Source organism: Tetrao urogallus (assembly GCF_951394365.1).
Source record: "Tetrao urogallus genome assembly, chromosome: 11".
Lineage (NCBI taxonomy): Eukaryota > Metazoa > Chordata > Aves > Galliformes > Phasianidae > Tetrao > Tetrao urogallus.
Genome location: NC_136824.1, coordinates 14,985,504 through 15,057,592, shown reverse-complemented (window position 1 = coordinate 15,057,592; position 72,089 = coordinate 14,985,504). Strand labels below are relative to the sequence as shown.

Below are 72,089 nucleotides of genomic sequence, written 5' to 3'. Positions count from 1 at the left end.
CAAAATCAGGCTGCACTGTTTTACCATCAGATTTTGGGTATCTGTTAATTACCGATGCTTTTTCTTTTTATTGCATCCAGTTCCTCTGCATGTTTCCTTGTGACGCTTTCCTTGATGCATCAGCTTCCAGTATTCCTTGTTGAACCTGAATGTCCTGCTTATTATTATTACTTCTAAGATTGTCTGAATTACAGTAAAAGAATTAAAAACTTTTATGACTTCAGAGGTGGTTGCATCTTAGTTGTAGGGAGAGAAAACTTAATGCTAAGAAATTGATTTAATCAAATGAAAGAGGGACTTTTTGCTGCTTTAGAGTATTGTATGTGTTTTTTAAGAGGTTGGAGAGCCACTCTTGATACTAGGTAACTTCAGAATAGACTCTCTAACCGTGTTACTAGATATGAAATGAAGTGAAAGTCTAGACTGAAAATAAAGTGAAAGTATACCTATACTATCACTAGAACTTTGCAAATGAATTATGGCGAGGAAGAAACAGATTCAAAGAAAACAGCACAGACTTGCAATAGTACAGTACTTCTTTTGCCTTTATTTTTAAGAAGAACTGCATGTTTTGTGTTATTACCTGGCAAAGAAGTGAGTCATGACAAAGCCACAGTTTTACCTTTGACCTTCAATACATACATCTTATGATATACTGTTCTGTACTACTCACATGGGTGGAAAGGTGCTTTCCATCTCTACGTGTGTATCTGATGAACATTTTCCAGTTTTACTAGTGGGTTCTTCAAAGATCATCAATTACTTATATAGTTCAAGTGAAACACACGGAAAGTATTTGCTACATTAAATTATGCATCTTCAGGATGTGAAATGAATCATTCAAGCTTCCAAGTTTCAAATCTCTATATTTTCTCCTTTGTATTTCTAGTTGCTCTGAAAAATGTTGCAGATGACATTTTGAGCATCATTTTTTTAATAGGAAATAGAACTAGACCTTCTATTCTTCTTAATTAACTTCACTAAAATAAATGCATTAACCAAAGAACTTCCTCTCAGAGAAACAATGATGGGAGTTGTGGGGTTGGGGAAGTTTGCCCTTTCAGTTTGGTTGCATAATATGTCTGTATGAGCTTCTTCCTGCTTACCTAGCTGCTGTATATGCTGAGCTGAATTCCATCACATTTCACGGGTGCCTGGCTAGGCTCCAGTGCAGTAACTTGATGTGCTCTCTGTTATGTGTATATGAGAACTTCCAAGATTGCTTTTTTTATACATGATCTCAACCTCAGAAGTTCCATTCTTCCTTTCTTTTTAAGACACTGCAAAAGGGGAAATTTTCATACCACTGTCTGTCACTGAAGCTGGGGGGTGAACCAGTCAGTGGAATCGGTATTTTTATGGGGAACATAGAAGAATCACCATTATATGCATTGCCTTCGTATAAGTAATGATGCAGAATTCAAAACAGACAACTGGGAAACAGCAGCTGAGTTATTTACCTCAAGGTCTGAAAATGCATGAGACTCCATTTTAAAAAACTGTACTGAGCTCTTAGTGTTGCCTGTACACCGAGCATGCAGTTGAGCATCAGAACCTTTTTCTAATGTCCGTGTAGGAGAAAATAAGGAATGGTTGCATAGTTTTATCAGTAAGTACCCTACATAAGCTTACAAACATTTCATACTACAGCTGCTCAAGTAATCTTTTTAATGCAATTTATTGCGTTTACCAATTATCTGCATTGGTAGTAGTGCATCTATTAAGCTATTGCTGTCAAAGGCAAAGCTGTCTTTTGACAGTGATTGATGTAATTCAAATAGTGTGGAATAAAAGCAGTGATTAATATCTTGTCTTTTTTTTTTTTTTTTTTGCAGATTTCTCAGGGGACACAATTTTGCTTATTCATACCTTTTACTGTGGCAAAAATGGAGTATTTTCCTTACCAAAAACCAGCAGCATAACGCCTATCAGACACTTGCCTCAAGGAAATCTTATGAAAAGTCTGTTCACAGTAAGTGAAATGAAAAACTTGCTTAAAGGTAGCTTTAAACTGCTTTGTATCTATTTATGGCTCAAGAACAAGCAGCCTTAACAGAAGAACTAATCTTGGCAGTCTAGCTTTTAGCAGCAGCTGTTTGCTCTTAAGTGAGAGTATTGGAGGAAATAACTTGTTGTAAAGCAGTTTGAGGTTGAGCTGCTTCCTGATTGCGGGGTACCATTGCATCATACCTGTGTATTCTGTTCCTCGCTCCCTACTCCTATTAAATATTTACTGCAGTGCTTAGCAAACTGGATGCATGAATAACACAGCCTAAAAAATTATCTGTGTTGTAAATGAAGATGTAGCCTCACGTTGCTATGACAGTTATAGTATTCCCAATGTAGAAGCAGGAGACTAAATAACTCAAAACATAAGAAACAGCTAGTGATTATTCTGCTTTTCATTGTGCTAGGTTTTGAGCTGCATGCTTTTCATGTAGGCTTAAGTGTTAACTTATAATGCAATTCTGTGTTAAAAACCAAACAAACCCTACATTGTATACCCAATAATAATTATTCAGTATCACACTTTTCTACTTACTGAGGTAAATTGTATGCATGCAGAGTAATTGTGAAGTATTTAATATATGGATGATAGAAGAAACGGTAAGGTTAGAGCTTTTGCCAGGGTACCTTCTTTATCTGAAGGCTGAAATTTGGAGGAATATGTTCAGAACAATATTTTCTTGCAGAAACAATGAACATGAACAATGTGTAAATGTAAGGGAAAAAATGAAGAAAAAATTCAAAATAAGAAGAAAATATAGTTTATTCTAATTGCTTGTGGTTTGTAGAGGTACACTGTAGTGGAAGAGACATGTTTCTTAATGAAATTGTGCATTTAATAAGAGGTCTCAGTTTGTATTTTCAGTACAGTACAAGATACTGCCTATGTATTTATTATTCTCCCATATAAAAGAATAATTGATACCTGAATTTGATTTAAAATGAAGCTTTGTTTTAGGGAAATTCCATTTTTATCAGTGGCACTACATTATCTTTCCGCTGCCATCTGCCAGACGAAAACTAGCACACTGTGAGAACTTGTGTGAATAAAATAAGGGAGATGCTCTAACTGTCTTATGTTCTGGCCCTTATGTGTTGTCCTGCCTAAATGCAAAGACATCATAACAATAAAACTACTATATGCTGGAAAAATCATGATGGGAATGGATGTGGAAAGTTCTTCTCTCCCGCTTTTTGGCTCATTTCTGTTGTGGACCCTTCTTTCCATGAACTTCTCATTTATCTATGACATTCTCTCTGAGATCATGCATAGTGCCGTAGTATTATGAAATCCTTCTCAAGCTCCATGAAAAGACAGTTGTAAAAGCGTTCCTGCAGCACAGTGAGGTGGAACATTGCCTGAGTAGTGAATTTATCTCCCTGCTCTCATCTGGCACAGGGCAGCTGCTGTACTTGTGCAGCGCCAGGAAAGCACCTCTGAGAGCCCTTGCTGCGGTGACTGTAGTTGTTTCAGAAGATTTGAAGGGGATTCAGATATTTTAAGATATTGAGCATCTTTAGCTTTCTGTGATGTTTCTGCAGCAGGAGTGTGCTGTAGCTTTTAAGCGCAGCCTTATCTTTTCAATCTTTCCTACATTCTTTTATCTTAGCCTGCAATATAAGGTTCTAGTCTCTAGTTTTTCAGTAAGTCTCCTCAAAGGGTAATTTAGCAGAGTCTTTTGTCAATACTTCTGGCTTCAAGGAATTCCAGTAAACAAGCAAGTAATAAATGTTTTAAATAACATTTCTGAAGTTGAACAGCCTTTCTCTTTGATAGTTCCCACAGGGGCTTATTGTGCTGACTGACGACTTTTCAGCACGTCTTCCCTCATTCTCTGTTTTTCACTTCTGGGTCTAATGTATCAGGCCGGGACTCATCTGTACAAGATACCAAGGAGAACTGATGGAAGTCAACTAAATGCGGAAATTTAAAGGGGACGGCTTAGATCCCACCTAGTCTCTGTGTACACTCTTCCATTCATTATTAAAGTGGCCTCCAGTGGATTTAGTTTAATTCACTTCAAAGGCAAGATGAGCTGAGCCAAATTAACACCACATTTTTACTCCCAGATGAAAGTGTTTGCAAAGGAATTTAATAGACTTGGACAAATCTAGTTAAATTAATTGGGGCTGATTTTCCAGAGTTCTACTGTATAGACAGAACCTCATCAGTAATGTCTGATGGGAGTCTTTGTCTTTCTTCTTCACCTTTTGTTCCTGTAACTCTTTTTTATTCTTGAGAAAGAAGGTGGTCTGTAACTAAATGTTGTCTTGTCATACTGCTTGTTTAACATTTTGTAAGTAATTTATAATTATCCCACTTCAGTGATGAGTGTAGTGCACGTTACCTCCTGTTAAGGTAGCTATTGTCATTTTGGCTACTTCAGCTAATGCCTTTTAATTTGATATTGTAACTACAGGTGTTATCAGGATCTCATCCATCCAATATTAAAGCATTTTTTTAATCAGACTTTGAAGAAGTGGGTGATTCATATTTCATATTAGTTTTGACCATATGTCACCTTATAATGTCATTATGCATTGCCTGTTAATACAGTGATTTGCCATTCTGGTAGTGGAACACAGTAAGATGCAGCTAATCTGAATGAAGGTGTTTGTATGACTGGAAATATCATATGATAAGAATACATAAATAATAATACAAATAATGTGCTATGTTGTAAGTAATTTTTGGATGCACATATGCATATATATTCAAGCTCTATACAAATGCATGTATACAGTGAAACAGGTATTGTTTTTTTTTACTTCTGGCTACTGGGGAGGAGCTGAGTTGAATGGGATGAACATAAAATCGATAGTAAAAATATTTACAAGATAAGCTCTCTTTTAATTGTCCTTGAAAATTACAGAATCACAGAATCACAGAGCTGTAGGGGTTGGAAGGGACCTCCTGAGATCATCGAGTCCAACCCCCCTGCCAAAGCAGGTTCCCTACACCAGGTAGCACAGGTAGGCATCCAGGCAGGTCTTGAACATCTCCAGAGAAGGAGACTCCACCACCTCCCTGGGCAGCCTGTTCCAGTGCTCCGTCACCCTCACTGTACAGAAGTTCTTGCGCATGTTTGTGCGGAACTTCCTATGCTCCAGTTTCTGGCCATTTCCCCTTGTCCTGTCTCCACTCACCACTGAAAAGAGTCCGGCCTCGCCATTCTGCCCCCCACACCTTAGATATTTATAGACCTGGATCAGGTCCCCTCTCAGTCTCCTTTTCTCAAGGCTGAACAGACCCAGTTCACTCAGCCTTTCCTCATAGGGGAGATGCTCCAGGCCTTTCACCATCTTCGTGGCCCTCCGCTGGACTCTTTCCAAGAGATCCCTGTCTTTTTTGTACTGGGGAGCCCAGAACTGGACGCAGTGCTCCAGATGAGGTCTTACCAGGGCAGAGTAGAGGGGGAGGATCACCTCCCTCGACCTGCTGGCCACGCTCTTTTTAATGCACTCCAGTAAGCCATTGGCCTTTTTGGCCACAAGGGCACACTGCTGGCTCATGGCCGACGTGTTGTCCACCAGGACACCCAGGTCCCTCTCTGCAGAGCTCCCCTCCAGCAGCTCATCCCCCAACCTGTACCGGTGCATGGAATTATTCCTCCCCAGATGCAAGACTCTACACTTGCTTTTGTTAAACCTCATCCAGTTTTTTTCTGCCCAGCTCTCCAGCCTATCCAGGTCTTGCTGAATGGCAACACAGCTTTCAGGCGTGTCAGCCAATCCTCCCAACTTCGTATCATCGGCAAACTTGCTGAGGGTGGCCATTATCCCCTCATCAAGGTCATTGATGAAGATGTTGAACAAGACGGGACCCAGCACAGACCCCTGAGGAACACCGCTGGTTACAGGCCTCCAACCGGACTCTGCACCACCAACAACGACCCTCTGTGCTCTGCCAGTCAGCCAGTTCTCAACCCACCTCACTGTCCACTCATCTATCCCACACTTCCTCAGCTTTGTTATAAGGACGTCATGGGGGACAGTATCAAATGCCTTGCTGAAATCAAGGTAGACTACATCCACTGCTCTCCCCCTATCCACCCAGCCAGAGACAACATCATAGAAGGCTACCAGGTTGGTCAAGCACGACCTCCCCCTTGTGAACCCGTGCTGACTACTCCTGATAACCTCCTCTTCTTCCAGTTGTCTGGAGATGACATCCAGTACAAGCTGTTCCATCACCTTTCCAGGGACAGAGGTGAGGCTGACTGGCCTATAATTGCCTGGGTCTTCCTTCTTGCCTTTTTTGAAGACTGGGGTGACGTTGGCTATCCTCCAGTCTTCAGGCACCTTCCCCGTCTTCCAAGACTTCTCAAAGATGACCGAAAGCGGTTCAGCAATCGCCTCTGCCAGCTCCTTCAGCACCCGTGGATGAATCCCGTCGGGTCCCATGGATTTCTGAACATTGATGTTGCCTAGGCGCTCCCGGACCACCTCTTCCCTGACAGAAGGGGGGTCTTCCATTCCCCAGATCCTCTCACTAATCTCCAGGGTCTCAGATTCCCGAGGGGGAGCTTTTTCACTGAAGACAGAAGCAAAGAAGGCATTCAGTATCTCCGCCTTCTCAGCATCCCCCGTTACCAGAACACCCCCGTCACTTAGCAGGGGAGCCACATTCTCCCTAGTCTTCCTTTTACTGTTAATGTACTTGAAAAAACCTTTTTTATTATCCTTTATCCCCTTTGCCAGATTTAATTCCAGGCGGGCTTTAGCCTTCCTTGTCGCATCCCTGCAGACCCTGACAACATTCCTGTATTCTTCCCAAGTAGTCAGACCCTTTTTCCACATTTCATGGGCCTTCTTCTTTCCTTTGAGTTTGTGCACGAGCTCCTTGCTCATCCACACAGCTCTCCTGCCACCCTTTCCCGATTTCTTCCTCACAGGGACGCACTGATCCTGAGCTTGGAAGAAGAGCTGCTTAAATGCTGACCAGCTCTCACAGGCCCCCTTGCCTTCCAACACCCTAGCCCATGAGACAGCTCCAAGTAGGCCCCGAAAGAGATCGAAGTTGGCTCTCCTGAAGTCCAGGATAGCAATCCTACTTTTTGCTTTACTTCTTCCGCTCAGGATCTTGAACTCCACCATCTCGTGGTCACTACAACCCAAGCTGCCCCCGACCTTTACTTCCCTGACAAGCCCTTCTCTATTAGTGAGAATAAGGTCCAGCAGTACCCCTCTCCTCGTCGATTCCTCAACCACCTGCATCAGAAAGTTGTCTTCAACACATTGCAGGAACCTTCTGGACCGCGCATGCCTGGCCACATTGCTTTTCCAGCAAATATCTGGATGATTGAAGTCCCCCATAAGCACCAGCGCCTGGGATCGTGACGCTGCTTCCAACTGTTTGTGGAAGGCCTCATCAACCTCCTCCTCCTGATCAGGGGGCCTGTAGCACACACCCGCAACGGTGTCAGCCATACCAGCCCGCCCCAATTCTATTGTATAAAAACATAAATATCTAGTCAGAAGTATGATTACAAAGTGAGCTGTGAGTGCTGTTCAGAGAGGCTCAGTGTTTCATGTAAGCAGCTTTATGTGTTGTGTGGAAGAGCTGCTTTATGTCTAGTGGGCCAAATGTGAATTTCTGATGGAGTGGAGTAGGCTTCTGGTAGGTGGTGTCAGCAGCTTGCGTGTTTGGGCATTGTTGGAGAGGTTGGGTGAAAGCTTAGGGCATGTGTTGTGTAGAAACACTGAAATTGCTGCAGTGAGATCTGGGAGGTCCTGAGTGAAGGACAGCTGTGGAATATGTCTTTCTAAATGGCTTTGTTTATTGCTTAACGTGAGAGCTTTTGTTACTAAACAAAGCAAGCCTGTGTTTCAGTATGCACTGAGACTGTGTCGTTCTAGCTGGAGGCACTTGGTGTGGGAAAAACTGTCTTCTGATCTGGAAGAGGCTGCTGACAGAATTTCTGTCTGGTTGTTTATCTTTTTTCACAATCTTGAGCTGTCTTGACATATTTAGGTGAACATAAAGTGAAGCATATGTGAGATTTAAAAAAAATAAAATTCCCCAGGTTTTCATGATCTTTGGCATTTCAAGTGAGATTCAGGTACCTGAATACAGACTTCGTAAGCATGATAGGTAGGAATGGATGATTTGGGCACCATGCTCATAGATGTGTGTATTGTCATTTTGATATCTCTGTACTGTCTGGGTTGCCCACACAGGACTAGCAAATATAATGCAGGATTTGGAGCAGCAAGTGTAATTACTGTATGATGCCTTTGGCTTTTGTCTGAACTTCATGTTTATTTTTCTCCTTTTGCTTACTGGGTGATTATAAATAAAGTTAAGAAATGAGAATTACAGATCTGTACACCTCCCTTCACATAAGTACAGATGCTGTTGGGTAACATTTCAGACAATTTTGCCTTTTAAATTTTGAGAATTGCAGTATGTTTCGCACAGCTGTCGTAAGTCAGGATGGAATTGTGAAAGACTTTACTTTCATCTAGCTTCTGCCTTGGAATTTCTCTGAATTTGAGCTCTTCCAATCAGTTATTTTCTTGTTGCATAGTGTATAACTAATGGTGGTTACTGTGCTGAAAAATAGCATTTTGTAGCTGAGAGTTTTCTGTATCAAATAGTGTTATTGTGCTCTTTGTACCTATTGTTGATTCTATGGAAGTAAGTAGAAGGCGTTACTTTGAGAGCAGCCAACATCCATAAATAATGGTGATTGATCTATTGTAATCACAGAGCCTATTGGTTAGGTAATTCTGTCTGCAAATGAGACAAGGTTTGCAACAGTCTGAATGCTGGATTCTTACTGATGTACAGAAATCTCTTTGAAATCCCAGATCACAGCTAATATTTATTAAATATAATAATCAAATTGATTGCCTGTTCAAATTCAAAGGACCAAGAAAAATAAGTTGTTCTTTCTACAAGCATTAAAACTAATTGTAAATATACAAATATATCAAGTAAAGAAATAACTAAAGGAAGTGTTATGAATTTTTGAAGAGCTTTCATGCAGAGGTATTTACCTTTTACTATATTTAAACAAATATAGATCTTACAATGCCAAAAATTAAATCTTCTGGATTAAATAAACAAGAAACTTACAAAGGAGTAATCGCTCCAACGTGGGACTAACTCAAAAACATTAACATTTTTAGAGATGCTTAGAGTTTAAATTAGTGTGATCACTTCAATAAGAGAATATCTTAATAGCTTCTGCTAACTCACAACAGTGTCCTGAATAGGAGACTAAAGAAAGTGCTGACTAATAGGGAGCTGAAGGAAAAAAAAATAATGATCCTGTCACAAGCTGTATTGCTTCTACGAGAAAAGGAATACCACTGTTTTTGAATAGTTGTGGTTACAGCCTGAGTAGCAATGAGCAGGTTAGTTGGGCCCCTGCTGTAGATTCCAGGTTGAAATTTGGACTGAATGCTAGCTGTGGAGGCCATGGGAGAATGAATATAATTTCTTTACCAAACTTTTTGTTTGCTCTGTATATAAAGGTCAACCACGCCTGCCCCCCACCCAGCTCCATCAACCTTTGGTAGGGCACTTTGGACTTGGAAAATCTTTCAGAAATTTGAAGGCGGGTGATTCAAATCAGTAGCAGTTGGCCCAAAGCAGCAGAGACAGATAACCTCTGATTTGGGATAGGATTTCAGTATGTGCTTGAAGTAAAACACATGGTTCTGTGGTTGTTCTGTGTGTATTTTTTGGTGTGGATTTCTTTTTTTTTTTTTTTTTTTCCAACATAACTACAGTGATTTGTATAGATGTGGTTTAAATGAATGTCACTGAATCTACCTTTTCAGTTTACACCATATTGTTACAGTTCTGTAAAATATTGAGATTTGATCGTTATATAATGTTTCCCTAACTCTTTGGAAGCTCTATGTTTTTCTTCAGTGCTTGGTTTCTTCAACATTTCTATTAGAATTCAGTCTAACATTCTAGTAGTTATTCCTTGCCATGTAGAACATATTCATTCTTAATATCTTACGAAAAATTAATAGCAATGTAGTTGAAAGGAAATGAAACAAGGTATGTTCAGGAAAATAAATATGACCTGTTGAGTTCCTTTTAAAGACAGTACTGTTTGTAGATACAGAGAGCAGCATTCGTTATGTTGGCTGTTAACAGCTTGACTTATTTGCAGTTGCTGTACTTGCTTCACGTGGCAACGTGGCTTACAGTTTTAGCTCTGTAGTCATGTACTAATTTTTGTATAAATTATTGCCATAATCATAGTAAAGATGTTATGAATTCATCTAGCTAGTATGAATCTGATTTTTTTTTTTTTTTTTTTTTTTAAGAACTGTATCTTGGATGCAGACCTGACTATATTTGTGCTGAAGAGTACATCTATACATTTATGTGCATATATAACAGTGTGTATATATGTATATATACATGTGTGTGCACAGGTGAGAATGCAGAAATTCACATCTGTGGCTATTCAGGGGATGCAGAAACAAAGTATGATATAAATGTTAAGCTGCATACAAAAAGTTTATTGAAATAAGGTCATGATGTATTAAACGATATTGAAATTCGCCCAAATAAAGGGTGGAGTGAAGTTTCACGTTTGGAGTGATGTTGTTCCTGTAGGCAAACTACAGTATTTTTCTTACATAAACAGGGTGTTTTAACTGCTGTTTAAAAAAAAAAAAAAGAAAGAAAAAAAGGTTAAAAATCCAGTGTCATTCCTTTCAGTTGCTCTTGGCAGAGCGTTTTTTATTTTTCAAACCAGTCCTGCATGTTAATATTTAAACCCTTTTTACCTGACTGACAAATACTCTTGACAGTTAACTATTCTTATGTATATGTGCTATTCCTTCCAGGCGGTCTGAAGATCTGAGTTCCTATGTTAACTGTCTTAAGATGATATTCTGCTTCTAGACAAATCTCTAATGGATTGGATTAATCACAGAATCACAGAAGTTTTTACACAGTTTTTACTTAATAAGTTTATGTGGTATATGGATATCTGGCAGAATGTGACCTAATGAAAACTGGAACAACTTTAGGAATGTAATAACCACTTTTTTTCAGTAAGCCAGAAACTTTAAGTCTCTGAAAGTGTAAGTAAATACATTTTACGTGCAGAAAAGAATGAAAACTTGCACTACCTCAATCCGAAGAATTTAGATGTTTCACTAATAACAATTAATTTATTTGATGCATTGGTTCATTTTAATGATGTTGTCAAGATAGTAGAATTATTACATTCTACTATCAAATATCTATCTACCTCAAATATGTCATGTCAGAAAAAAATACTTTCTAAGTCTGGAGCTCTGCACAAATAGGGTCCTTCTGCCATAACAACCATGCAACAAACGTGTCTGCACCTTCTGTGTAGCCAGACCAGCTGAGAGGAGTGAGTAATGCTGATGGGTGTTGTCACGGAGTTGATTAGATCAATCTATGTCCATGACAGGGGCGACAGGCCTCTGCCCTCCCCCCCCACCCCAGTCCCACAAAAATGGGAAGGAAGGAAGGGAGGAAAAAAGCAGTGGCAACAATCTATGGAGGAAAACTTATTTTACTATAATATCGGAATACAAAATAACACAATATATACAGTTTAATTGAAATTGAGATGAATAAATCGGACAAGATGAGAGAGAGAGTTCCCGGGACCGATTCAAACCTGAAAAGCTTGGAACGGCTAGGAAAGCACCCTCCAGCACCCACTGCAAGGCAGCAAGAGAGCGCCCCCCCCACCCGGAAGGGCCAGATCCCGTGACTGCTGTAATGTACAGGGATAGGTACTTGGAATTGGGGCAGTGACACTTTAATGCCCCGTACACTACATGATGTTTTGATGTGGAATACTGAAACCCAAAAACAAAAAACAAAAACCAAAAAGCATAGAACCATGACAGGTGTTTAGCCATGTGAGAGAGGGCACGATGGGCTTCATGTTATCAGTGAATGACTTTCCCCTGGCCTACTGGAGATTTGTTGGCATGTTGTTGGAGATGCTTGTTTTTTTCCTTTGAAGGTTTAGTTGCTGTTTGCCTTTCTAAAGGTTTGTCCATTTCAGAGCTGTTTCCTTTCACTTCCTTGCTTGTGTTTTGACAGGAAATTGTGTGATGCCTTAGGTTTGGGGTTTGTTTCAACGTACTTGCTTTCCACCAGTTTTGGGGAAAAAAGTATTTTTATATTGTTTAGCCCTTTGATTTTGAAAAAGTAAAAGTTAAATTCGGATGAAGGCTGTTTACGTTTGAGAACAGCTGTTTTAACAGAGAGGTACCAAAGGGGAAAAACAGGTCAGATATTGTTAATTCACTGTTCACCCATTTCAACATTTAGACTCAACCAGTATTTCTTCTTTAAACCTTTTTAAAATGCTTCTTCTTACAATGTGCAACAAATTATTCCCTTTCATCGCCTGTTGTATTTGTGCTGAATGAATATGAAATTATTTAGGGAAGAAATTTTGAGTACAGAGTGAGTGAACCAAGAGGTATCATTTGTGCTTTGAGGGTCAAATAGTTTTTGTCTACATTCAGTACGATGTGCTGTTTGTATGTTGTATGTGTGACACATTTGAAAGATTTGAAAGTACATAGGTTGCTCTGAAAGTTATGCCTCCTATTTATTTTTAAAGAAACTACAGTAGATACAGAGAACACAATAACTATTTGATTGAGAAAATTCTCGGCTACAGAACGCTATTTTTTCAGCATAGTTACCACCATTAGCTATGCACTTCGGCCAGTGGTGGACATAAGCCTTCATGCCACGCTTGTAAAAATCTGCACCAGTAAAGGTGACCTGCTGTCAGCACTGCAGAAATGCACTGCTCACCTTCTCAGTGTGCTCGCAACCACTGGTTGGGCTCCGTAAACATTCAGCGAGCATCAATGAATGTCAGTGGGTGCCATTTTTTAAACAGGAATTCATTTCCACCCCTATGGTTTATCTTCTCTTCCATGTCAGATGTCATTTTGTCAGACTGCCCTCTGCTGCCACCTGCCCCATGGCAACAGAATGTTGCAGAGTATTGGTAGCTGCCACACCAGCAGTATTCACCCCCCTGACATCATGGACCAACGTAATAGAACAGGAGGCGTTATTTTCAGTGGGTGTAATATGGAAGAGTGTGTTGCATCTGCTTTGGGTGCATGTGATACATATGAGGGTAGGTTATGTTAAAGCAGGCACCAGAAGTGGAGGTGATGGTGGTGATCTTAATGTGAGGAGAGCTTGCATTCTTCTAGTGAGAACAGTGAGTCTGTTAGCCAGCCAAGTTCTGATCCCCTGTTTGTAGTGAATTACTGACTGCCTTCTTCCTTTACAATTTATTTTCTTTTCTTCCTTTGCAGTCTTTTCCCAAGTCCATCTGGATATGTTTTTACAGCTAATAGCAGTTTTCTGGCAAAGAGTGTAATTTTCTAGAGGCTATTTTGTGGGGGTTTTCTTTGTTATGCCTTTTTTTTCTTGATACCTCTCTAAATCTGAGAGGTAAGAAAACAGTTCTTTCTGAGGTTGAAAAAAGGAAAAAAAAAAAAACAAATAAGCTCCCATCTGGGCTAGTTCAAAACGATTAAAGGAGGATCTTTGTTTTCAGAGTGTAGAGCATGCATTGTTTGGACTCTGTACAGGTTTTTATTCGCATTGAGTGGTAGTTGAAGGAATAGTTAGACCACCTGCCATCTGTGATACTTATCACAGAATCACAGAATTGTAGGGGTTGGAAGAACTAGAAGACTAGAAATAGTCTGCTGAAAGAAATAAAAAAGTGAAATTGTTTATATAGTTCTAACAACAAAATATTGCTGTAGTAAGAGACCTAGTAATTTGTCTTTAGAAACTTTTTTCAATAGAACTGTTAATTTTTATGGGCTTAGTAGTACCACCTCAAGTTTGTAATACTTCAGAGACTTCGTAAGGCTTGACCAGTGTATGGGAAAAGAGTTTCCGCAGCAGGCCACTACTCAGTTGCTTGGATAGCAGGGGTTTTAGTTGTTTCTTACAGCTTCAGATATGCTTAATACAGCACAGATAAAATTTGGAATTTTCCAGGAAACTGAGCAGGAGTCCAGCTCCAGTCAGTGCATCCCTGCATGTCTGATTTCATCTTTAAGTAGTCCATAATGATGAACCAGTGGTTACTTCAAGTAATCAGTGATGGGTTTGTTCTTAGTTGTCTTTCAATTTTAACGTTCATGAACGTGTGGCTGTATGAACCCTTCCATTTTTCAGGCAGTTCTGTCTGAATAAACACCACTAATTCAGGCTGTTTTGTAAATTCAGGTCTGATGAGTACCAGGAAAATCTAAATAGCATAGATGCTTTTGTGCAGGTATTCTAAGTGCTTCTAGAGGACTCGGATCTTAGAGACATGTATAGCATAGTGCACAAGCACAGAAGATGCATTCAACTAGAGCATTCCTCATGCTGTCATGGATTTGAGAGATCTGGTTTAATGCTGTCTTAGCAATCAGCATAAGTCACTTGTATTTTAGCTGTAAAACTACTATTTTTTGTATAACAGAATCTGGATACTATTTCAATTTATGTTGTTGTTTCTCAGGAAAGCAGCAAGTGCCATCTCTGGTTTTTAAATGTTTTCATCAGCTGTCGGTATGCAGGGATAACCAGTTTTCTACATGTAGCCAGTGAACCAGAAAGAACTTAGTTTATAGAAAAGATCTTCATTACTTAACCTTTGCTGGATTAAAAATAACATGCTTCTGTTGATGTGGTTACTGAGTGGGTTCCGATGGTCATGTAATCACAAGGGAATTCTGGGGTGTTTGCTGATGTCATAAATGCAGAGATCAGTCCTGTCTTCAAATGCTAAAAGGATATCTTTCAATACTAAAGTGAAAAATACTGAAATAATGCTGATCCTGAGGCAACTCATGAACTGACTTCTTCAGACTGATAGGCACTTAAGTTTTCAAAATTTATGAGCACTCTAGCACACAGACATAATGACTGCACTTGATTGCCCAGCTGGTGCATTTTAAATAACTAGTGATAAACTCAATACTACTGAGTCACTGAGTATTAGAATCGGAAATTTTCTAATGTTTTGTATCACTCACCAGCAGCAAATTCTTCTACTGTGGTCCGTATATTTCCTTCCTGCCGGTTAAGATTCGCCTCATGCTCCTTAGTCACTGAAAAAATCTCTTGGATTTGGTTTCTTATGGTCTTTTTGTATGGATGTTAGGTTCTGTTTAATAGAGAGGATCTGTCTGTGAAAATGTATCAAACAATAGCAGCATTATCATCCTGCATTTTTATTTAAACAGAGAAAAAAGGCTTCAGTTGCTGCAGAGCTTACATGTTGACTTTGGCCATGATTGACCAAGGTAGTACTCTTAAAGTAAAGAAAAAGAAAGTGCAACATTCCTTTTTAAGTTTCAATACTTCCATTTCAATACTTCCAGGTTTCCTTTTTTTACCCCACCTCTTCTAACTATTAGAAATGTTTCCTGTCCCATGGTGATCCTTTGGAAAGGACCTTAGTTCCTTTAGGTAACAGGGAAATCAACTGCTTCCTTCTATTAATTAATTAATTATTCTTCAGTTTGATTCCTCTGTAGCTGTGGTACAAGCAAGAGCCAGCCCATATCATCTGTTCCCAGTAGGGAATGTCGGTGTTCATCCTTACACGTGGCAAAGTTGCATCTGAGCCTGTGAGGAGTTAACAGGAATGATCTAATTCATATTTAAGTGTAGATGTTGACCAATGACAAATAGAATGGGAGTAAGATCCGCACCTGTGCTTAAGTTGTGTGTTAAACGTGGTCCAGTTTTGGACCAGCTTTGCACTGTTTCTACAACAGTGTAGGCAGGCTAGAATAAGGAGATCGTAGAATTGTGGGATTATTTGAGTTGGAAGGGACCTTTATGGGTCATCTAATCCAACTCCCCTGCAATGAGCAGGGGAATACCTTTAGCATAATTGTTTTGGATGCCAGCTATTTTACTAGCTACTCTCAAGGTGCCAGCTTAAATTTCTCTTTCCTTATTTTATAAACATTATGTTGAAGGCTGGGTTTGACTTCTCTAGGAAAAAAAAGAAAAGTAGATACAAAACACAGTAATATCAGCTTGTTTTCTCACTCTTTCAAAGCCGACCTTCCAAATTAATATCAAGCAAGACTGCTTGCAGAGAGGCACCGTGTCCTGCACTGTCATGGCATAGCTGGCTGGAACCAGCCCCACAGGCTGTGTCTGCAGCACCATCTCCTCGGATTTCTGGAGTTCTGCTGCTGGCAGCTGGGCATGGCCCTGTGCAGGGCTGCCTCAGTGCCATGCTGGTGTTCACAGCTGGCAGCAGGATGCTAAAACTGAGCCACTTGGCCTTGGGATGAGAAATCCTGCATGAAGTAGAAAAAAGTCTGTGATAATGATTAAACTGGTACTGCATGATGACAGCTTTAGGAAGCCCTGAAGAGATGGGAGTCAGGGCAGGAGTTAGGTATAACTACTTACTAAAAGGAGTGAAGACTTATGTGTACCTGGCTGCGTTAACTAGTGCTCTAATTGCTTTATTCAGAAAAAGAAAAAAGGAAGAGAAGTGAACTTTAGCTAGGACCTTCCTTTCCTAACTGTCCCAGCTGAACCTCAGTCGGTCCAAGTTTTTGGTGCTTCCTTGTTGCAGGTGTTGGTTTTTGTTTTTTGTTTTTTATTTTTTGCTTTGTGGAGAGGGTTTTTCCACCAGAAAGTCAGCTACAGAAATGCTGGAGTCTGGAAGGATGCTCTGTGTTCAGCTGCAGTGTGCTTTGTGCTCTGTTGAATTGTTTGCCTGGAGGTCACCTGGCTGAGGTTTATTAATTGGAACGTCAGTTATCTGTGACTGTCTCGGTGTATGACAGTGATGTAATTTATACTGGGCACCTTTATGCTGTGCTTTCCACTTGAGCTTTTCTTTTTAAAAAGGAATGTGCTGCATATTCTGAGACCAGCAGGCTAATTTGTCCTCAGCTGGTACCTCAGTGGCTGTCCAGTTCATTGTTGCTGAGGTGCTGATATTTGGCCTTGGTGTGTTCCGTACAAACTTCAGTGACACAGACTGCACATGCTGGACTTCATGTAAATTTTTGGAGGACTGGTTGCTCTCCAGGTTGCTGTAAAGCACCTCCAACCACTGCTAATTGCCTCATATACTGGATACCATTCTTAACTCTGGTCCGTTTGCCTTGGTAGTTTGCAAGGTCTTCTTTCAGAGGATGCTTTGCCTTTATACTGAACAGAAGCTGTATGCAGAATATGTGGATTTTTGCCCTTTTCTAGTCCTTTTGTGGACTGTCTAGCCCACAGGGGTGGATCTGAGCTGCTAATGACTTTGTCTTTCCCAATTAGACCTCCATACCACAGTGTCAGAGAAGACAGGTGGTAATTCCCTCTACCTGGTTGGCACCTGCAATCTTTCTGTATCATATGAGCATTCTGGTTACACATCTATATCTGAGACACTGAAGGGCTGTTTCAGCAAGGCAGGAGGCGTCTATCCTAGAGAGAGGAGGGTGTTGCCGTTCTTCATTTCCTCACAAAGTGAGGGAAAGGAGAGGAGGAGGAGTAGGAGGGGAAAGATAAAATTATTGTCTTAATGAGATCATTTCTGGAGAACTGGGAGATGGCAGCAATACATGGGTCAAATAGCAAATTAGACTTTAGGCCAGTTTTGTTTGATTATTCTCCCATGCAAAGAAAACAACGTTGCTTTCCTCTGTTGCTGTTTGCTGTCCTTAACAAGCCCTGAGTTTGCTAATCCTGTCCAGCAGCTAAGCACCCACCAGCTGCTCAGTCACTGTCCCCCTAGCCCTACAGAGAGAGATGGGAGAAAACTGGAAGAGCCAAAAGGAGGAAAAAGTCATGGATCAAGATAGCAGCAGTTTAATTAAAATGAAGGATGGAGGAGGTGGGGGGGAAAGCAAGTGACGCAAAGACAATCACTCACCACCTCCCACAAGCAGACTGATGCCTAACCAGTCTCCAAGCAACAGCTACTTTAGAAAGATTCTCTTCCAGTTTTATTAGCGTGCATGATATTTACATGGCGTGGAACGTCCCTTTGGTGTGCGGGGGTCACTGTCATACTTCTGTTCCTTCACAGCCTCTGGATGGGCAGGGTGAGAAACAGAGATGGCCTTGATGCTGTGTAAGCACTTCTTAGCAATGGCTAGAACATAGATGTGTTATCGGCACTGTGTTAGTCACAAACCTAGGAAGTTAGTTAGTAAAGTCCATCTGAGCCTGACAGCGTAATGGGGAAACAATAAGTTACGGAAGTGGTAGAGAGAGAGTAGATAAAAGAACAAATACTGAACTCTGTCCTACATGTGTTAGCATTAGTAAAGCAAAAGAGCTGGAGGCTAGTCAAACATTTAAATATTTGCTAAATTCAGTGTATGAGAATTTCTATCCATGCAGACAATGATATGGTCATTGTGTTTGGAATGAAAAGTGCATACATTTAGTTTGATTCTTCAAGTGGTGGAATTACTCAGAGGCTGCAGATAAGAAAAATCGATAAAAAATACGAAATGTTAAAAAATAATAAAAAAAGAGAAATAGGAAGAAAGCGTGAGTGACCAAAAGCTTCTAGGCTAAGGCAGAGATGAATGATAAATGCTGTTAAATATCATAACTTGTATGTTCTAGCATTTCTATTAGCACTGTTTGATGAAGAGAGGAAAAACATTTCCATCATTTTGGAGTATGTTCCATAACTTTGTTTCTTTTTCTCCTTGGCAGATGGATGCCTTCTAGCCAATCGGTGAGTCCTGCTGCTGCCTCATGTCTGGCAGCATCTCTGAATGATCACATGACTCTTGATATGGATGCAGTCCTGTCAGACTTTGTTCGGTCCACAGGGGCAGAGCCAGGTCTGGCCAGAGACTTACTAGAAGGTAAGCTTTCAGGACACAACTATTTCCAATGCCTGCCACTTTCTTAAAGCAAGAACCAGTAATAGAAAGAAACTCTAGTCTCTGTTGACAGACATTTTTTAGTATTTTGGTTAGTAAGCCAACTCTTGTAGTCAGTTGACCATAGACATCATCAAAGTAGGTGTTTTTGGCAAAAACCTTGAAAAGTTCTTAGTATGTTAAATTGCTTGTTTTAACTTACTGACAATCATTCCCCAGGGAATAGGATCGTAGGCTTTAGCTTAGGTTCGTAATTTTTAGCTGTCTGAAAGCAGTTTTAAATGTTTTGAGTCACTGGCCAAAGCAGTTGAGCCTGAAATGGTTGTACTGTAGACAAACCGGAGATGTTTTGGGGTCCAATATATGTGCCTAATTCCAGCTTGATGGAATGGGAGTCCAATGGCTGCTGTGTTTAAAACATCTAAGAGACTATCAGAAAAATAGCTGCGTCTTTTTAGTTATTTCATTGTAGCCTTAAGTTAGAAGCTTAAAAGCGGAAGAATATCTTTGATTTTGAAAGCATCTCCTTTCTTTGACTTTTGGTGAAAATCACCTGCATCTCTCTATCTAGTAGACAATTAGTAAAATCCCTGCAGTTTTTTTTTTTCTTTTGAGCTTTGTATTGAGTACAGTTACTTGTCTGACCAAAACGTTCTGCTTACTTTGTCTGACACGAATTCCAGGAAGTGTCCATTCTTGATTTGGAATGAAGGTAGAGATAGAAAAAGGTGTTCTCATTCAGTGGTTCCACTCAGAATCACAAAATTGCAGGGGTTGAAAGGGTCTTCAGTAGGTTGAGTCCAACCTCCCTCCCAAAGTAGGTTCTCCACAATAGGTTGCACAGGTAGGCATTCAGATGAGTCTTGCATATCTCCATAGAAGGAGGCTCTGTAACCTCTCTAGACAACCTATTTCAGTGCTCCATCACACTGTAAAGATTCTTCTGCATGTTTGTATGGAACTTCCTACATTCCAGCTTTAGGCTGGACTTCTTGTCCTATGCTGTGTATCACTGAGAAGAACCTGGCCTTTCCGTTTGCCTCCCACCTCTCTTCAGATATTTACAAACATTAATCAGATCTCCCTCCCTCAGCCTTCTTTTCCTCAGACTGAACAGACCCAGGTTACTCAGCTTTTCCTCATATGGGAGATGATAAAGGGCCCTCTGCTGGACTCCTTCTAGGAGATTTCTGTCTTTTTGGAGAGCCCAGAACTGGAAACAGTATTCTAAATATGGCCTCATCAGGCAGAGTAGAAGGGGAGGATCACCTCCCTTGACCTGCTGGCCACGCTCTTTTTAATGCACCCCAGAATCCCATTGGCCTTCTTGGTCACCAGGGCACACTGCTGGCTACAGCCAACCTGTTGTCGTCCACCAGAACACCCAGGTCCTTTTCCACAGAACTCCTCTTCAGCAGGTCATTCCCTAACCTGTACTGATACATGCACCCCCAAGTGCAAGACTCTACACTTGGTTTCTTAAACCTCATCTGGTTCCTCCCTGCCCAGCTCTCCAGCCTGTCCCAGGTCTTGTTGAATGGTAGCACAACCTTCTGGTGTGTCAGCCACTCCTCCCAGCTTAGTATCATCAGCAAACTTGCTGAGGGTGGACTTTATCCCTTCATCCAGGTCACTGAAGTTGGGCAAGATTGGACCCACTGCTGGTGACGTGACTAGTTCCTTCAGTTTGTTTGTTTTTTAAACATAAAAATAAAAAGTCCTGAATTGATTCTAGCTTGTGTATGTTTGGCTCTTCTTGACAGCTATTAGTATCATGGAATAAAAAGTAGTATAATCAGTTTCTGTTAAGTTTTTGGCAAGTGAAACATGCAGAGCTGGAAGCCTTGATTTTGTATTTTCTCTATCATTCAAAAGAATGTATAAAGAATTCCTTTGGTTATGTGAGTATATACCTTTCTAGTGTTGCATACAGAACAAAGTTTGCCTTTTGGCAGTCACATTATTTATACTGTTGCTTGTATCTTTGGCTATGCTTTAGTATAGTACGAGGAGCTTGTGGTCAATACATGCTTGCTCTGACATTTCAAGATAACAAATTCTAATATTCTGTGTAGTTGTTTAACTGATAAGGAGCTCACATTTCACAGGCTCAAAAGCATTTGTTCAGTTCTTTGAGAATTTTGCTATGCACATCTGAAAATAGATGTAAATGCAGACTTTAAAAGCTGCATCAAAAGTAAAAAATTGGCTTTGGTTTTCTTAGTTCTACATAAGAAATTAAAATCAATTTCATGGTACTACAGTGTCTTTTAAATACATTTGTGAAAGTCCCACAGCTGTCTAATCAGCTATTCATTGGTGGTTAAAATTGCAATAATAATTGCTTAGTTGATATTTTTCCAATGAATAATGTTTCATTTCTATTTACTTAGTCTGAACGGCCAGTTCTGGGCTGCTTGCTGTTTTGTATTCACGTGGTAAAGCTGTGGGAACTTAAAAATGTACAGACTTAAAGAATAGTCAAGGAAAGATGTGGAGGCGGAAGGGGCTTAACACTTAACAACACATGCAGGTACACTATAATATGTCATCTGTCTTGCTTTTTAGGGTTTCTTGAGTTTTTGGACGTTTTAAAGATCCTTTGTTCCATTACAGTTTATTCTCATATATTGGTAGATTTATAAGCAGCACAGCTTTCCTTCTGAAGAAAGCTTTTAAAACTTGAGATTACAGTCTGATAGGTCATAGAGCCATGTGTCATGAGCAATTCACTGATTTTTTGTTTTTCATTTGACTGTATATTAGAATTGAAAAAATAAGATTATTTTCCAGCATGGCTCTGGGAAAATATCTGTTTTCAGTGCCTGGGTAGCATACACCTTTATGTCATTGACCCACAGAGTTTTGATTAATCCTGTTTTGTCTTTAAGATGAGGATTGGTGGGGGACTTCTTAATTCTCCCCTTCTTTGTAGCAGTATCAATATTTTTTTTCTGCTCACTGTGTGCCATCATGCCTGAGCAGTAGCTGAGTGAGCTATTTCTGGGCTGAATTCTGCAGGTGATCTGTCTCCACATCAGAACCTGTATTCCATCAGGAACTGCAGTACTTGTCAAACATAATAGTTGCTGGCAGTGTCTAGTGCAGAGAACAATTCATGCTTGTTTTTGATTGCTTTGTTCCTCTTGGTACCTTCCTATATGTTTTTTGTTGAAGGGCTTTTTCTTCCTCAGCACTTCTGGCATTCGTTGCCTGAATGCTGCTGTGTACCACTTAGGCTATTTTTATCATTCTTTTTAATTAAGAGAACAGCTTTTTACTTACAGTACTAAAATTCATAGTTGCTATTATGGGTGAATTATTAAAATGGGAAGCACATTTCTGTTAGCTTGGTCATGACTACAAGACTTTTCAATGCTCCTTCTTGTTGGTCAAGCCTCCAGGGAGGCTTCTTGGTTGACAGCACTTTACACCTTCTCTGGTCTTGCAGAGACGTTGAAGTAAACATCCAATGAGAATTAACTTCTGAGAGCCTGAACATCAAATAGGTGTCTTCAGAATCATGGCATCTCCAAGACATCATAAATCCTGATGCTTAGTAATTAGGAGGCGAGCAAAGAACAAGGAATATGTCCCTGTGGAAGTAAGGGACACCAGAAACTATTTACTGTCTGTACCAGATAGTAAAAAACCAAAACAAAACAAAAAAAAAACCCCACAGGTTGAGGAGAGTGTGAGCGCAACATCTGTCAGCAAATTACAGAGTAGGTAGAATGGCTGTGGCAGTTGCTTGGCTTTCTGAGCAGCATTTGACTCTGGAGACCTGGAAACTGGATCTGATGCTATACATTGTGATGGTTTAGGCATTGGTTGTGCTTGAAGCAGATCATTTCATATCAAAAATATCTCATACGGACCTGAGTTCTTTGCTCTTGTGTGATTATGAAGACCTCAAACACGTGTGTGTATGTGGAATGCAAACACACAAAAGTTTATTCAGTGAACTTATCTGAAAGCAATAGCTTTTCCAGTACTGTAAATGTCATGCGAACAGCCTTTCACGAAATTCCTTGAGACAGAGGCTTTCTTTTGGACTGACTGTACACTAAAGCACAGAGTGAACATTTACATCTTTTTTAAGTTTAAAATCACTTCATAAAATAGCATTCAAATCCCTCAATGCATCTTGGGGACCAAGTCCGTATTGTCGTTTCTTTTGCCAGTTCTTTTCCATTGTGTCTTCTTCCAAAATACATTTTTTCTAATTTTAAATTTAGGCTTGCTGGTATTACTGTCCTGTCTTTCATGAGGATATTACTAATTAACAAAACTGGATGGCTGAAGGACAAGCAAATACTATTTAAATTTGACCCAGTTTGGAATAGACAGGGACAGCTTGTTCTATATTACTATAAAAGAGTTTTTTCATTAAATTGAAACATAAAACCAATTGTATTTTCATTATATTAGCCTTATTTTTGAAAATTAGAAAACCAGAAAAGCATTGTATTCTATTGAATCCACCTAATGTGTAATGTTGTAGCATCTGTGAGTTACATGTTTCTACTCAGTCTTCCTTACTTGGAAGATCTGTTGCTGCTTCCTACAGGTCAGTACCACTATTTCAGGTGCCTGGTTTTGGTACAGGCTTTCCTTTCCTCCATTGTATTTTTCAGTGGTTAGTGTTTAATTGCTGAAAATATATAGTGAGCTTTAAATCTCATTCAAAATACGCTCTTCATACACTTTTACAGTGGTAAAACTGATTCTACTTAAACGGTAGCAGTAGCTTTGTTTTGAGAATAATAGTGTTCAATATTGATTTTAATAGCTAACCAGGAGCACGCGCTTGCCTTTATGAAAAGAAGAGTAAGTTAAAGCATTGTTATGGCTGTCTGGTCTAAAGCTCTAATGATGTCCTTCTGTAGTCACAGACTTTCTGTATAGGCATGGGTAAGCGTGGAGGTTGCTAAGAGATCAGGTAACAGGTTAGTTTTCAGACAGCAGGAGGTATGCAGGCAGTGATCACGTGATTAGTAAGGAGGATAAGGGATTAGACAGGATGAGATGTATTGAAATGCCAGTACTATAGACAACATCAGGTGAAGGAGATCTGTGAAATTCAGTGTATGTAATAATGATGGAAAGAAGAAAGAAATTAAACTGCAGCAATAATATATATTTAAGTGAGAAGCTGTATGTACTTATGTAAGTGGTTTTGTTCGTTTATATGACTGTGTTCAGCCTTTATTTGCATAAACAACAGTATCTTTGCTTTGCTTTTTCTGCTTGACTGTTTATTTGTGTCATATTTAACCATTACATAGAAATAATTGATATCTATTTCCGGATTTCTGTGGAACTTAATTGAGGTGTGTGTAGTTCAGCATTAATAAGAATCAGGAGATTGGCTGAGTTATGGAATGTGTGTGTTCAAGGGGACTGACCCATGGAGGTTAAGAGAAGCAGTAGAAAGATGTTTCCTTCTGAGAACAGCAGAATTAAAAGAAAAAACAACAATAACAAAAAACAAAAAAAACCAACAACAAAACAAAACAAAAAAACCACAACATAATTGGTGGGGAAATTTACAGTGTTGTCATATGATTGTACAAAACCATCTCTCCCAAAATAGCTTCTTATTCTTTCCCTCAGGCAGTTCCTTTTATAGTTCTCTTGTGGAAGACTTGGCAAAGGAAGAAGAAACTGAGTAGCTATCAATGTCTTATTCCACAGAGATCAAAATTGTCATTTCCAGCTGTCTGTTCATCTTGAGTGACTTTGCAATCAAGCAGGAAATGGGAAAAAATTGTGTCCTTGCTATGCTATTATTTGAGAGTTTGAACAAAAATTAAACTCATTTTAAAACATGTGGTGTAATACTAGCCTGGTTTTACACCCAAGTTTTTCAGAAAGAGTGAAGCTGATCTAGAATTCCTTTCCTTTGCCTGTCATTATCCATGTTAATCTGCATTGTGCCAAATAGGAAGAGTTGATTTCATTTAAAGTCAGCTTGTGCGTTGTTCTGTTAGCAGAATGGACATCCTCAGGTGGAAAAGAAGATAATGGTAAACTTTCTATCTTAAATGATTATCCGGTTGAGGGAAGGTGTTTTTTGTTTTGGTTTGTTTTTTTTTAATTAATCTGTTCTGTTAATTGTTCACTGGTCACTCTATGTTGATAAGAACTAAGAATCTGTTAATTGTCTGGAAAATCAGAGGCTGTTTTCTATTTCTCCAGATGCCTTTCTATATTAGTCATCTTTTTTCTCTTAGTTTTAATAAATACAGGAGATGGTGTCCAGTGAAAGAGAAGTAACTGAAGAGGTAAAAGAGTTTTTGCAGTTGGAAGGGGTGTTCCTTAGCTTTTTCTCATCGTATTTATTTTTACATAGCTTATAATTCTGAATTGTACCTGCAGTCCAAATTCTAAACATTTGGAGAGAGTCCTGTGAAAAAAAGTCTATGAAATAGTGAGGATAAAAGGCCAGAACTTGCTGAGTTCAGAATAGTTCTTCTAACTTTACCAGCACATACAGCTAGACACATGTTCCATTAAAGAGTTGAGGTTGTCATGGTTCAGCTGAAACGCGTACATAAGGGCTCCTGAGTAGCTTTCATCAAGATACTGGAACGACTGAACGGTGTTGTTTGTTAATAATCTTCACTTCTGGTCCTAAATCTCTAAATGAGATTGATGATCTTATATAATTATGATGATCTCATATAATTATTGGCTATTATGAGCCTGTCAGCCAGCAGCATCACACAAAACACGGAGACCTACATGTGTTCCAGGAGGAGTCCGGTCTGTCACAAAATGCACCAGCCACATTCAGCTTTTAATTTCCATTGTGCCAAAGGTGAACGCTTTCCACTTCCCTTATGCATCAGGAACACATAAATTAACATCAAATCTGGACATAACTAATTGAGGCTGATAGGAAAAAGAAGAATTTTAAAGGGTTTCCTCTGTTTTAGGGAGTTCAGTCGGTTCACAGGCTTCAGGCCTTACTGCGTTCTCTTGTGAAATGGGGTACTGATGTAACTCCAGGAACAGATATGATTCTATAAGAGCTTTAAATTGATTGATCTTGGGCTATGTCTTTGTTTATAAGGAGCACCTGATGGTAGGACTTTCTCATTTTTCCTCTCAGCCTTGCAGCCAACATTTTCAGCTAAGAACTCTTTTCTGCCTTCTTGGAAGGAAGGCAGTAGTGTAGAGATCAAAGCTGTTTTACTTTCTGCTGTGCATAATGGCTCAAAATCTAAGCTGAAAGATGGCACAGAGCATAGATGGAGTAAGAGTCCTGGACTTTGTTTTTAGAAATAAGTTATACACCCTGCCAAACACCAGATTTGTGTCTGGTGCTTTGTAAATTTCTGCGGCTGTACGTCCTTGCAGGTAGATTTCATCCCCACAGGGAAAGGGCTGCCTGAACTGAGCATTCTTGCTGAAAACTCTGTTGCTGTTTAACTGCTTTGTTACCGAGCCACTGTGCAGTCTTGTGTAAAATGCAGGGTCAGTGTAATAGGCTAAATGAGGAGATGATGTTCCTTCCACCTAACAGCTGCTACTTCGTATTTGTGGCACAGCTGCTATTCTAAGAACACCTTTGTATACGGCAGTATGGAATATTTGAGTCACAAGGCAGTGACTCTACACTAGTTTTTGAAGGAGTGAAAATGTAGGATTTGTTTGCCAGCAAGACTTCTGTCCTGCAGACAGGGAGACTTTATTTGGTTGGCTTTTTAATTATTATAATTATTTTTCAGTTTTTTGAATTTTTGATGTAGGTTTAGTTCTGCAGAAGCTTTGCATTATCTTTAGCAACACTTGATTGTGATTTGTTTTCTGTGACTTGTAAAATGTACATGCAATGGTAGTAAAATATGTAAGACATGCTGGCAAAAGCATTCGGATTTATACTGTTACACTACTTCTTCAGTAGTCTTTGTTTTCGGAAAGGTATTGCATTTGCATGCTATTTTCATTAAGAATGAAAAAATGACATTGAAAGTAAAGTAGCTGGGCAAATATTGCCTTCTATTAGAATAGTTTAAAATTCTGAAAGATGTGTTCGTTTTAGTTATACTGTCATTTTGCCAAAATACTTATTTTCCCATTGTATTTGTCATTTTGAATAATTATGTCCTCTCTTCCTCTTAACTTAGTTTCCTGTTCAGCATCGTTGTCCTCTCTAACCTCTCTGTTCCCCTTTTGCATCATTTTTTTTCCCTCCATGTTTTTGGTCCTGTTCAACTTCAAGCTGCAGTTCCTGTCCTTCTTAAAATACCCTTTGCTGAAGTACTGTATATGTGTATTGTTGCACACTGACCTTTGCTGTGGTCCTCACTACTTAGAGCTCTCTTAGTTCTCTGTCTAAGGTTGCATCCTTTCTGGCATGCTGTTTGTCACTAAATCAGGAATTGCTGGTGACCTTTTAAATGTTCTTTTTAACATATTGGAGTAGGTGGATTTGTGAAGGTTGTGAGTGTGGCTTTGTAATTGCATGCTTGCTATTCCTGCTGATTAATGATGAATGTCCCTAATTGTATGATGTCTATTGTTAACAATTGAAAGAAGATGAATTTGTTAACTGTTGCAGTGCTGCTAATCTATGCTGTTTTAGCAAAAACAGAGACATTAAAAAAAACACTAAATCCTAAATAAACAGCATGTTGCTCAGGTCTTGCTGCATAAGTGTTATGAGTGTTATCAGCCTGAAAAATACAGAATCTAGTAACAGTACAGCCAGTGTGGGCTGCCTGAGGTGTGCCTGAGTTTTGTTGTTAAGGAGTGTGAGACGTGATCTGACAAAGCGCGTGCTCAACTCTGAGCAAGCGAGGATTACTCATGTTGAGGTCTCTTCCACTGAGAGGTCTGTTCTCCTGTTGGCTAGAGAGGGACAGTGTGAGGTGATGGAACCCAACTGAGGGACAGTGTGTCTTACTGTGGTTGGCGTACTGGAGAGCAGCATGAGGACATTTCACCTCCTGAAAAGGGGAATGCTGAAACATTGCAATAAATTCAAACAAATGTGCAGCAGTGGATGGGTGCAGAAGGCCGTGTGTTCTACAGATACAAATAATAGAAAACAAACCGAGAACACATGCAAGAGAGAAAAGAGTTGTATCCATGTCTGTTTGCTGTGCACTTTCAAGGTGTTTATCAACTGTGCATTTTTGTTCAGGAAGGAGCAGTTGTAAATGTTTTTTTCCAAAAGCTGATGCTCTAAGTGAGAATGATTTCTCTGTTTAAGTTTGTTCTAAATGCACAGGGGATGGTTTCCAGGCCCCCAGTCTGCTCTCAGACTGTCCTGAGCAGATGTCCTTTTTTTTTTTTTTTTTTTTGTTTGGCAGGCAAAAACTGGGACTTGACAGCAGCTTTAAGTGACTATGAGCAGCTCCGGCAGGTGCACACCGCCAACCTGCCGCAGGTGTTCAATGAGGGCAAGTACTGCAAGCAGCCCGAGCCCGAGCAGCCTCCTCAGGTGACAAAGGCCGAGCGGCCCTGCCTGCAGCGGCAGGATGACATCGCTCAAGGTAAGAGCTCTTCTCTGGGGCTTCTGGGGAGCAGCTTTCTAGGTGGTCTGCTTGTGAGTTTTGTGTGTCTGCAGGGAGGTTGAAATCACTGGCAGCCAGCCTGTGATCCACGTCACTGTGACAGGCTTTGCAGAGATGCTATGCATTGCATTTTTCAGCTGTCACAGGCTTTGCCTCAGCTCTACAAGTTGTTTGTTTGTTTTTAATGAGCAATTCAAGTACAGAAATACACTATTCCTAGGCAGTCCTGTGGTACAAAAGGGAATTAGAGGGTGTCAGAGACCACTACTGTATGTAGTGCTTCAGGTAGTACTTTTATACTACATGAGACACAAAAAAGCTGTTTTTTTAATAAATAATCCATATTTCTGCCTTTGCATTCTTTTTCGTAGTATTTGATTAGGATGTATGAAATCTATGAATAAATTTCAGCTTTTAATTTTTGATCCCTTATGGCTCCCCTGAAGAAAGAACATCCCTTCTCAAGTCTCACAAAATAGAAATTGAAACCTTCAGAACTAAAATGAGTCATGTACCTCAGGCAGCAGATTTGCAGTACAGCATCACAAGCATTAGGATTTACTTTTTTTGCATGCAATTCTGTTTCAAGTTTTCACTCTCTTGCTTGGATTGTTGAAATGCATTTCTTTTTCATGTTAATTATCAAGGAACTGTAGTTACCACTAAGGTTAATTTGCAGCTCTGACAGCTTCTCAAGTAGGAAAGCAACAGCAGTAGCGTGGTGATTTCAGCAGAGCTTTCTATGCAGTTGGAACAGAAAGCCTTCCCTTTTCCTGCCAGCTCATCCCTTCTATCAGACGGGAAACATCATCAGTGCTCACAAGTATCAGTGAAGCTCTATTTTAAATGGATAACTTCCACCAGTAGAAAAGGAACTGCATTGCTTCTTATGACTCCTGAGAGCATGAAATACAGATAAAGGGACGAAGAGTAGCACACTGTAGTTGGTAAAACTGTTGCTTTCATCCTTATTAGGATCCAACTCACTGTAAAAATCCATATTAGTATACTACCAAGTTTACACTGAAATGTCTGTCTGATGGTTTTGTCTCTGCAGTGGGTTCTGTGGTATAAGTCTGGCTAAAAGTTATGTTGCATGGGTAACTGAAATCCTTCCTGACCTCTTCACGATCAGAGAGCTATTGCTTACTAAAGCTCTGAAACTGATGTAGGCAGTTTCAGTTATGTCAGACGAGAACAAGAGGCATATTACAGTTGGTCTTTGTTTAAAAAATGAAGTTGCTTTCAGAGATATAACTATTTCAGTTCCCTTTAAAATTGTTACCTGTAACATTTTATCAACGTCAACAGATCTAACCCTTTTGGTATTACTGAACTCCTGGTACGCACAGTTTTTCTCAATTTTTGTAACTTTCCCGTATTCTAAGTTCAAAAATATATCAGTTTGAACTGAATGATTTATGGTTTTTAACACTTGCAGAGTATTATTGATTAATTTTTCTCTTACCTGTTTGCTAATACCAAGGACATGTACAGAAAAGTAAAATGACATGGTAGTAATTTGTTCTGTTCTTAAGATTCTAATGCTTATTTTGCTTTGTCAGTCCATTATTGACTGTTTTGTTTATGGCATTTGTCAACAGAGAAATGAAATCTATCATTTTAGTTAAAACAATACATACTTCTATACCAGACTTGCTATTGTCATTGCTTGTTTTGAACTGTGGATTGATCCTTGGATCAGGATTTTAAAAAATGCTTGTGCCTAAAAAATGAGTTTGTCTGAATTTCATCACAGTGATGATAAAATTGTGTCCAGGTGGATTGCTCTGAAATTAAACACTACGGCATTCGATATGGAGTGATTGCAGAAAGCTGTATCTTTTGATTCACAAGTCAACCTAATTTAAGAGTTCAAAGCAATAATTGATCATTGTAAGTCCACCAGTAATTGTTTCTTGTAATGCATCTTTAGAAACATAAGAATAACTTTTGAACTTCTTGAAAATAAAACGCTTTTCTTTCATGCCATTTCTTTACTATTAATCTGTTTTGAAAGAAGGAGAGTGCAGTTCATCTATAATTTGCCATAGGGAATCCATAATGAGAACTAAGCAATCATTCAGTATGGAGAAATAAACCCCCAAGAAGCAGAATACATTCCAAAGTGAAAAGACATTCACCAGACTGTCGATGTTGGATGCTTTTCAGTGTATTCTTACAGTCTATAATCTCTTTGGCTTCTCTACAGAAAAGCGGCTTTCCAGAGGCATTTCTCATGCCAGCTCAGCCATAGTCTCTCTTGCTCGATCACATGTAGCAAATGAATGCAGCAATGAACAATTTCCTTTGGAGATGCCCATCTACACATTCCAGCTACCAGACCTTAGTGTGTACAGCGAAGATTTCAGAAGCTTCATTGAACGTGACTTAATTGAGCAGGCAACAATGGTTGCTTTGGAGCAAGCAGGTGGGTATGGACTTCAGATGGCAGTGGTTGGGTTATCTGATATTTTGCTGTTTTTAATGATGCTTCATTTTTGGAATTTGGGTGTCTTGCACAGGAAAAAAAAAATCCCGGAGGAAATACTGTGCTTTGCAGAATGATGCATGCCCTCATCCTCTCTTAAAACTTTATATACTGTCAAATTTGTCTAATAATTCAAAGATAATGTAGAAGGAAGGAATGGAAGACTGATGGAGGAGTCATTTTGGTGCTTCTAATGCTTGTGAGGAAGTGTCATTGCAGTTAACAATTGCAAACTAACAAAGGAAACCTCTTCAAGATCTGTTGCAGCTTGAGAATATTTTTTAAATATGCAACTTGTACATTGATTATTGTTTTTGTAATAAGAAACTGAAGATTGTGAAAGTAATAGTTCATTACTAACATGAAAAGTTATTTTTTATATTAATTCATATTTATTAGTAGTTTAACATTTTAAGTTAAAGTTTTAATTTCGATAGATATGGAGAAACATATTTGAAATTATTATCTTTATCTGATGAAACAGAAAGTTTATTAATGAACCATGAAATTAACCCATCTGTATGGGCTCAGTGTACTGAGATATTGACTTAAAGGTTGTGTGTCTAAATAAGCCTAAGCCTGGAAGAGTGAAACTTGCAGAGACCACAGATCAGAGAGTGGATGTGCATGGTGTACTTCAGGGAGTGGAAGATACAGGGACAGATGTATTGGTCCAAAAAATAAATCTCATATGGAAGGGTGTGGTAGGACTGAGATACCAGCGTGGATGTAGCTTGCATGCTAGGAAATGGAAGAATGGGCTTTACTAATACAGAACAAAAGGAGATAGAAAACGTAGAGTTAGGGTGCTGGTCTGGAGCCAGCAGTCAATGCTGGTTTGCCTCAAAACCTTAGACTCTAAAATGCAGTTCAGGATTTGCTTCGTAAGCAGCTCAGTTATTTAATGCAGAAAAGATGAGTAAGGAGGTAGAGAGCAGCAGTCCTATCTCTCATTCACGTGTGTCCAAAATCATTGCAAGTGGCAAAAAGACATGCTTACAGGATTATACCATGGAAACCTGCTTAGAATTTCCTGCTTCTGAGTATTCCTTTCAGACCTCTCTGACAGTTAGAATTAATCATTTATTCATTTCTTCATGTTACTTGAATCAGGGCAATACCTTGACTCACACTAGGAAAGCTAATTTGCTTTTTAATAAAATATTACGGCAGTGGAAACAACCAGTAACTGTTTTGTTCCTGGCACTTCTCTTAGTGAAGACTGCTGGTCCCCCCATTACTACTTGCTTTGTGAAGGTTTCTTTGTGCCTGGGGCCCCTGGTATCTGAAGAGGAGGCTGTCATGACCCTAAAACTTTCTGGAGAAAGAATTCTTCAGTTGAAATGAGTTTAACAGATCAAACAGCAGATACTTAATTTAAAAAAAAAACAAAAAAACAAACAAAAAAAACCCTCAAAACAAAAAACAAAGCACACCTGTGTTTTCATGTCAAGTGTTGTCATATAAAGTGACCTGTTGTCTGACCACAAATGCTCAGTTTCCCTGTATTGCCTGCCATTGTACACGTGTTGTCTGAAATGAGAAGCATGAATTAATAGGTGTCACTTAGCATCACACGTTTTATTGTCTCTGACCAACAGAGGGCCCAGTTTGACTGCACTTTAGTCAGTGACATCAAAACATTGGTGGATAAGATGTATTCCCTGCAAACGACTGTGATCTTATTTTAACAAGAGCAAGAGGAAGATTGTCGTTTCAGTAGCTGAGATACTGTTAAGGGAGGAGAGATGTGTGTGCTTGAGTTCTGGTTTAAGGGCATAAATTTCAATAGGAGGAGGAAAAGAAAAAAAAAAAAAAGCTGATTAGGCAAGAGAAGGAGCAGCAGATTACTGCTAAAAAAAAAACCAAGAACACCATAGATTGGGGGTGCAAAAATGCTAAAAAAAAAAAAAAAAAAAAAAAGGCTGTAGCACATTTTGTTTGACATCCCCAAATGAGATGGATGTCTTTAAAAGGTTTTAAATTCTGTTTCTACATATTTAAGCACTTGCTACCATTATATCTTTAGGTGAAAGGATGTTCAGTTTGCTTCCTACCTGTAGAGAAACTCCTGTTTCACTCAAAAATTCTGTCAGATCATAAACAGAAGACCCAGATTAAGACAGCATTCCTTGGTCTCTCTCTGCTACTGCAGTGTGTCTGTTCCTATTTGTGTGATTGCCTTCTGAATTTCTCCTAGACATTTAGAGTTCATCAATGTGTACAATTTATATACTCATAAAAGCATTTGAGGCTTTTGTGCATCTCGTAACCCCAGCTGCTCATTATTGCCTGGAATGAGGTCAGTGTGCAGGGTATGTGCAGACTGAGGGCTCTTGTAGCAATCAGTGTAGTTCTGCAAGGGAGGATGGCTCAGGTTGTGATAATCTTAAATGAGATCTGGGTGAAAGGAATTACATAATTCTAAGCATTTTACTGCAGCAGGTTGATTTCTGTTACCATGCTTCTGCTGTGTGCAGTTAAGGTGTAGCCTGACAGAGAAGCTGTTTGGCTGCAGGGGAGGTACCGGCAGCACCCAAACTGCTGTGCTGATGGGCTCTCAAATACATCACGTGGGCAGCAGAACAGCTACAAAAAGTGCTCTAAACACAGTGGGGTTTTTTTATTGCTTTCCTTAAACATAACTCAGTATAACAACTAAACCTGAACCTGAAAACTAATTTTTATGAAGCATATAATGCAGCTGCATATTTTTGCCTGTGTTTCACACTCCTGAAAACAAATCCCTAAAGTTATGAAAATGTTTGATTTCAGACTGTTAAAAATTAAGCTTTGATTTTAAAAGAAATGTAAATAAATGCATTTGAGACAATAGGAGCGTTTTCCTAGCTAAGATTTTTTAACAGACTTTCAAGTACATGTCAGGTGCTGGAGTCACAACCATCAGAATTACAAGAAAATGATACTCATTTCCTCTTTTCTGGAATACATTTCCTCTCTGGAATACATGTTTATGTAATTCGGTTCTAGTATGAACAGCAAGTATTTTCTCACACTAAAATGGAATGCAGTAATGTCGTTGAAAAACACATCTCTGATTATGAAATAAGCTGGTAAACTGAGCAGGAGCTCTCTGCTGGGTATGTGTAGCCAGTTGTACGTAGTTGTACACTTCTGTGCCATCTCAGTTTATGACTTTGGATTTGCATTCTGGTTGGTACATCAGTATTGCTGGTGCATCAGCCCAAAAAGAAGCATTTACTTGGTCAGTTTTACTTCTACAGTTATTTCTACATGCACAGCTCAGTATTACATTTCAAGAACGTCAGTGTATGTGAGTGGTTTTGTAGATGGGCAGTTTTCTGGAAGTACAGTCTACTGGAGAAGTGAAAGAAAGGCTCTTTTCAGCCTTCTTTCCTTAAGCACATGTCAGCAAACTGCCTATTAAGGTATCATTGTAACATTGTTGGTTCTTTTTCTAATTTAAATCTGACAGTTTCAAATAGCCTTCAACATTACATATCATCACCGTGTGACTCTACACAGTACTCACCTTCCTTTAGTACCCATTATGTCATTTTAATGGATGCTTTCTTTTCAGGTCGTTTGAACTGGTGGTCCACAGTGTGTACAAGCTGCAAACGTCTTCTTCCCTTGGCCACAACAGGTGATGGAAACTGCCTCCTGCATGCTGCCTCTTTAGGTAAGGAAGAATGTGTGCATGGAGTCTTCTGCCAGAAATATTTATGAGTTTGCTCTGTGCCTAGTGAAAGCTCAGAAACAAATGGAATGCAAAGAATTCCATTAGAAGTCTGGTTCTGGAGCAATACATTCTTCAAACTTCACTTGGAGAATTGATTGTTGTAGGCATTCTTGAGGGATGAAGGTGTAAATTTTGTGAGGTGATATCACAAGTATAATTGGAACAATATCAAAAAACCCTTTCCATAAACAGCAGTGTGCATTTTCCTTACATATGGGGGATTGTCCTCACTGTGGGCAAGGAGTTCTGTTTGTTGTCCTCTGGCTTGTGTTAAACAGTTCTACTCATTCCTTCAAGATTTCAACTATATGGAAAACAGACTTTGGAGTGAATTAAAAATTGGACAAATTGTGGCTACTCAGCCTTGAGAAGGGAAAGCTTCGGGGAGAGCTGAGAATGGCATTTCAATGCCTGAAGGGGGGCTTTGAGAAGGAGAGGGAACAGACTGTTTCGTGGTATCTGTTGTCATAGGACAAATAGAAATGGTTTCAAACTCAAAGAGAGAAGATTCAGACTGGGTCCGAGCAAGAAGTTTTTCACTGTATGGGTTATGACATACTGGCACAGGTTGCCCAGAGAGATGAGGTATGCCTCGTCCCTGGTGACATTCAGGGTCAGGCTGCATGGGGCTCTGAGCACTTGATCTAGCTGCAGGTGACACTGTTCACTGCAGGGGAGTTGGATTGGGTGACCTTTAAAGATCCCTTCCAATTCAAAGCATTCCATGATTCTATGAAAAGTAGTTTCCAGTTAATTAATCATTAATACAAGATCTGTGAAGCCTTTTTTCAAATTATATCAAATAAATAGAAACCTGTGAATCCAAAAGTCTTTGTTGTTTGCTCCGTATCATAACTATCATGAGGAAGGTTCTTCTGTTGTTCCCATCGCTAAAATCTTGTACCAGCAGACCTCCAAAAAGCAATTTTGTGACAAACATTAGGATTTTTAATCATTTTGAAGGGACTGTTCTTTTTGAAAATAATAGTAAAAAGATACATATATGTATTATTTTTTCCAAGGATCCTTTTTATCTTTGCCTACTCTATTTTTTGCTTAGAGGAATTGTATATTATTTACAAAAAATGCTGGAAGTATTTTGACTTGCAAAATTTGAAATATACATATTTAATGCCAGCAGCTGATAATATAACTGAAACTTGGATGTCTGTGGGCATGTGTCTCAAAGAGTGTTCTTTTGTCATGGTTACTGCTTGACTCTCCGAAGATCTGTGAACTGTCTGAAAAGGAGCTTGAAAGCCTGTGGCTGGTTGTATTTTTAGACTTCCAATCATCTTGAATGCTTTTTGTTTGGATGTTGAAGCCAAAAGAAATTGGCCATCATGCTGTGTAAGAGTGGACGCCTGTGGGCGTCAGAATCATCATCTGTGATGCACAGAAGAGCCTGCGGTTGTCATTAGTATTCTTGTGTCTGCAAGCTCTGCTGGCAGCTGGAACTAGTAACTAGAAGTAACCTGTGTGTTGAATATTCCATTGCTTGCAGCACAGTTTGTTACCTGCGAGCACATACTGAAACAGCTCACATCCTTGTCATTCTTTGGGCCAACTTTAAGCTTTGTTAAAATTCCCTTTGATTGTTCACTGCTTTATCTGTATGTTGACCCTTTTAGAAGGAAACATTAGAAATAATGAGTAGATTTCTTGCCAAGAAAAGTCTTAAATAATGTATAAGCTATGTTGCTTTTGCTCGTAGGACAATATTAATTATATTGGTACTTGTTATATCTGTTTTAATGTAGTTTCTTTAAAATTGAGTGCCTTCTTGTGATACTGTAGGAATGTGGGGATTTCATGACCGGGATCTTGTTCTGCGGAAGGCGCTCTACACTATGATGAGAAGTGGAGCTGAAAGGGAAGCACTGAAAAGAAGGTGGAGATGGCAACAGACCCAGCAGAATAAGGAGGTCTGTATGGTCTAAAGGCAACCTTGTTAGCATAGAAAGAACAATTCTGAACTTTGTGAAAGTTTCATTTGCTATCAGATTCCTTCTTTTTCCATTCTGCACTGGGGAGAGAGATTTGTATTCAGAATTTGAACCTCAGAATGAAATGTATTTGTAGCTTTGTGGGCATAACTATGCACGGTTAGTTCTTACAGTTAGTGTCTTAGATCTTCCTAGTAAATTAATATTCTTTTCATCTGAATAAGAATGTTGAACTATTAATGTATCATGTAAGAAGCTCAAAAGTTAATTGCATATTCTACTACAGAGCTCTGCTCAGATTGTTTTACCAGCATAACTACAAATGTGTTTCATTCTCTCCCATAGTCAGGTTTAGTGTATACAGAAGAAGAATGGGAGCGGGAGTGGAATGAACTGCTTAAGCTGGCGTCAAGTGAGCCTCGCACGCATTTCAGCAAAAATGGAGGCACTGGTGGTGGGTGAGTGCAGAGTATGTGTATCTTGCAGTGCATTTGTTCCAAAGTATAAGACTATCAACCAGCCTTAATGCAAGAGCTTTCGTTTTTCTTTCTAGTTTTTGTAATGAAGAATATTTAGGTTTGTGTACTCAGTTCGTTTTTTCCTCTAGCTACTGACTCCCCCGAAGAAAACTGTATGTGAAAAGTAAGTTGGCAAAGCATAAAACATAATGAAGAAATAAAATGTTCAAAAAAATATTTTTTACGTACAATATATTCTTTATGTACAGTTCAAACTGTATTTGAAATTATATTGCATTTTCCTTTTAAATTTGTGATACCGGGGATAGGGAAATCTAATGCAGAAGGAAGATGATGATCAAATCATCAGCCATAATTGTTTTCAGTTTCTTCTATTTTAATTTTTTTTTAATTGATTGGTTTTAATTTTACTTCTCAGTTTGTTTTCCATGTTTGTAGATATTTTTCTGTTTATATGCTTTAGTCTTCTAATGCAGTTCAATTCACATTTCTCTTAAACTTGGCCATTTACCACTAGTTTTCCCAGCTTCTGTCTTTAATTCTGCAAACTTCATGTAGTTTATAGTTTCACTATATTCCAGTCAGAGATGTCATGAAATGTTGCATTTGGCAGACTTTACCTTTATTTCCCAGACAGTTCAAAAGGCAATACCACACACTGTTGTATAGAGAACAAATTTAAATTGTTTTTCCATGGTTCACATTTCTTTTTCAAATTGGAAAGAAGTAAGGATAAATACGGAGCAGTTCATTTTTCCTTTAAAAGAATCATGCAATGCATCCAGTGTTCAAAATAACAGAGACTCTGCAAAGAAAAAGAAACATCAAAACAGTATTTTTGAGATGGAGTTTATTACATTCTCTACTTTAGGTACTATATTAAGAGAGCTTGCAGGTTAGTCTTTGAATTATAGATGAAGCATTCTCCTTTGGTGTCAGGATTAGCAAAAGCATCAGAAGTTGTATGTGCTTCAAAAGAATTCAGTGACAAGCTTAGGAATTATGCTGCTTCATTCACCTACAAATTTTAATATATTTCTGAGATTGAAGTACGTGTAAAGGTGACCAGCAACTGTCACTAAACTTTCACAGATTTCTGTTCTGAGAATATGTTCTTTCTGAGGCTTGAATGTTGGAGAAGTAGATGAAGGGAACACTGAAAAACTTTGCTCCTGCCTTTTTGTTCCCAACATGTAAAATCCTTCAAGCAAATCAACTTCAAATCAACTGTGAAGCAAAGTCTGATTTTGAAGTGGATTTGCACATCCTTCTGTAAATGTTTTTTTTTTAAAAATAGATTATTGTAATTGTTTCATTTCTGTGAAGCAAAATGTATTTTGAAACATACTTTGAAAGTGGATGATACTCATTTTTAGACATGCATGTCAGCTTCTGGCTTGCTGTCTTATATGATGTTGGCATCTTGTTAAAAAAAGTCAGGTGATTTTAAATGGGTAAGAAGAGAGGAAAGGTTTCTGTAGTCTTTCCATGTGTCATTAGAATTTTGTTTACTGCAGCAACACCAGAATGTTCCAAAGGTAGTATCTCTCAGCTATATGTAATTTGGGTTTTCAGACTTGGTTAGGTACTCAGAGTAATTCAAGAAAATATCCAAACTGCTGCATCCATCAAAGACCCTCATCTTGCAGAGGATTTAGTTTGGATCTTTTTTTATAAAGGTAATACCTAAAAACAAGTATTATTTTATATGTTTGTCTGTTACAGGAGTGCTGTTCCTTTCTCACTATTTCATATATTTCAGTATATGGAACAGTTAACAGATGCAAATAGAAGAAGGTTCAGTATTGCAAATAGTGCATCTTTTATACTAGCTTATGTTTCTTACGACTAATGAATGCTTTATCAAGCTTGTTTGTCCCTGAGAAAAAAGTTTTGAGATTTTATAGAGTAAGAAATAAAAAGCAGAACTTGAGATATAATTTTTAATCCCCTTTGGTTAATGCAGTATTGTGGGTCTGATCCAAACCATTATGGTACATATTGGAAAAAAATGCTTTTATCTGTGTTACCTTTTTGGGGGAGTGAATTATCCCAATACGTTTACCAGTCAGTGATGTACTCCAAGCAAGCAGTCACTAGCACATGCTCTTCTACATTGTTTCCCTCTTGTTGCTGTCAAAAGTTTTGTAAGCTTTTCCATAAAAAAATGTTTAAAACAAACCTAGCAATTGCATTTCACTGTATGGAAGAAAAAGGCTTTTTGAAGTTCTTACAGATAGAGAAAATAAGACTATTCAGATGAATAAGATAACAAATAGCTTAAGGAATTTAAGAATCTTAGTCGATAAATTGTATTATATGATTGTGCTTCCCTATTTGTTGGAGTAAATTTGGTCTGAAACAAGTTTATTGCAGGCATTAAAACCTTGTGAGAGAAGACTTCATCTCTTTCCCCTGCATAGGTGGTGGTATAGAATTCTTCCTGTTAGGTTCAGTATGAAGACAGTGATTGTTTTTGGTATGTAGTGACTGTTTAGTAACTTATTTGAGGGATGATGTTCCTCAAATACACTGCTGTAGTTGGCCAGCTGAGGTCCAGTGTGTAATGAAGTTTATCTCCTCGTTGATGTAGATGTTTCTCCAACTTGGTTGTCTTTTCTTTTGTTTGGGTTTGGTGGCCAAGGGCATCCCATCCCAGTGGGGGAGCAGTCATGACTCAAGTACCACATTGTGTAGATATGGCATTTAAGGACATGTTTTTTGGACGTGGTGGTGATGGGTTGATGGCTGGACTTGATGATTGAGGTCTTTCCAGCCTTTATGATTCTGTATACATGGTGGTTTAAATACAACTGTGTGGTTGAATTTGTATTTCTGACTCGTGATACTGTTGAGAATAGATGTTTAGACTGTAGATGAATTTCACAGGTGCTCATTTGCTTTGTAATTTCTGGTGAAAATATGACAAATCTTGCTGTATATTCTGTGAGTCTTGTCTGATACTCCTTTCACATCCAGGTATCTTTTCTAGTAGGCAGTCTGTTATTCTCTTTCTTTTCTTTCATTGCTTGTGCCTTTCAGACATCAGATGATGACTAGAGCAGAAACTGCCTCAAGTATCATGGATAGGATTGAGATAGCTCAATCTCTTTTTCTTTTTTTTTTTAATTGCACCATACTGTGTGTACTTGTATTTGTCAGATTCTTTTAGAAGGTAATTATTCTTTTTGTCCACCTTTAAAATTTGGGACAATTTTGGACGCAAAACATTGTATTGTCAAACTGTAAAATGTTACCAGTCAGTACCCTTATCTGGAAGAAATAGATGCTGGAAGGCATTTCCATACTTCTGATGAGTAAAGAAAACGAGTTTAATAGATTTTGTCCCATGATGTCTGATAAACATAGTGGTATCAAAAATTTGAAAAGAGAAAAAAAAACCAACAAAGGCAGAAAACTCTTCAAGTGCCCTAATTGGCTTCCAGTTACATTTTATGTCAGTTTTTAAGAATTCCTTCCAAGAACAGCACTTTTTTGTCCTCATTTTAACGTACTTGCTCACTGTGAAGCTGATTGGGTGTTAATCCTATTTAGACCCATGGAATACTCCTGAATAAACCATATATTTTAATCTGCAAATGAAATATGACCTGTCTACTCTACTTACTCCAGCTAGATTAAGGAGATGGCAGTTGGATCGATCCTGTTAAAAGGCCAACTTACAGGAAAAAAAAAAATTTCTCTGTAGTGCTGTTTTATTGTTCAACTATCACATTCAGTTGCCCCACCATGTAGGATTCTTGTATAGATTTTTTTCTATGTGTTTTCTGAACCATGAAACTCCCCCGATAAAACTAGTTCACTATGTCTCACCCCAGTACGTACTGATTTATATTCCTTCTGCATTCTCTAAAAAAGAAATGAAAATTTTCACCTCATCCTCAGGCAAATGTTTAAGTGAGAGGGATGATCTTACCTCCAGATGTGCTGATCTATTTCAATTATGTATATATATTCAACATGAAATGCTTGGAATTCTGATTTTGGAAATATAAAGGAAGGTGAAAATTATCTCACTGGGAAAACTGATAGCAAAATGAATCTCCAGTTATTTCGGCAGATACTCTTTTCCATCTTAAGAACGTTTTGGTAATGATCAGAGGAAAATGCTTTGCTCAACTTTGCAAGTTAAATTCCACCTACTCAGGCTGATGTTGTTTTTTATATTGCTAAGGTAACTTTCTACGTTATGGTTAGAGGAACTAGAAGAACTTTTAGCTTTCCATTGCAGAATCTCTCTGCCCATGTTGTCATGTGAAATGACTGTTTTTATGATTGGAAGCAGTTGTCCACCAGCAGTTTGCCTGAGATTTACCTTTTCAGTTCTAGCTACGCTACCAGACAATATCTCAGTAATGAATTTTGATGACTAATAAGCCTGCGTGGTGTCTGCAAGTAAAAACATTTTCTGTAGCTCTTACTTTATTCCCAAAAATATGTTTTTCTTTCCAATTTCTCTTGGTTTATTTCAGTAACTGGAATGTGTGTTTCAGAAGAGTAGGAAGGAGTATGAGTAACAAGGAAAAGGAAATAGCTGCCCCACTGGGTTGGTTTTCTGAAGTTTAAATGCTGTGTCTTCCAGGGTTGATAATTCAGAAGATCCAGTGTATGAGAGCTTAGAAGAGTTCCACGTGTTTGTCTTGGCCCACATTTTAAGACGACCTATTGTTGTAGTAGCAGACACAATGTTACGAGACTCTGGTGGAGAAGGTAAGAGTTTTTCAATGGAAATTGATGCACCTATTTACCTCGGTCACTCCAAAACGAATGCCTCCTATTTATTTTCATGGAAGCTGCAGCAGCTACAAAGAGTATGATAACACTATTTGATTGAGTGAATTCTCAGCTACAAAACTCTGTTTTCCAACATAGTCACTACCATTAGCTATGCATTTTCTCCAGCAATGAACATGCTGCACTCATAAAAATCTGCACCAGTGGAGAAGACCCCCTGATTCACAGCTGCCGCGATGATCCTTGTAAAATGTTCCCCATGCAGTCCATCTTTCATTGGCCTGAGCAGATGGAAGTCAGAAGGTGCCAAATCCAGACTGTACGATGGGTGCAGTAGGACAGTTCAGCCAAGACTGACGATGTACTCTACAATCTTCAAACTGCTATGAGGCCTGGTGTTGTTGTGTTGCAAAAGAAAGCATATCATCTCTGGCCTGACTGGAAGTTAGAGCCTTCATTTAGTCACCGTTGCAGTGTAGCAGTCAGAGTTGGTTGGTTGTTTCTGGAAGTGCAGAAGGATCACCCCTTTCCTGTCACAGAAGAGGGTGCATATCACTTTACCCACTGAAGGGTGTTTGAACTTTTTTTCAGTGAGAAATTCTTCTGCCTGCACTCCATGGTTTGCAAGTTTTGACTCCAGCTCACAGTGGTGACACCATGTCTCTCTACCAGTAATGATGAGATTGAGGAAAATGTCACTTCCAGCCTAATATTGATCTAACAATCCCTGACAAACCTGCATATGGTATTCATTCTGTTCCCAAGTGAGCATTTATGGGACACTCCTGACACAAGTGTTGTGATATTCCAAAATTGCCACCATCATTTCCAAATATTAAAGCCAATATTAAGCTCCATACAGTTCCCTGGTCATAATCCACTGATTGGCATTGATAGCTGATTGAGGCAGTCTTCATTTCATGGTGTGACACCTGTGCACGGCCTTCCAGAACATGGTTATATTTCACATTGCTATTATCATGGCTGAAATGTACCACCCACTGTCTCGCTGTGCTCACATCCACTGTTTGGGTTCCAGAAACATTCAGTAAGTGTCAATGAATTGTCAGTAGGTGCAGTTCTTCCACATGGAGGAATTCAATTCTAAACCTTTGCTTCATCTGCACTTCCATGTCAGATTCTATTTTGTCGGACTGCCCCTCTGCTGCCATCCCACCAACAGGCACCTCTGACGTTGTGGGCCAATATAATAAAATATTATTTAATAAATAATATTAAAAAATAAAAATTATTAATAAAAATAAAGAGGCAACTTTTGGAGCTTTGTCCTTACGGATATGTTAAACATGTAACAGTCATCAAGATTTTGTTAAAATACTTTTATATCTTTACTAGTAAACAGGCTAAGGAAAGTATATGTAAAGGTGGAGTGTTTTCATTGTTGCCCTTAGTGTATTTCCTGATACTTTTATAACAAAATTTTACCTGCTGTTATGACTGTTTCCTCTATTGATTGCTCCACTTCAGAGCTCTTCTCCTTGAGCTCTGAAAACAGTGTAGCACAGCTGTTACATACAGTAAAAGCAACATTAGTGTCTTTTTTCATAGTTAAAAGAAAAAAAGTAATCTTATTTTGTCATTGCAGCATTTGCACCTATACCATTTGGAGGAATTTATTTGCCACTTGAAGTTCTACCTAACAGATGCCATTGCTCACCTCTGGTTCTAGCCTATGATCAGGCACATTTCTCTGCTCTTGTTTCCATGGAACAAAAAGATCAACAGAGAGAGCAAGGTATGTATAAACACAAAAATATATATAAACACAAAACTCAGGAATATATTTTGAACACAATGCACTAAGTACTTTCATAGACCTGTAAGCGTATGTGTCTATCAGAATGGAAGCAATATCCACTAAATTTTATTTTTTACAGTCTAGACCTTAGTGTGGAATCAAAACTGTGAGCCAAGAACTATTCAGTTCTAATCTTTGCTTTATCACTGTGTCTTTTTACATACATAAATAGCTGTAATTGTAGTTATCTGCTGTGCTTCTAAGTTCTTGAAGGACTGTGTTAATTAGGGTTTGTAAAGCATTTAGAAAGCTAAGTGTGAATCAGGTAATGAAAGGCCTAAATGTACTTGTTTTTCCATTTTAAAACATCTAGTGAAAATGTTTTTATCTTTATACCTTATCTTCTGTTTAACTTTGTAATAGTGACAACAAAGTCTGAACAAACTTTTGTGTGTCAGGTTTGAGCTTCTTGGATACGGGATTAAAGTTGACAAGAATGTCAGGAGTGGATTAATTCCTGCGCAAGCAGCCCAGGAGGTAGCTGTAACTGCCCTTAACTTGAAGACCTCTTTGCCTAATAGATATCTGTGAGAAGTAATACAGCACTTGGTCGTCCTACCCTTCTCTTGCTTCCCAGCACCCAAATCCAGGGTAGTTAACTAGCTACTACTGGGCTTGATGTGCTGAGAATTTTCATAAGCCAGACTGCTGTTTGGAACAGTCTGGGTGCTCTCCCTCATTAGTAGAAAGTCAGTATCTCGTAGGGAATCCATCTCTCACTGTATCACTGAACATAGTGGAATAGTTCACCTGGAAGGGATCTTCAGAGATCTCCTAACTTCCTGACCTTTTCAGGACTAATCTAAAACTAAAGCATATCGTGGAGGGCCTTACCCAAATGCCTCTTGAATGCTGACAAACATGGGGCACCAACCACCTCTCTGGTAAGCCTGGACCAGTGTTTGACCACCTTATGGTAAAGAAGCCGTTCCAGATGTCCAGCTTGAACCTCCCCTTGCTCAGCTCTGTGTCATTCTCTTGCATCCTGTCATTGGTTACCTGGATATGTGTCTAACTATAGAAGTTAATATCTTCATACTGCAAGTCTGACTTAGCTACAGCTACTTGCAGAATAAGTGATAGAAATGTCAACAGAAAACCTTAAGTGATTTAGAGCATGTTAATATTTGATTCTTCCCCGTCCGCACTGAACCTATATCCTACACAGCTGGATTATTGCTAGTGTTGTGGTCCACAAGGCTACAATAAAATTTTTGCTGTATTAGTTGCTTTCTTAGTCCCAGTGTTTGGTCAATGAGTAATGCTGCTTGGTGCTGTCAATGAGGAACTGATGTAAGAGCAGAAAAAAAAAAAAGCAACAACAAAACCAATGAAGGAAAAAAAGCATTTCTACTAGTGTGTGTAGAGCATGATGGTCATACAACAGCTATTTTGATTACTGTATGTTTATGTTCTCAAGGATTGTGTTTGTGATCTAATTATTTATTTATTTATTTTTTAATTATTAGTTTTGGATCAAGTTAGGGATTGTCATACTGAAAGTTACCTTTGCTGGTAATTATTCAAATCAAGTAGCCATACTAAATCACACCCTTTGCCCTTCACTGAGGCATGTTCCTGACAAAGATGCACCCCTGTACACACAGGTAAATATATATTCATATGCCATATGTAGGTACACAAACACTTTTATATATATATATATGATATATATGATATATAAAATATATCATACATGCAAAATTGTCAAATTAGTAAAAGCTTTACTTGAAAAAATTTAGACTTCAGTCAAAATGCTTCCAAAGTATTACGGATAAGACTGTTCACTCATCTTTGCTGCTTTGCTAGGAGTTGTCCTTTCTGAAATTTCTTTTGTATCTAATTTAGTCCTGCTGCATTGGTTTTATACAGATCAGCTACTCAGTTTTTGCTAAATCTCAAAGGTGAACACTCCAGTAGTCAGCTCTACCTCAACAATTAGCATAATCGCCTGTGTGGAAGCTTCACTGGATATGTATTGGATTAAAGGGAGACATGCCCACCCAGTTATTTCTTTTCCCTTTCTATTCTTCCCCGAGTATCTCATGCACATACAAAACAGTACCTAGCACTGAGAGTTTACAGTTGATAAAACAGAAATAAACAAAGGAAAAACATCCCCTAAACCTAAAACAGAAGCAAAAACAACCCCCAGCAGCATTAACACAGGCCATTTTAATAAAATCATGGGAAAAGCCTAATAAACTCAAAGTCAAAGAAAATATTTATAAATTTTGTGAAATGGTAATTTAGTTGCTCCCAGACCTAATATTTACACAATTGGCCATTTAGATTGCCATGAGATTTTGATGTTAGGACATTCTCCATATGTATTATAACAGTTTACACTACTGGTATGTTGTGAAATGCTAAGCCAGTAGTTCTAGAGCTTGCGTCTGGTTGGAAGCCAGTTAGATGGATTTAAATACATGTTTGAAGGAACATAGACTCCTAAGGAGGTAGACTGTAAGCAGTCAGGCTCCTGATTTCATTGCTACCACGTTCTTCTGAGAATAAATAGTGTAACCCTGAGTCACCATTTGGCGGTCTGTACAAAGGGGTGGTGCTCTTTACTTCTGTGTCTTCCGTAGTGCTGGAGCATAATTAATGTAGTGAAAGTCTAAGATACTTGAGCACTGTTGTTGCTTTAAGATGGTGTACACTTCTATAAGCCATTTTGTTTTTCCGGTATTTCTTATGAAAAATGGAATATTTTGATGATAGGTTTAAATGACCATTATTGCTAAAGCTCCACATTTTAAAAAATCATTAAGCTACAAAGCTCATTTAAGTTTATCTAAGTACGGGTATAAAATGAATTAATCCAGCTGTCATCTACAGATTGCTGTGCTGACACCCAGCACAGAAAGAGGGGTACGTGTGTGGCTTTCCAGTCTCAAATCAAACTTCTAACTCCAGCCTGCTGTGAATAAATCTTGTCCACTTAAGCTTCCAGTTCCACTTTCATGAAATTCAAAGCTAATAGTAAGCAGATCAAGACAAGCAGAGCTCAGATGAGCTCATGTCTGTCTTTGCTCCTTTGGTGGAGAAGGGAAGAGTGTTTTTTGCTAAAGATGTGATGTGGCTTTAGAAGAATCCAGTGAAGAGGAGCTTGGCATTAGCTGTGAGTCCTCCACGTTTTTTTGCTGGTGACTGCAGAGGTGTTTTAAATCCCTAATGAATATATGTACTCATAAATGTGGAACATGTGGTTTTTGAGATCTCCTGAGTGAATTTCTTTTAGTTCTTCTTCCCAGAGAGTGGGTTAGAGGCAACTGAATATCTTACATTCAGTTCCCTAACACTGCATGCATTCCATCTGATTTTGGATGTGTTTTGGTATTTCCCATGGTTATGGGGCAGTGAGCATGCTGCAGCTGTGCAGTTGTCAACAGAGAGAAAGCTGTTCATCGCAATGTTGAAACGAGGAAAAACTGTTGAAGGACAGATTTTATTATAAACATTTTCATGAAAGATTCTGACATCCAATTGAGTCGTTTTTCTTGGAAGGAACTGAGTTTTTTGTTGTTGTTTTTTTTTTAAGTGAGATTGCATGATATGGGCAGCACTGCATGTTGCACGTGGCAGCCTTAATGTTGGTGGAAACAGAATCATAACACAAAAATGAGGGAAAAAAAAAAAAAAAAAAAAGTTGATTTGTAAGTCGGATATCCAATGAGAAAATGAATCCAGTCAACTTGCTGAGTCTTCAGTAGCACAAAGATATTCCAGGGATCTGCAAGGAGATGCTGGGCAATGGCTCCAGCCTTTGCGTTACACACCGGGACAGTGCAGCAGCCTTCCAACTCAATCTGTAGAAGAGTTCTTATGAAAAAGCTTTTCACATTGGAGCCATTTTCTAAACATTACACTGATGAATGATGTGAAATGCCCTGTGAGAAATTGAAGCCTGCAAAGCTAATTCTTACATTCTCCATACCATCAAGTTACCAGGTTCTACGCATGTCTATTAGAAATTGTAGAGTTGTCTTCCTGTAGAACATGCCTCCGTAATATAATAGTATTTATTTTGTATGATCTGGCTTTACATGTTTTACTGCAGGGTCTGGAATACACAAGCTTCAATTCTATGAAGCAGCAGAGAACACTTGGCATTCAGTCTGGAGCGAAGGGAATGCTTTGGCATTCAGCTGCAAAACTGGTTGCTGTTAGAGACTGCTGGCAGCTAACAGCATCGTGCTTGTTCTTCAGATGCTGTGACAGGAAATAAATTGGCACACGGATGCTCTTGTATCTTGCCAACACAGAGGTGTTGGCAGCTTTGGTATGGTGGAAGGGAGAGGGCAATTGTGAGGGTCTGAACGGGATGGCAAAGGCACCGCTGTACGTGGCCAGATTTTGAACTGTCAGAAGACTGAGACCCGACTTCTTAAAAGAAGCATCTCTTATAGCCAGGCACAGTATTTATAATCTAACCTGAAGAGTATTTCTCCAGGTAATAATAGAGATATTGTATAGGCAATCAGCAGCTGATCAGTCTCTAGCTGTTCTGTACTGTATTTGCTGTTAGAAAGGGGGAAATATTTCAGGAATTACCTTCTACAGGCAGTAGGGGGCAACATTTACACAAAATTGGAGAGTTTTGACCGTTACCAGACCTTCAGATAAGATGAAAAATAAGCATATTTTCAGCAGTTGTCAAGCTATCTGAATCTAATACCAACTTAACAATGTTAATAAAAATGCAGTTTATATTTCCTGCATTCTGCTACGAGTAACAGCCAAAGATGCTATGTCTTTGTTTGATAGCATATTTTCTGAACTGCAAGAAATGCAGTAATCAACACATAACCAATAAATACCATAAACTTGCAGTAATTCACCACCGTGTTGCTGCATGATTTCTCTGTATTCTTTGCTTCTTGACTTTGCTGGAATAGCTATGTAGCTATAGTCCTTAAGGGCTGTGGCACAGAAAACTTAATTCCTTGACTGGCTGTCAGAGAAACAGCAGTGACCTGCATTACTGAAGATCCTGCCCGATCCCTCAGCAGCTTTCTGACTGTTTTCTAATGAAATGGAAGCAAATTGCTGGTTTTAATTAAAGCTGACAGTGCTTTTCTGTTAGTTTATTGGTGGTGATGGATGATAGGACACTCCATGAAATCAAAGTGCGATCTCTGCATGCTGAGTGTAAAGCAGAGTCATTAAGATATGTCAGAAGGCAGAGCTCTGGCAGGGAGGGGCAAGAACAGAACAGCCAAAGCAGATAGAGAGTGATGCTGGGTTATTACAGCAGTAATGCTGTTTCCCCTGCACTCAAGGCAGGTCTTAAACTGACCTCTTAGCTCATATATATGTTGATCTTTGCTCCTCAATTATGCTAATTCACAGTTTGAGTCCAGAACTCCTGTACCAACTGCTTGCTTTGTCAAATAATGCTGTTATCAGTATATTTTTATTTCTTAGCATGGTTTTGTTTTCCACTGACAAACCTGAAAATGAAAATATTTAGCAAACGTGCACATCTGTATGAGATGCAGAGGAATACTTCAACATTTTATTGTTTTCGGTTGTTCTGTCTCCGGGAAGTACTTATTGTGCAATCCAAAATGGTGTTGTTATCCGTGATGCCTCTGGTGACTATTGCCAGTAGCAATCAGAGCGTTACTCTCCCCTTCCTCTGTCACGCAAACATCAAAATATGGATGAGCCAGTACTGTGGCATATCCAGCTTCTGGCCTTTTTCTTTACCCGCGTTTTTTAACTGCTTCTCACAGCTTAATCTTTTGTCTCTGTTCCACGCTCCCACCCCGATCCTTGTTTTATCTCTACTTTAGCGGTGATCCCCCTGACTGACTCTGAACATAAGCTACTGCCTTTGCACTTTGCGGTCGATCCTGGGAAAGACTGGGAATGGGGAAAAGATGACAATGACAACACCAAACTGGCCAAGTAAGACCTTCCTGTGGCTTTAGTATGAAGCAGTAAAATGTCTTGAGCCATACCTAATCTAAGTACTGAGAGAGCTGCTACCAGAAGGAGCTATGTTCTTGTTTTCTGGCTACATGGGAGAGGAGGTGGGTGGGTGGGTGGGTCTCCAGCTGATGGTCACAGATCAGGCTGCTGTTGTGCTGGCATTGTTATCTCTCCATATACGCTTCTTTTCTCAGTGTGTTTTTGACTGTGTGTTCCTTTCTGTTTCCATCCTTAGTTTGATTCTGTCTCTTGAGGCAAAGCTTAATCTTCTACACAGCTATATGAATGTAACGTGGATACGCATACCATCTGAAACACGGGTAAGGTAAACTTCCTCCTCAGTCTAAACCAAATAAGTGATATGAGGCACAGTAAGGTATTGTGTAGGGTAGGCTGTACGTCCTGGCCAGCTGCCTGAAACCACCTGTATCCTAGCAGCAGAGACAAGTCACTTGTGGCACACCGTCAGTGCCACTAGGCTTGTAGATTTCTAGTGTTCTGTCTTTAAGACAGTTTCTTGTGTATTTTTGCAACTTACATTCCATTCTGAAGTGTATTTTCTAGCTTTATCTTTCTCTTATCTATTTCAGTATCCCCTTCAGTTCAGAAAAATAAAGCAGGCATTCTCTAACTACTTTTTTCTCAGAACCTTGGCTTGCTCTCCTAATACCACTGTTAGGTCACTAGACCCCAGCCCTTTCTCTTTTTAAGAACAGATTTGGACTCCTGGACAGCCTCCAGTGTAGACTGGCTGACAAAAGGCCACAGACTGGCAGTGAACTGGAGCCTGGTTCTTTTAAAAAACTATCTTAGAACTATGCCCAGCTGGCACCTCATCAGCTGCAAATTTCTCTGCAAATTACATTGAATAGATTGAGGGGTTAGTCTAAAGGCGAAAGGTTGCTAGGAGAAGATGGTGGTGATTTAGACAGCCTGCACAGATGGTATTTGAAAGGAGGAACACTACACAAAAGGAAAAAGAGTTTAACAAGCTGCAGGAGAGGAAAAAAAATCCATTTTTCTATAGTTTCACCCTAAAGCAGTGGCCACCACATCAGAAAAAGGAGAGGCAAAATTGTCCTGTAACTGTAAGCTGTGAGCCTGAAACGACATGAGACCTGCGTTACCTCTCCATGCTGCAGGATTCCAGACAAGAGGACATTTAAGTACTCAGGGACAAGAAACAAGTGTGCATTTCTTCAGTGAAGATGTATACATCTCCAGAGTGGTTCTATATCACTATGGTTAGTTAAGTGTTTCGTATTTATCTCGAGCAGATTGGCGTTTTGTGATGCCTGGATGCAAAACTAAGTTTTGCAGGACTAAGTGACTGCAGACAGATTTGAAATTGTCCTAGGATCCTCTTACTACACATTGTCAAGGAAGATACTTTATCACCTTACCTAAAATATGACTTGGAACTCAGATGTCTTGCATCAGTTTTATTTTCAGTATTTTCAGTAAGTGTGAGCAGACCTTATTGGTCTATGTGATTAAATTTGCTATGTCAGACAAGATGTTTAGCTCTGTTGCATTGTAGCACTGATGTAAATGGACTGGAGGCCTGAACAACGAAGAAATTAACTAAGTTGTTTTATGAACATCAGGAATTTTGAAATATTACTACAGACAGATTTGTATGCTGCACACCCCTCACAGCTTTCAGCAGAACCTTGCTAATTTTCCATTGCTGTGGCATCAGTTCTCTTCTGATCTTCTGTCTGCTTGCTGAGAGGCTGCAAGTACTGTGGATGCTTCCAGTTCAGTGACTGGTTGCAGCCACTCTGCTGGTCAGTGTGAACAGGGAGGTTGAGCTGCAGACTTCTTGATGAGAGCACTAACTTGAGTCTCTCCATCATTCAGACAATGATTTTCACAGAACTTCTGAATGACTGACCTCTACTCTTCAGATGAGCTTGGAGTGAGCCAAAAGCCACTGCAGGAGCAAGCAAGATAGGTAGCACAGCCAAATAAGAAAAGAAACCAGTATAAAATGTCAGTATAAAAAGTACACTTCTAAAGTCACTTTGAAAGTCTTTATTAGATTATACTTTTTTGCACCAAGTCCCTGTATGAAACTGCTTTTTCTGTATCTAATTATAATTAATTTTCCATAGCAGGCCCCTTTGGCTCAACCAGAATCCCCTACAGCTTCAGCTGGGGAGGACGTTCAATCTCTGGCTGACTCAGTGGACTCGGACCGAGATTCCATCTGTAGTAATTCCAACGGCAGTAATGGAAAAAACAATAAAGAAAAAGAAAAGGACAAACAGAGGAAGGATAAAGACAAAAACAGGACGGATTCAGTTGCCAATAAAATAGGAAGCCTCAGTAAAACCCTAGGAATTAAGCTGAAAAAGAATATGGGCGGTCTTGGAGGCCTGGTGCATGGCAAAATGAGCAGGGCAAATTCAGGGAATGGAAAAAACGGTGACACCATGGAGAAAGTCAAAGAGAAGAAGTCTAAGTCTCGAAAAGGAAGCAAAGAAGAATCTGGGCAGTCTGCAAGCACTTCTCCATCTGAAAAGACCACCCCATCTCCTACTGACAGAGCTAGCAACTCGCCCATTGAAAAGATGAACACAAAATCCTTCTCTGACAAGCAGGCTGATCCATGGAAGTACAGCACTGATGTGAAACTCAGCCTCAATATTTTGAGAGCGGCCATGCAGGGTGAACGCAAGTTTATTTTTGCTGGCCTTCTTTTGACCAGCCACAGGCATCAGTTCCATGAGGAGATGATTGGTTATTACCTAACCAGCGCACAGGAGCGTTTCAACGCTGAGCAGGAACAGAAAAGAAAGGATGCTGAGAAAAAGGCTGCGCTGAATGGGTCATCTAGTAGGAAGCTGGAGCCAGAAGCGTATTCAAAAGAGAAGTCAGAAACATCTCCTCAGGATAGGGCATCACCTGTCTTGCCTCAAAGCCATACGACTCAACTGGTTTTAAAATTTAAAGATCGCACTAGTCCCACTCCGGGGTCATTTTCTTCACCTAGTAATGGTGCTAAGAAAAGTGGACCCATTCCAGTGTCTGCCCACTATAGCCATACACCACCTGTTCAAAGGCAGAGTGTCATCCATTTGCATGATGTCAACTCCAAGCCATCGAGCTTCCAAGATGACACTTACAAGCCAGTGGTTGGCACATTAAAAACCTGTGCCACGTATCCCCAACAAAACAGATCACTGTCTTCTCAGAGCTACAGCCCGGCCCGGATAACTGGTATCCGCACAGTGAACACAGTGGAATCACTGAGCTATGCCATGCCTACTGAACACAAGTCTCAGACATACACTAATGGATTTAATACTGGCGACATTAGAGACTGCTTAGAATATGCTGATGAGGATGCTCCTCAGACCTGGTTGAACAATGATAAAAATCAAGGCAGAAGCACAGTTTGCCCAATATATCCCATCCAGCAAAACCGCTGTAAGAAGGATAACTGTTCCTTTTATGGTCGTCCTGAGACTGACAATTACTGTTCGTACTGCTACAAAGAAGAGCTGAAGCGCAGGGAGAGGGAAAGTAAGGGACACAGGCATTGAGGATTCTTCCGTGACTATATTTAGTTTTACCATTTTCTTACTTGCAGAGTAAACAGTGTTGAATTGCAGTAAAAGGAATCCTTCAAAAAAGAATAAAGGATTGATGAGTAAATAGTGTCTAGCTTTTCGCTTTTCCTGGGCAATGAGGAAATAATAGGATTAATTTATCATAAAAAAAAATATATATTATTTTCCATTTTGTCAGTGTCTTTTTTACATACTCTGGGTAAGCTGAAGGGTTGTTTACTTCTTTGTCAGTGCTGTGTGTATGTTTGGTCAAAAATTTACTAATGGTGCCTGAATTTACACTGACATCACTCAGGTAGTAGTATGATAGGGGAAAGTCATAATACCGGAGACGTGGTGTTGTAGTAGGGTAGTATCTGCCTTGTAAACATTTGAAATTCTATAGCTGTCATGAGAGTATTTTTTTCCTCAGCAAGAATAAGTTTTTCATAGCTTTTCTTTCTTTCTGGAGGGTAGCGACTTTTGCATAACGCACACTTTGAAGATGGCAGCGTACTGCACTAGCACTGATGTTCATACTCACTTTAGTTTGAGACAGAATGATTCTAGGAAACTGGAGGTGAAAGGTCTGAATTCACGAGGGCTGTAGCTCTTCCTGATTTTAAGTTCTCAGCAGTTATTTGTACATCTCCTTTATAAAGTAGATTTGCACCATTTTTACCTGTATTGAATTTGTAAACACATTTTATATAAAAACATGACCTGCAAGACTTCACTTCCTAAGGAAAAAAAAAAAAAAAAAAGACAAAGAAAATTCATATAAAACTCAGTATAATTTTGGGCACCTGAATCTCAGTAGTATTTTCGTTGCTGCTAAATTTGGAAAAAAAAAACTATTTTAAAATCAAAATCTAAAAATTCTATTAGATTTGGAAAATTTGATGACCAGCTAGGAAATGTAGGATCAATCTAGAGCTGAATGAACTGCTTGTCAAAACAAATGTATTGCATCCCCAGATTGCCTTAGCCATTATATAAATGTAATCGTTATTTGTTTATTCCTTTTCCAATGTTGTTGACTGATAGTTACTGCAAACATAATTACTTCTGAGCATTTCTTGAAGACATTTGACCCCACCTGTTTTTGTTTCGTCTTGAGCAAGTCGTACATCTACCTGGAGGTTTCAAGATGGCTATAAAATGCCTACAGGTTCAAACGCCTTCTCCTAGCACAGATGTGCACAAGTCTGATTTCCAGATACTTACATAAATATTTGCAGTACCTTTGAAAATAAAGCTGTGTTCATAGAAGCATTTCTGTAACGCAAATACCAGAAATGCTGTTCAAGTAGATGCTTGAAATTAGCATGTTTTGTTGAGTATGGCATATGCATTTTTTATGCCATTCCCACCGCCTGTTGGCATAATCTAGCAAGAGTGGCTCTTCTCTGTAGTTGTGCTTGTGAGCAATGGTTCATCAGCCGTGTCCCTACGTTTTTTTTTAAGCTCATTTTCCACAAGGAAGTACAGCATAGCATTGCCTTCAAGAATGCTTCTCTGCCATCTCAAGGTGCCGGACACGAGTCCTGCCTTGTGCATTACAGAATAGCATTTTTCCAGCCTGCAGGGATCATTGTTTCTGCTGCTTTTCTAGTGTACTCGTTTTGACTCCTGGCATGGTTGGCTTGTACACAGTTAACGCTAACTAGTCTCAAAGCCGTGTGTGAAGGAGCCCATGAAACACAACACAGCCTTATGCTGATGTTTCTGAAAAGCACATACACACTTGCTCACGTCCCTCAGAAATTTATGAAACTGAACACATACTTAAAACTGACTACGTAATTTAAAGAGATTTAAAGAACGCTTTCAGAGTAAGGCCATCAGCTGCTCCTCAAAGCCCTGGTCCATCCCTTATTTGCTGTTCCATGAATCCAGACTTGTACTTCATATATGTGAGCAGTATACTGAGCACACACTGGATGTCACTGAATTTGCAGCCTTTCATAAAAGGGAAGTGTTGGGAAGCCTAATGAGGAATTAAAACTCATTGGGACTTCTGTCCTTAAGGTAAGCAGGTTCTAAAACGTGTGACTGGTTGAAAACACTGGTAAGCAGTGACCTGTTTGGGGTAAATGTTGTGATGACATGCAAGTTCTCATTGCCAAAGAAATCTGTGGTTTCAAGTTAAGTTAGGTCAGAATATGTTAGATGAGACATTGGATGAGATTGTATTTGCTGTTGAGGTGGATGAATCTGACAGGGTAATACTTTATATAATAAATATTTAAGAATTCTTAGAGCATTACAGTAGTGGTTGCATTTGATGCTCTGGGGAATGTTCGTGTGAAGTTGTGCTTAAGAAACACTATATTAGCAGCAAAATGCACCTTTGGACGCACTTTGGCATGGATCTGAGTCAGGTATTTCCTTCTGAACGAGGGGAACAATAACAGTGCATGTCCAAAACCAAGGAATTGCCATGAGAATTTACTGCTTTCCATTTTTCAGTGGAATTGTTTGTGAAGTATGTTTTTAAGATATTCTATTCACAACATGAAGTTTACAGAAGGTCAGTATTTAGATAAAGAACTCATCTAATAGGGATTGTGTCAGTTTTTGCCTGACCTGGCCCCCTGTCGGAACTTGTAAGTTACCACTGAGCCCAAGCTGTACAGAAATCACTTGGTTTTGGAGATCCCTGCTCATTTTTTCTGTTAGCTCGTGCGGCTGCAATACACATATTTACATTTACCATTGTACATGCCTTTTTTCTCTTTTATGGCAATTGGACGTCATCACTGTTATCCAGAATCTAAAAGCCTGGGTTGATTACACCCTCCCAGAACAGCAGCAGAATCACCAGGAGATACTTAGATTGGAGGAAGCTGAAATTTTTAAAACATGTGAAGGTCTGTTCATAACACTGTAGGCCTGTAATACATAATGGGTTTCAGTCACACTTTATATTGAAGTTCCACTTAAAATTCTCTACAAGGAGTTAATAAGCTATTGCTAGACTTTGAGCATTCTTTTCAGATGTGGGTGTCAGTTGTAACAGGCGGCCAACAAGCAGCTCATTCAGAAGAAGGTGGCATAGATTACCAAAAGCAACTTTTAAATTTTTAAGTGATTTTTAAATGATTGATTAACCTGTTGTTAATATAATTAATTATGCTTTATAACTGCAGTGGAAACAGTGATTGTGACCCAGATTCCTTTAGCAGTTACTTCCTTCTTCCTAAGTCAAAGGTAACACGAGAAGCATCAGTGAAAGTAAAACTCTGTATTTGGAGATTGCGTTGCTTATTTCTTAGTGCATCTAAATAGGCCAAGTGAAGTCTTCAGGGTCATCTTTTCTAAAATCACAAAACTCATGGTATGAGCAGTATCACTTGATAGAGAAAGCATTGAGGAGAGATGCTTAACATGGGTTTGTGCACCGTTTGACTGCAGATCAAAGCAGTCTGCCGAGGCAATATACATACAGGCATATTCAGGGTAATCTACTTCTCTTGTGATGATGAATGTGTAGATATCAAAAAATGCACAGCACAGATCTGACAAAATACTGCCCTCCAACTCCCTGATTCTGCAATTACTCTGGTGCTCAACTTCACCAATATGAACAGTCTTCCTGACATAAAGGAGACTGCTTATTTTCAGAAACGTAACATAACTGTTAAAAAACTTAGCATAGATGTTGGTGGGATGGAGGCCAGAGCCCTTCAGCCAGTGCTTGTTCTCAGGCTGCTTATCAGTGCTCTTCCAATGAGAGAATGGATGAGAATTGTGCCTGAGGAGCAGAGGGATGCTTTAAGTCTTTGTGGGCTAAATCTGCTGTCCTCTGAAATGTGCAGACAGAATGCCATTAGCAGAGGGGGCCTTAAGTCAGGTGCTTCACAGACACTTAAAATGCTTGCAAGCTGGATGTCAGAGCAGAGTATGAGCTAACACAGAACTAAGGTCTTCACACTGGGAATGCTCTGCAGTCAGGAACCTGTGTGTTGACAGATACCACAATGATCTCAGACAGAGGTCCAGAGAAGTAAGTGATGCTGATTGTGGATGGCTTTTCAGCTTTGTGTACTTTAAGTCTCTGTCAGTGTATTTGGAGCGTATTTGTTTTAAGGTACGACAGCTTACAGAGAGGATCACCAAAAGGTATACGGCATAGAACTTAAACTATCTTGGTATCAGGCACTAATCCCTCTTTTAATTTGCACATTAATTTCCTACGTATGTGACTAAAAATACTGTATTGTTATAAACGAGAGGAAAAAACCACAGCGGTGTTTGTAAGTATGTTCTGTTTGTAGACTTAAGGCTGTATTATGTTGGAATTTTACAAGCCAAGTTTAAACTGTAATATAGAAATTATTTTTATATTATTTTCAAAATATGCTACAGAGCAATATTTTGCGCCTTTATTATGAACAGGGTCATCATTTTAGTAGGTTACCTTCCAAAGTGCTGGTAGAAATTAACCACGAAAAGAAAGCTTTGTAAAAATGTGTGTGTTGTTTCTAACTGCTGTCTGTTGTGCACATCTGTGTCTAATGAGAGTTGAATACACAGGTTTTTTTTTCTTAATTGAAAAGCTTTAAATTTTTCTTTATATATTTTGGTAAAACACTGTTCCTCCCTATCTCCTTCCACTCTTCCTTCTGGTCTCTACCAATAGCCACTTTTATAAGCAGCTTATGAATAAACATTCATCTGGAAAGTTTTCTTACCAAATGAAGCATTTCTGCACTGCTACTGATTGACCCGGGATGTTGAGAACATACCCTGCATCCACTGATGAACGATAATTTTGCTTTTTAGAAAGATGGGGTCTTGGATTTACTGTTCCTTGCAAATGAAAATCAAGACTTAGTAATCAGTGCAGTGATTTAGCATCTGTGGGAAGAAAATCACTACAGATCATAGAAATGTCATCTTGTAATTGGCAGATGCATTGTATCTGAATATATTTGAAATGTGTTGCCTCCCTGCAGATTAAGGTGTGCAGATTTCATTTCTTCATGGGTTTTTGTACTGCACATCCCAATTACCTGTGAGTCATCCAAAAAGGACTTTACGAACTGAGGCATATTTTAAATTGGGAGTCAGTCAGATTTTAGAATTCTAACTTCTGTGATTTTATTCGCTTTTTTTTTTTTTTTAATTGAAATGAATCTCCTATTAAGTTATGTACTCCAACCAAAAAAAGTAGGATCTGGATGCCTCATGTGATGATTCTGCATTCAGGTTTCTCCTAATAAACAGACTGGTTTTAAGATGGACTGAGCATCAGTTTCTGGGGGAGAACAAGCTCCTGCCTCCAGAAAATCAGGGCAGCAATACTCCAACGCACATTCAGGGTTTTGCTTATTTTTCTGCTTATTTTTACTCAGTGGAAATTGCATTTTATCTTCAGTGTTTTTCCATGTATGAACAAATAATTGGGCTTATTCATAGAGTGATTGCATGCCTATGGAGAGACTTGCTTTGTACCAAAAGACCATATTGTTATACATTAACCTACTGCAGTCAAAACAGGGCTGGTGTATTCCACTGATGTTCTTGTGTAGCGTACTCATTCTCATTTTTTTCCTCTCAAGTAAATACACTGTTCTGATTGCTGTTTTATCTCCCATTACCTGAATGCATGTACTGTATCAAGAGAATTGAAATGGCTGATGCACATTTGCACTGTGGAACACGTGATTTGGGTAAAAGCCACCAGGTTCCAAACAGCCTTAAAATTACGACTCTCTGGGGACCAGGAGTCACTTAGCTGGATGCAGCCTCTGCCCCACTTCTCATTTAGCCATGGCTGTAAAGCATTCTGACTTGCTGTACTCTGCATAAGCGTCTGCATATTCACCCAAACAGCCTGTCACTTTAAAAGACGTTTTGCTTTAAAAACTTACAGTTCTTTATAAGTGTCACCGTGTCAGAAGACCTTACTCAACATAAGCGACAAGGGTAAAAACAGGTGAATGTCAGCACCACAGTACTGCAGAAGGGAAGGTTGTGTCAGGAACCATTTCCTTTCAAGACTGGAAGTGTAGATCTTTGTGTGTCCTGGGAAAGCAAAGGAATGTTGCTCTGCCATTTATCTCTGCATGTTGTAGCCTTTTACTTTGATGCAGAGGTTTACCCTTTGCCAGAAAGCAAATTCTGCAGTGTCCACATCATCTGAGATTACAGAAGTATGAATCAATGTTAGAACTAGACAGTGCCTAAGGTGCCCCTCTGTGAGTGCTGTGTATTTCATTTTCCTTTTCCCCTTTCTCTTTATTCTTTTTTTTTTTTTTTTTTTTTTTTTTTTTTTTTTTTTAAGTGGGAAATTAAAAACAAGAAAACTGGTATGATAATGACTTCTTTTATTCATGTGCAAAAGCAACGTGAACATGAAAATGGCCTTAAGGCTGGGGCTGCGCTTTCAGGGAGCCAGGAGGTGAAAGGCTTTTTTTACTTTTGAGGTAAATCCCATGGACTTGTTTTGCTGTGATGAAGTTGGGATCCTTTGGCATGGCACGTTTGCCCAGTGAAGCCTGGAGGTGTGTCAGGAGCCTGAGAGGCATGGCTGACCCGGAGCAAACACGGTTCCTTTTGGCCCTTGGTGGCTGAGCTGTGCCTGCAGTGCAGATGGCGTGGAACACTGGCTTGTTGTTGTCTCCAGTTTTAACTGACACAAAGCCTCTTTCCCATGCTTTTGTTTAAAATATGCAGGGGATGTCAGAGCAAACCGTGGTGTCTCAGGCTAGGAGAGTGCCTGGTGTCTCTTTGTAGCGGGCTTGCAATCAGGTGTAAATTGAAGTACAGCCATGTAGGCATGGTAGAAGCGCTCTCGTCTCTACCCTTTGCAAACTGTGTGCATTTCCGTTTTAATACTAGCAGATATCAGGCAATGATTTTAATATTTAGTTGTTCAAGGTTCCAAGTTCTGTAAATACGGTCTTTGTAGTGTGCACGTACAGTACACAGAATGCTTTCCCTTGGAGCCCCAAGGAGTGTTGCACATACATAATATCAATCTCCATTGATTCAACGTAAACCAAGGAAAAGAAACGGGGCTTAAGGCCAAGTTAAATAATGAATGGAATCAGACCCTCAGGCCTAAGCCTGAGTTCCTACCATAGTAATCCAGGTCAACTTTGACAGTTTTGTATGAAATTCTGTCCAAATGAGCTAGATTAGGTCCCTGCTCTTTCCTGGGGAGGAGCATTTACTTTGTGTCTTTTTCAAGCCCATTGCTCTTAACTCTGGGAACTCCGTATTGCATTCATGGTGTGCCAGCCTTATCATGATTCAGCTATGAAACAGTTTTTCAAAACTGTGCAACTCTTGCATTCCTATTGGAATCAGTCTAGACTTTATTTTGCATTCAGTTTTAAGAAATAAGATACTGTTACAAACTTCTTGTTATGTCTCAAAGTTAACTTTTGCATGGCAGAGAGGCAGTGTTTTCCTTGGAAGGCTTTGTTCCTCCTCATTGATTCTTGTGACTGATGTGTTTGTGTGGAAAAAGTTGAATGAGATATTGAAAACATTGGTGTAGTTCATCTGTATTTCTGATATTCAGTAGGCTTTGTGTTACACAATTCTGTGTTAAAACCTAATGCCTTTCAGATGAGGGTAAATCTTGTAGGACAGTCCAAGTTATTATACACAGAAGGTATGAGTAGCTAATTGATCACAACTTTATTATTGTATAATTTGCCCTCCCCAAATTGTTCACACTTTTTTTTTTTTTTTTTTGCTACTGCTAATATTTTCCTTTTATGTTCTGCTTCCTGGACAAGTCTGAAAGCTCTTTGTTCTCAAACAGGATTTGAAATAACACAGATGTCACACTCCATTCATAGAAGTTCATTTACTCATTTATTGAGAGTCTCTCTTCAATTATAACCATAGCTATTTATATAGAATAAAGAATAAAACAGGACAGGTAGTGTGACTCTTTCTAAGAACCTGGCAAACCAAGCTTTTTTAAAACTGAAGCAATGTGTTTGCACCTTCACTGTGTATCTCAAAGAAGGGTGGTTGGCTCTCACCAACTCTTAAGTAAACGTTAATAAGGAATAAAGCAAGCCTTGCTGATTTTTTTTTTTTTTTTTGGGGGGGGGGGGGGAGTTAAGAATTTAAGTTCTTGGTGTAGTGGAACCAACCTTGTTTTTCATAGCTTGTGTTTCAGTTGCTTTTATTTCTTCTATTTCTTCTATGTCTTCTATATATTTATATTCTGCTAGCAGAGATTGATTTAGGATTTCAAAAAGCAGTTTAGTAAGGTGTATCTGAAACACATTTAAAGCTGAAGCGCCTCTTTGGGTTTGTCTGTATTTGATCATTTTCACGCAAGACTTTTGTTACGTGTGAAAGAAATGAATTTCTCTTTTCCCATTGCCTTCCCATTGCCTTCCCTAGTCACAATTCCAAGGTGTGGTTGGTTGGAGTCTCTTTTGCCTGCAGTGAAAACTTTTGGTCATTTTTAAGCTGACTGCCATATATTTCAATCCACTGTTCAAAGGAAATGAGCATTCAGTAACGTTAAAGGATAATGAGTATGTTTTGTTGTGAAAAGTGTGAGTTCTTGGGAACCTTTTCTACCTGCAGTTTTCATTCTAATTCAATTTAAATGTCATTTTTAATCTGATCCATATTTGACAAAGATGATGTGTAAGAGCTGTTTTTAGCAGTTGGATTGTTCCTTTGTAAAGTATTAAAGCACTAAACCAATTTTTGCAATAGGTAGTAAAACTTGCTTATGTTTTGAAAAACTTCCAGTTATAACTGTCGCACTTTTTATAGCAGAACTGTATTTAATTTCTTTCTTTTATGAAAGATTACTCCAAGTAACTGATAGCTCTGTAATCTGTGTGAATTGACTTCTCATTATTTGAAACAGAGAGAAGCTATAATGCCTATTCAATAAAATTAACTTATTTCTAAAGTATCTGTTTGCTTGAATTCTTGGTACTGCTTTTTGTGTACCCTCCTTAGTATAAGTAGGGGAAACTGAAACCTGGAAGAGAAGCACACAGGGGACATGCTGCAAACCAGTGGGGTTTTAATTGGCTTCTCATAAACTTTCATTCTCTTTCTGTAAAGTCACTGTTTCATTTTACGTAAACTAAATAATGGGCAAAAGCCAGAAACCAGGCACTGTGAGGTCTGCTCAGCTTTTTTTAATGCTCCCAGTCCCATGGCTGTAAGGATACGAAGTTTCCCCGTGCAAGGAGAGCAGTGCTGCAGCACTGTGCTGGGCTGCGAGCTGTGGCTGTCCTCAGGGGGTCAATGCCTGGAGATGACCTGAGTCATCAGAGCAGATGGGGCCTTGGTAGAACAGCTGTTCTGGAACTGGAGTTGGTTGGCTGGCTGGTTTGGATAAGTGCAGAAGAAATTATATGGAGATGTAGTATGTTATTTAATGGTTAATTAACCTTTTCTACAAAAACTTGTTTCTGGGTATGAATTTGCATGGCAAACATCTGCCTTTGGGTCTCATTATTGCTTGTACCCTGTGCTGGGCCCTTGGTATGTCAGACTGAGCTTTCCAAGGCTGTTGCATAAGTGTATTTCCAGTTCTGTAACTTTCCTCGTGCCTGTGTTTGACTCTCCTGCTTTTTAACGTCTCCCTCGATCTGTAGATACCTGAATTGCACTGAAAGATTTTTTCTGAAGTGCACTCCAAATGAACAAGAATTAATTCAGGCAGCCCCTGCTGCAGACTGCATTAACAAGTGAGTCCATCGCCGCAGCTTCAAGTTAGTTTCTGGTTCTTTGTGTATGTGGATAATTCATAGTGTATGTTTCAGTACCAGTTAATTTCTTAACTGAAATATTGTGCATTTCGGCCCAAAAATGTCTGCAGTCTTTCTGGGCTTAAGATGTGCAAGGAATTCTGCTTCAGCTGCCCTTTGATCGAGTCTTTTTCCTGTTTCCTGAGCAAGAGCTGTCCACCTGGTAAGTAAGGGGGTGAAATTTGTCTTTCGAAAAGTCTGTCTTTATCTTTATTCTATCAAACGGTTTGTACCCAGTTTACCAAGCAGTCTAGATTACTCTGTATTAGGATCCTGTATTCTGCTAATATTATTAATAATTCATTACAGTGTCTTTCTCTGGTGATTGATAAAATTATTTGTTGTTGTGGGGCTGGCTACTGTGGGTTGGTGTTAAAGGGTTTATCAGTTAACCTCATAATCTTTTCAGGTATGCTAAAAAGCTTTGAGAGAGCATAAGTTCTATAACTTTTTTTTTTTTTTTTCATTTTATCATTCTTTCATTCTTGATTAAAGTTCTTTATTAACCATTTTATTATTTTGCTCATGTTCCCAGTACATCTTTACCTTCAATAGTTGCTGTTTGATAACCTCTTTGAACTGGATATAAATCAGGTAATAAAATAGATTCCAAAGCAAAGTTCCAAATCTTTGAACACACCTACCTGTTCTGCAGGTTTCCATTGGTTTCCAGGTACCAGTGTGCAAACCCACCATTAGGATTTCCTTAATCCCTAGCACAAACATACTGGACCTGAAGACAGACAGAAGGTAAGGATCGGTGCTGTTAGGGACCTGCTCACACCTCTACTTTTGCAGAAGAGTTGTCTTGACTGGTGAGACGGGACTGCATTGAGTAGTATAGAGGAAATGACTTAGGAGTGAACTAATGCTGTTCAAGGTTACTGCTGTTACCAGAAACAAGTAGTAGAAATGTTTACAGGAAAGTTCCCTGGAGCTGGATAGCTTTACATCTCTTTATCTTCTGACTGGTAGTCAGAGCAACACTGCTACCAGACAGGGGAGAAGGCTTAGGGATGGACAAGGATAGAGTCAGGGTACAACTTGAACTGCAAACTGGGAGACCTTTCCAGTAGAGCAGAACTTCCCGTATGTTGTACAGTGCATTGCCTCCAAAACAATATTTTTTTTATCAGAATAGATTTCTGTCAGTTTGACTTCTTGAAGCAGCTTATTGCAGGATTGTGTGAATACCAGCACTGCCACAAAGGATGCGATAGAAGGAGAGGTGGAGGACAACTTCCTTCAGGCCACTTATAATAGACACCTTTCAGATGGGGGAGAAGATGAAATAATAGCCAGAGAAGGAAGGATGCAGGGGATAGGAACTTTTGATTCTATCTGCTGGTCCAAACATAATCTGAAAGTAAGCATCCGAGCTTGCTTAAAAATAAAACATGAAAAACTAAGCCCTCAGAGTAGTGACTCAAATCTAACTCTGCATGTGCTACGTCTAAAGCACTTTATAAATCTCTTAACCAAAATATGTTATCCAACTGGAAATACTTTGAAATATAACACCTTTGAGTATCTAGTAGAGCTATTTGTGCGCTCATCTTTAAATGCTGGTTTCTAGGAACATTGTTCTTATGTATAAGGATATTGTAATATTACACTTAACTTGCCTTGCTGAGCGATACTGGGATTGTGTTACCTTTATTGCAGTAGTACACAAAATAATTCATCTGTCCTTTTTTTAAATTGATTTAGAGGCTACAGTTGTGCAGTTGAGCAATATGACCTGATTCCTGCATCCATCCAGGGCTGTGTGAGTTCCACCAGTGCTGCAGGAAAACCCAGGGCAGACTTCTTTGAAAAACTGGAGTTTGCACTCATAAACACTTCAAGACCTCCCTGGGGAAAGGACATTAAAGCAATGTAAGGCATTGCTTGTAGAAATCTAGCATTGGATGTCTTTTCTGATGAGCACCCCAGTCAAAATCCAAACACTTAGCTTCCTTCTGCTTGCTTATAATATTTTAAAAACAATTTTTCAAAAGCCAATTTTTCATTTGATTTGTATACAGATGGCTCAGTCAAACCCCAAGTGTAATTGGAATACGTGTCTGAAATTCAGAGGCTTTTTGAATCTTCATCTGAGACAGGTTTCTAAACCTTGGGATGTCTGAGATCAATAAATTGCAGGAGAAATTACTGATCAAGTGAACTTTCCCCTGGCAACAGAGAGCAACTCTGTAGTCAGAGTGGTTAGATAGTGTGTAATATATTGGTTATCTGACTGTAAATAGTTAGCCTGAAAAGAAGTTTTACAACGTGAAATGTAAGTGCTAACTTGATTTTACTAGAAATGAAGAAAAAAATATAAATGTATCATAGAGCCGTGCAGAATAGTAACAAATTTAATTTCTTCATTCTACAGGAAATCATCCTCAGGATGCTCAGACTTATAAAAAGATTGAAAACAGCAGGAGTGATTGGAATGGAAGCCAAGAAGACCCCAAGGCTGTATCTCCTCCACAAGGTTCAACTGCGTGTGAGTCGTGACGTGTCTGAGGTTTTCTGAAAAGCAAAGGCACATACATCAGACTTCATCTGCCAATTGTAATAAAAATCCTGATCACTGAATTGAACGAAGTAGGAAGAAAGTGGTCCAAATGGCACTGCCTAGTGTAGGCCCCTAATTACTAATATGTTTTAATTAGTAAGTCTGTGAATATGCAGACAGACCAGAAAGAACTGCCTTCTTAAGGCCCTGCCCCCACAGGGTGTGTAGGAGCAGCAGGCAACCTCTTTGGCACAGTTATAGAGAAAACAAGCATCCACCCTGGCCCCATGAAACCTTCTGTTGGACCTCACAGATGATCCTCATCTTCTCTCTGTTTCCACAAGTCTGTGTCTATGCTGTTCAAAATTACATTGCTTGAACCTCTTTCCTCCTGAGGCAGGTGCTGCTGTCAGCTCAGTCTGTCATCTCCTTTGTCCCTGGTTGTGTGAGCTGCCCTGGCTCCTGCCCCAGAGCGACTGCTGACAGCTCAGGAAGGTAGATTTTGCAGCAGCGTATTACATACGCTTTCTGTTGTGTGTTTCACCAGCACAGTCATTTTGGCATACTGATAAATGCAATATAAAAGAGTCCAGTTAGATCTCAAGTTTAGTTTCCTGCCCAAGGAATCGGACATGCTTTTGGTGTCTCTGCTCTAGAACTGAAGGTAAGTGTGAAACACTGGACTTAGAAATGATAGGGATATAATCATGGGAAAGTTGTCTCTCTTTGCAGTGCTTATAGGTAATGCTCTCCAGTTAACATCATTTATGTGAACAGAAGAAGACCTGTGAGTTTAATGGGGCATCAGTTGCTTGCACAATCTGTCACTGATGTCTTCTCTGCAGCATTCTAGAAAAACAGAAAAATGTTCCATGTACAGGATTTTGTGTGTTGATAGGTGCTTTGTTTAAGAAGTATTGCTTTCCTTCTTTAAAGAAAATTTTTAACTACAGAAATTATCATGGAAAAAAGATTTTTCTAGGCAGATCTCTGTGTTCACGTCTCTGGGGGATGCCCATGGGTGTCAGTGGCTGTGCCTCATTTGCTGCTGTCACCCAAGAGTTGCATGAACTCCCTGAGCTCATGTCCCACATTCAAATAAAAGCTGTACCTGCATGATGGACTTCAGGTATTTGTTGTGTATTGGGCTTAGATTTGAGCTAGGGGTGACTGTATATCTTATTACTGATAAAACTGTACAACAGCCAGTCTGCTTTGCTTTTGGCTTCTGTCATTCTTAGAACGACCTCGATTTTGAAGAAATAATCAGAGAAGCCAGAAGCTCAAGCATAAATATCTCATGAATCTGGGCTTCTGGGATTTGTAGACAATACTACTCTGACATTTTATTATCAAAAGTAATTGGACACATACAAAATACAGATGCTTCAGCTTCCCTTTTACTGTGTAGTGCTTTGCAGTATTTACATGTGGCTAGCATGGGGTAGGTCAGATGCTCGTTACAGTGTGTCATATCTACAAACCTTTTTAAAATTAGAAACACCATTCATTAGCAAAGACACCCTGCAGCATGTCATCATTCTTCCAGTTGTTTTTTAACTCCTTGAAGCTGATGTTTATCTCCCTGAGCAAAGAAATAAACAGATCCTCAACCGCTGTGTTTGAAAGAAGTTCTGATTAGAGGCACAGCAGCAAGTGTTTATCAGGCAGGAAAGGTATGATTAGGAAATAGTACTGAATACTTCCCCGAGCTTTTTCCTAGCTACAACCTTTCCCATACCTCAGTCATTCTTTGAGGAAATGGCAGTTCTTAGTTAAGAAGATAATTTTTTGTGTGATGCTTTTCAAAGCAAAGACACTTCTGGGGCACCTAAAAGGGAGGTACTGTTTTAGACATTACTTGGATGCTGCCTCCTGACATGTTCTGCTGCTGTTAAACATTTCACATCAGTTTTCCCTGTGGTGCCAGGAATATACAGGCTTGATTCAGTCTAAGACAAAGTGACCCTTGCAGTAGAAAAAGTGGTGTGTAAAGTGAAGGTGGGCTGTGGCTGGGTGGCAATGAGCTGGTGCTGCTCCAGGGAGGAGAGTGGAGAGAGCACTCCTGGCTGCAAGGCACAGTGCAAGGCTGAGCAGCAGCAGAGAGGCTGCTTGGGGGCAGGTGCTGTTCCGAGTGAGGTGGGGAATGCAGACACAAACAGAAGAGCAGGGCGAAGCTCTTCTGGTTTTGTTTGCTCTGAGAATATTCTCTTTCATTAAGGAAAAAAAAAAACAGCAACCAACCAACAACATTTTCTAGCTTGAAGGGCGTCGTACTTCAGGCAGATAATTTTAAGGACCTGCTTTTCCCTGTTAGACTGTATTTCTCTGTTTCACAACTGTGCTGGGATGAGTGTTGCACGTGGCTCCTGGGGTTTTCCAGCACATGGTGAGAGTGTTCAGCAACTTGCCTGTGATTTTTCTCTTGCTGACTGCAGGCAGGGAGCTGGACAGAGCCGGTGCCAGTTGTCAGAGGTCAGCCAGCCCTTCCCAAAGCCAGAGTGCAGAGCACAGAGGCACCCACAGCCTCAGCACAGCTGAGAGCTGCCCTGACACACAGCCAGAGTGCAGCTGCGTTTTAAAGCTGAGCATTCATTCCTCTTTAATAACAGTTAAGTGGGGAAATGCTGTCTTCTGGAAATGCTTCCTTTCTCCTAGCAAATAGTGTGTAACATATAATTTTTACAGTGATTTGTAGCGTATTTTTACTCATGAAATAGAACCCTTTTTTAACTCCTCCTTAATCATAGTGGACAATTTTGTGGAGAATACAAATTTTTCCATTCTCAGACTCCAGGCTTTATTTTTTTTTCCTTCCTTATTTCCTTCTGCATTAATTATCCCTCCTAAAAATAGAGAGGTGGAGTCCAAAAATATACAGCGGAGCCTTAATGGAAGGTTCCTTGCAGGGAAGCCAACAGCCAGTCCTGATTTATTCACCTGGTCTTGTTGTTTGCACTGTCCCACCCTCTGCAGGGTTCCTGTTTGCTGGGTTCGCCTCTGTTTTCTCACTCAAGTTATCCAGTTGAGGGCACGTTAAGGTGAAACCACCACTCAGTGGGAAGTTGTGGAAGTTGGGCTGTGCTGTGTCTGCCTTTGAGCCCCAGCCTCGTGGGCTCCTCTTCTGCAGGAGGAAGGCAGACATGGGTCGACTGAGAACCTGCAGCCTGCCCTGCTGCCCGGCTGTGCCAGCACTGAGCTGCTTTGTGACAAACTGTCCTGCTCCTCCCAGCCTGCTGTGCTCTGCAGGGTGAATGGAGGCTGCTACGTAGGAAAGCTTGGAATTTTTTGGCTACTTCTAGAGTTTACAGAAAGGCTGCATTTGGAACCAACCTTTGTAATACGTTGTGACTTCATGGGACGTTACTGTCTTGTAATGCAAAGGGCTTGAGATAGTTCTTGGCACAGTAATAGAGGTTAAAGAGAGAGAAACTGTCCTTTGCTTGGGTTTGATCAGCAGTAAATTCTGCAGTTTGGCATAGGAAGTCTTGGTGTAGCTGGCCTGGGTACCAGCCTAGTGGGGTGCCCAGTTCATCGTTCCCCTTTGCAGAGGTTGTGATGCTGTCACGCTGACTTCTGGATGTGTGATATGAAAACAAGGCTGTGGTCTGCAAGCTTCCAAATGTGGTATTTTGAGAGACTCCCAAACTGGCATTTTTTTTTCCAGAGGGTGGGGCACGAATCTTGAGAGAAAAATTGCAGGGTCTTTGAAGTGAAGAGCTTTGAAGTTTAAAAAAGCTAGCAAATTCCTCTTGCCATTCCCTGTCTGTGGAAAATCTGGAAGGTAAGACTTCTAACCAAAGCAGCGGGACAAAATATTTTAAAATAACAGATTGGAGAACTGCAGCATTCGTGTTTTAACTGTTCATGCAATGGTGGAGAAGGTGACCTTGATTCAAAAAATGTGCACCGCAAAGCTCCGTCAGTCTGTTCCTTGTTTCTATTCTACTTGGAGGCTTTGAGTGTTCTTACGTAAAACACGTGTGTGGTAAAAGGGGGAGGGAGGAATTTCTCTCTTCCCGTTGCTATTGTGTTTTGTTATGTTTTGTGTCTGTTCCGTTTGTCTCCAGGATCAGAGAAATGACTCAGTAAGTTATCTCCACAATAGGAAAGCATGGGAAAATGCAAACATTGGTCTCTTAAGGACACACGGTCCTGTTTATTACGCATTGGCACATCTCACCATTCAGTCAGTTGGAAATGCCATCACAGGAGCCATTGTACTCCCTCTTCCAGAGCTCCTTTTGGATTTTGTACCTTAGCCCTTTCTTTTGCTCTCTAGAAATTGCTTTACCCCATGCACTGATCTTTGTCCTCTGAACTTCACCTTTCCCACTTATTGCTGCTGCTTCTCTTTCCCATATTATTTCGTGTCTTTGCTTTTACTATGCTGTCACACACCTGAAACTCTCCGAGCACCATCTCTTGTGATCTTGAACTGACTTTTTTTTCTCAGTCGTGTCCTCATGTCCACCCTGCTCTGCCTCAGGAGTGAGGGCTACTTTACAGTCTAAGTAGTGTCATATCAGCACAGCTAAATCACCTCCAATATTAGGTTGGACATCTTGACATGTTTGGCAGATGTTAGGCAGGGAAGGTGAATCTTCCGTATTTGCAGTGCACAGTGTAAGTTGGTGATGTCGAGTCCCAAGAGACAAATGCTTTAATAGCAGCACTTCAGGATACCTGCACAACTCTTCAGTGGTCTTCCTGTGGTCTGAAGAACGTGGAAGACGGGTCCACTTCAATTTCCACTTCCAACTGACTTAAGTGGGCTTCTTGCCAAAGCACGTGTAATGATGGCAGGATCCCAGCCTTTAGTCCTGGTGGAAGGTAGCCTTCTAGATGTTCTTGATGTTCTTCTTGATGTTAATACTTCTATACACATTATTACTGACTTGCTAAGTTATTTGTGATGTGGGTGATAAGGTGGTAAAGGTGTGATGTATAAACTTGGGGACGGTGATTTGAATTTCCTGGTCTACAGACAGCACTTCTGCTTGCATAAACAACCCACGCAGAAAGAGTATTGCCTGGACTTGGCCCCCGTGAGGGAAGCAGTAGCATGCACCGTGGGCTGAGGTACAGGATGCACTGCAAATGTGGCTACGCCTGGGCCCCACTGCGCAGCCCTCTGCAAAGCGCCCTGCAGGCACCAGCCCAGCAGGCTCAGGCCTGTTGCGATGCACCCCAGCAGGCATGCTCTGCACTGACGCAGAGAACACGTGTCAGCTAGACAGAGACCTGCCATCAAGAGCCCTTCAGCCCTGCCCTTTTGCCAGCCTCTCTTGGCCTATCGAACATTTGTTCTTGCCAGCAAGAGCCGGAGATTAAATGTAACTCCTCTGGGTGCCAGTCAGGTTGGGCAGGTTGATCTTTGATTTGCAATTATGATGAGGCAGCAATTACACAACAGAGCTGCTTTTTCTTGGTGAGCTACAGTTATTAGAGGAATGCAACGAGGAAGGCTAAGGCCCTCTTGGAATTAAACCTTGCAAAGGAGGTAAAGGGTAATGAGAGTTTTTGTTGTTGTTGTTGTTGTTGTTGTTTTTAAGAATGCAAACAGTAAAAGGAAGACTAGGGAAAATGTGGGCCCCCTGTGAAGTGAAGTAGATGCCTTGGATCCCCCTAACAGGAGATGCTGAGAAGACAGAGATTGTGAATGCCTTCTTTGCTTCAGTCTTTAATGCTAAGACCAGCCCTCAGCCCCAGACTGTGAAAGTAAGAGAGACTGGGGAATGGAAGACTTCCAGTTGGTGGAGGAGGATCTGGTCAGAGAGCCAAAATCAACATACAGCAATCCATGGGCCCAGATAGGATGCACCTATGTGTGCTGAGGGAGCTGCACACATTGCTGAACCGCTCTCTATCTAATCTTTGAAAGGTGTTGGTGAGTGAGAGAGGTATTAGAAGACTGGAGGATAACCAGTATCAGTCCAGTCTTCAAAAAGGACAAGAAAAAGGATCTGGAAAACTACACACCTGGAAAGGTGGCAGAACACTTTGTTCTGGATGCCCTCTCCAAGTAATTGGGAGAGGAGAAGGTTATCAGTAGTCAACATGGATTCACAAAGGCAAAATCATGCTTCACTAACCTGGTAGCCTTCTGTGATGTCATCATAGCTGGGGAGATGGGGGAAGAGTAGTGAATGTTGTCTACCTTGATTTCAGAGAGTAATTTGACACTGTCTCCCACTACATCCTTGTTATAAAACTTAGAGAGTGTCAGATAGATGAGTAGATGGTGAGGTGGATTGAGAGCTGGCTGACTGGCAGAGCTCAACTAGATGTCATCAGGGGTGCAGGATCTGGTTGGAGGACTGTAACTAGCAATATTCCCAATGGGTCAGTGCTGAGTTGTCTTCAGCATCTTCAACAACAACCTGGATGAAGGGATAGAGTCCACCCTCAGCAAGTTTGCTGATGATACTAAGCTGGGAGGAGTGGCTGACACACCAGAAGGTTGTGCTACCATTCAGCAAGACCTGGGACAGGCTGGAGAGCTGGGCAGGGAGGAACCAGATGAGGTTTAAGAAAACCAAGTGTAGAGTCTTGCACCTGAAGATAACTGCGTGCATCAATCTGGATTAGGGGATGACCTGCTGAAGAGGAGTTCTGTGGAAAAGGACCTGGGTGTTCTGGTGGACGACAACAGGTTGGCCATGAACCAGCAGTGTGCCCTGGTGACCAAGAAGGCCAATGGGA

General features: G+C 39.7%; 1 protein-coding gene across 2 annotated transcripts; it reads left to right on the top strand.

The window, feature by feature from the left end:
- Positions 1 to 18,716: 18,716 nt before the first annotated feature.
- Positions 18,717 to 53,117, top strand: OTUD7A (OTU deubiquitinase 7A; the record flags this gene model as incomplete). Of its 2 annotated transcripts, none has more annotated exons than XM_079541140.1 (11): positions 18,717 to 18,867; positions 28,209 to 28,391; positions 30,625 to 30,843; positions 34,466 to 34,567; positions 36,425 to 36,552; positions 36,919 to 37,031; positions 41,656 to 41,783; positions 43,414 to 43,563; positions 49,428 to 49,542; positions 49,802 to 49,886; positions 51,684 to 53,117. In XM_079541140.1, 11 exons carry the CDS (start codon positions 18,717 to 18,719, stop codon positions 53,115 to 53,117), a joined length of 2,808 nt encoding a protein of 935 aa, XP_079397266.1. The 2 variants fall into 2 exon arrangements, with proteins under 2 accessions (XP_079397266.1, XP_079397267.1); XM_079541141.1 differs by having other exon boundaries at positions 18,747 to 18,867; positions 51,687 to 53,117.
- Between the last annotated feature and the right edge of the window lie 18,972 nt (positions 53,118 to 72,089).